Consider the following 72,089-nt stretch of genomic DNA (forward strand, 5'->3'; position numbering starts at 1 on the left):
AAGAGAAAGAAAGAAAGAAAGAAAGTAAAGAAAGAGAGAGAGAAAGAAAGATAGAAAGAAATAAGAAAGAAAGAAAAGAGAGGAGAGAAAGAGAGAGAGAAAGAGAGGAAGAGAGAGAGAGAGAGAGAGAGAGAGAGAGAAGGCTGGGAGGAACCAGAGCCTGTCTAGAAGCTATAAGTATAGATTTAAAAGAAGAAATAAAGAAAAAATCAAAACAAGCAATGGCAAAAAACACAATTATAAAAAAGAAAAGAATGGGCTAGTGTTTTAAGTTTTTTTGTGTGTGTGTGTGGTTTTGTTTGTTTGTTTGTTTGTTTTACCTAGACACAGTAAGTGTTGAGGGAAATTAGAAAAGGAATTCCCTTGGCCTAAGAGATACAGGATTTCTCCATCCTTGAAGCATACTATTATGGGAACAACTACAGGCTCCTAACATGCTCATTGTCGAACTTCAAGGTCTTTTATTGTGCCAGGAAACATTCTGCTCAGTGTGGCTGTCAGAATCAGTGATCTGTAATTAGACATCCTGGTATTCGCACATGTCATAAGAAGTCTAGGATAAAGTCTTTCTTTCTTTATGGATCCATCATTCTTCGATAATTATTTATCTTCGGTTTTGAGTAGACCCTAGGCAAAGGATAGAGTCTTGCCTTATGGTTCCAGAAGTTCATTCTCATTGCAGTTGTCTAAGTCAGACCTTGGGGTTTAGATATCTTGGTTTTTGCACAAATCCTAGGCCAAAGACTAGGTTAGGGTCTTTCTTTTTTGGCCCCTAGAAGTTTTGCTTACTACGGTTGTCAAAGTCAAGGACAAAGAATCAAGATAATCCAAAATACATCAAGCCATACACAGAGGGGACCTATTATACTAGCAGATCAGAGTGCAAAAGGGGTGGTATATGATGCATGTTGGTAACAGAGGTGGAGAGAGGACAACACTGGTGGTGGGAATGGCCCTATTTCACTGTCACTATGTACCTTAAATATAACTGTGAAAGACTTGTAATTCTCATTGGTCACAATAAAAATCATTAGAAAAAAATTTAAAAAACTTATTTAATATTAATTTCAAGATAAATATGGCATTTTTCAATGGCAAATTACATTCTAGCATAAAGATGCATGGGTTCATTTCAATATAAGGGCAGTAATCAAAATAATAAATGTCAATATGGATGAAAATATATAAATAACTGCATTATGAAATATCATGCAATATAACAGAAAGAAAGATATATTTGCATGATATATTTAATATATATTGCAGATCATATGGTCATATATCATCAAATTTATATGATAAAACTTTTATAGTTCTCAAATATGATTTGTACTTGGTCACATGTGGTAAATAATTGTATATTATCATTTACATTCATTTTAAAATTAAATTTCTAACTTAATATTTTCTATTAAAAATATACATTTTTATATTTCATTGCTATAACTGAAATGAGATTTAGAGAGCATTTTAGTTGTAGCACAAAAATTTTCAATCTATTAATAGGAAACATGAATATGTAATAACTGAATACAGTTGACCAGTTACCAACTATATTGGTCCTCATCCAATAATACCAGCTGCACAAGAATAGCAGGTAAAACTCATCAATCAGAAATAATTTAATAACCAGCAGGCCAATTTAAAAGTATCCAAGCTTAAAATCATGTTTTTAAGAGACATAAAGTCTCATGGAAATTTACAGAAGACTTGCGATATGTTGTTGGTTGCTGTGAAAAAATGTTCCTTGTAAACAATAAAGTCTTTTACTTATTAAAAATAGGTATCAATTTTTATAAGGAAGATTTTTAATCAGTTATTCTGAATTAGGTAATCTGCTTCTATTTATCAATTCATCATTTACTGAACCATTTATGAAATAGGTGACAACTGATATAAATCAAAATCTTGAAAAGAAAACTATCGTATTTACCGGTGTATAAGACTGGGCATATAAGACGAACCCTAATTTTGCAGTTAAAACATAGGTTTAGGCCTATATTCGCTGTATCAGACAGAACATTCCTGTGCTGCATGTGCTGTATGTGTTCCTGTGCTCATGTACCACAGTGACCCAATCATAACAAGCAAAGGTTCAAAGGTTATACTGTGGTAAACGTCCTTTCTGACTCTGGCCAATCTGAACAGGCTTTTTACAGAGTAGATTTGGCTCTAGAACATTGTCTAATTTGCAAGCATAAAAAGCCTACTTGGATTGGCTGAGTTAGTGAGGCCATCCAAGCCGCCTTGCAGTGATTGGTGCAGGATCGAGTTGGAAAATTTGTTTTGTGGCAATATTCAGACAATTTTTGTTTAGTGGCATATTGAAACATTTTTCGGGATATACTTGGCGTATAAGAAGACCCCAGATTTTCAGTTGACTTTTTTGTTTTGTTTCAAAAGTTGTTTTATACGCTGGAAAATACTGTATAGATTTTGAAGCGTTCTTATTTTAAAAATTAACGGTGTGTGAGCTTTTGATATTTTTCTTTAGGAAGTAATATTTCTGATTTTAATGTTATTTTTTATTCTTGAAAATACTAAAATATAGTCATTATTGATAAGGAATAGAGCTCAATCTCATTGAAATAATGTACTTGTTTCATTGTTTCTCTCATAAGAGAATACAATTTCATAGACAATATTTCTGAATCTACTTATTGAGTCTTATGAGAAGCACTGTAAAAAAAACACAATCTATTTCTGTTAAAAGCCTTTAAGAACATTTGTAGATGGTGAATATTCTTGATGAGCTAAAAAACTCAGAGGAAAACAATTGTTTGAGTATTTGTATTTGGCTATTTCACTTCGAATGATTAACTCTTTAAACACACAAATACTAAAATTACATATAAAATTATTAAATAAAAATATTCATTTCACAAATGTTTTATGCAATCTTATACTCATGCCCATTATTTCATGATTCATAAATTCATTACACATATACTAATCTTTCTGTCACACTTGGTGTTGCTCAGGCTTTACTTCTAGCTGTTCACCTGACATGCACCCAATTCAGCCAAGTAAGCACTCAGGCCAACATTACAGATTTTCATATGTTTCTACTGGGGTCATGTTACATAATTTACATATTTGGGGTACACCATCACTGTCCAAATTATTTTAATGCTAATTTGTTGAAAAAAATCAGAGAAAAAAAATACCCACAAGTATTTATGTCAGACTCTGGTGAGAGTGGAAATATGTCTTGTTTCTGTCTCTGTCTTTTGAGGTAAGTGGAATAATAACGAAGGGAAAAGGACTAATTTTTAAGTTTATTTTTTAATTTAATTTTTTAAAATTTTTTGTCCTTCATCATTTTTTAATTTTTTTTGGGGGGGGCACACCTCGTGATGCTCAGGGGTTACTCCTGGCTATGCATTGAGAAATCGCTCCTGGCTTGGGGACCATATGGGATGCCTGGGAATCGAACTGTATTCCATTCTAGATTAGCGCCAGGAAGGCAGATACCTTACTGCTTGCACCACCCCTCCGGTCCCGCTTATTTTATGTTTTAAGTAGCAACATTGTGTGACACAGTACAAAGGCTTCAGATATATAACAATATAAAGCACTATCTATAAGTATGAAGTTATGACTGTCAAAGTATGTTTTCTATATAACAACAACAATAATGATCATAATTATTTATTGTTTTTGTTTGCCACACTGAGCAATAGCTCGGCTCCTCCCCACCATTAATAATTCTTAATGAAGAGCTACTAACCATGCAAGTGCACTGTGGAACATCAGGCAGTAACAAACCAAATCAAAAAGTAAATTGAGAAGGAAGGTGAGGATGTCAGCTAAAATCAGAGAGTAGAAATAATAAAAAGATAGATGAAGCATATCAACAAATTTGAGATTCTTCTGAAGGTTATCAGATTAAATTATTTTAGTAACTATTTTTAACTTATGATCAATGTCTATTCTATTAAATCAAATAACCATTATTTAATAAACTGTCCTTATCCTAAGTGCATTAATTTTGCTTTATCAATAGTGACTAGAATCTACTTGAAGTCAATTATGTATTTACTTTTAAGGTCAGATGTTTCAAACTTCTGCCAGCATCTAATATAAGCATTAAAATCGTATATTATTCAACATCCTATACATCTCCTACAATGTATCCCTACATTGAATCTTTGTATTGATTCTTACAATGTATCTCTGTATTTGAAACAAAGAAAGTAATGGAATTTCTTTTTGTGACTTAGGATAACTAACTCTATCCTTAGGAAATATGCATAGGTGCATGAAAAATAATGCCTTGCATTAAGCTTTGATATTGAATTTATTGTATAAAGAGGTATATAACCATAAAGTATGTGTAGGAAAAATATTGCAATTGTTATGTTATAATGCATTTATGATGATAAATTATGTTGTGTATTTTTAACTAATATACAATTGTAGTTTCATAACCACATATATATGTCAGTTACAAGGCCCTGTATAATTATTTATATTCCCATTATATATTTAATGAATTAAAAGAAAAATATGAATAACTATGTACAGATGCTAAAACTCACTTGCAGCTTGCAATGTAAAATAAGGGTAAGCATGACAAAATATTATTTATTTATTGGAAAAAGTTATAAATAAAATTTAGGGACATTGAATATTATTAGGAGAATAATGGCATTTCCATAAATAAATAATATTACGGTTAAGAAAGGAGGCTAATGAAAATTTATATTTATAGCTAAGAGTCCAGGCTTTGTTATCATTTCCATGAAGTTAATTCTACTAAAAGATTCTGGAAGCTGTATATTAATTTTGTATTGGCCACTTGTTGAACTAAAAGAAATACTGAAGCTGATGGTATCTGTAAGGAAAGAATATTGATAGTCATTGCACCAAGCATAAATAAGGGTGTCCTGCAGATTGTGTGGGGAAAATAAAGACATTACTTACACTCTGTGGCAGGCTGAAAATGGTTTTTAACAAGAAAAGTCAAAAAAGAGATGATCTATGTTTGTCTTTAAGAATTAGAGTAGAATTTTGTAGGACCAGTCATAAAATGAGTGACTTAAATAATACACTTAAATATAGATTAAACTGCTATAACTTCTAATGAGAATTATCTAACATGCCAAACTGTGCCTCACTGTTCTTGTATTTAACTATACTATTAGCCATCTATTTGAGAAAAAAAGTTATTTTCTATGAAATTTATATGCATAATTTAAATAGTGATACATTGACAAATGGAGCATAATGATAAAAATCTCAGATCCTATGTTTTGTAACTAGTTTGTTAAAATTTATTTTGAAGACAAACTAGAACATTTAAATTCATTAAATATTTTATTATAAAGCTTCTATAAAGGAATAGATAAAATGCCTTCTACAAAGAAAACAGAATAGTATTGATATCACTTTAAATAAAAGATTGTACAAAAGGAAAGAGGGCCATTGCAATTAACCAAAAAGTTTTGATTTATCTTTATTAAATATTAATTTAATATTATCTTTATTTTCTTCTATGTCAAATTGCGCAAAGATATATACTAAAAAATTTTTGTGCAATAATTTCAAGGGAGGAAACAGCATAAAATAGTTTACCAAAATCCATAGCAAATTGAGTCTAGTTAAATAAAAAAAATTGTTGTTAATAAATTGGTAAGATTATTTGTTGATGGTGCTGGTATTTGGAGGTGCTGAGATTGTATTTGAAGATACTGAGGAAGTGGAGAAAGAGATAAGGAAGAAAAAGTAAAGCCTTCAAGGGAGAGTGCATACAGACTTCTCCAAAAGCAAGGAGAGCATAGTCCTTTTAAAAGTTAGCTAAAGATCTTGGGACCCAAGATGTAGCACAGAGTAAATTAAGGCATCCTGAATAAGCCAGGTGTTGCTTTGATTACTGCAAAGAATAATCCCTGAATATAGAGCCTGGGTCAAGTATCGAACACTGCTAGTGGTTGCTTCCCTCCAAAACCTTAAAGGACTAGATACTATTTTCATAATCAAGTCTACTAATATGTAATGCACATAAAAAATTGAAAGAAAATTACATTCTGATGTTTTAAGATTAGATTATACCAATGTAAATTGCCACATCTGTTCTTTCAAGCTGTCTCTCAAAGAGTTGTCTTTAAATGTATTTATGTCCTTGCAGACCATTGCATGCTGTTTGAGGGGTGATAGAATTAAAACTATGTAAATGAAAAAGTAAGAAAGAATCTTTGTAGCTTCTTGATTTTCATGAACTCCAGAACTTCTGAATACATATTCTCAGAAAGTGTCAAACAAAACAAAGAGAAAATGTATGTAGATATTTCAGCAATCACTTTCTATTAATCTTCCAATCTATTTCCAGCAACAACTCTCAGCAGCATCATTCCTAGACTATACTAAGAATTCATTACAGAGTAAATTTACATTATACTGCCTTAAAGGTTTCATGTTTATAGCTTGTATTACAATTTAAGAAACAAATAAATTGAGTGAAAACTGAGTGATAATCAAATGAATACTTTACATTATGTAGTCCATGCATCTTCTGAGATTTAAATATAATTGTAGACCATAAGAATTCCTATATTGATGAGTGAGACTATTCTGAATCAATCTCTCTCCCTCTGACTTATTTCACTCAGCATAATAGATTCCATATACATCCATATACATCCATGTATAGAAAAATTTCATGACTTCATCATTTCACCCATCTATGGGTTTTAAGAAAAATTCAAGACATTATTGTAATAATTCCCAGATAGAGATGAGGGCCAGAAGGACCGGCTCACAATATGAAGCTCATCACAGAGTAGTGAATGCAGTTAGGAAAATAATTACACTAACAACTAGCATGACAATGTCAATGAGTGAGAGAAGTAGAATGCCTGTCTGGAATACAGGCAGGGATGGGGGAGGTGGGCAGGGGTGGGGCATTGGTGGTGGGAATGTTGCACTGGTGAAGTGGGGTGTTCTGTTTATGACTGAAACCCAAGTACAATCATGCTTGTAACCATGGTGCTATTATAAAGATGTTCTAAAAAAAAAAGATCCTATATTGGGGCTGAAGTGATAGTAGTAGTGGGTAAATGATTTGCCTGGCTCATGGATAAATCCTGGCCTTAATCGCTGGTATCCCAAAACAGAAACGAAAATAACTATAATAAACAATTTTATTATTACACAATCTTATAGAGGATCTCTATCATATGCATTACTTTTTAAAAGAGAAAAACATTTAAAAATAACTAAAATAAAAATGGGGAAAATTAACAGAATTATTCAAACTGAAGAAAAATTATTAAATTATTTTTTTACATAAAACCTAGAAGGACTCCTCCTAGTTTTTCTCTTTATGGTTTGCTGGGTTTATTTTCCTTTTCTTTTCTTCTCCTATATCTTTTCGTATATTTCCAATAGAACCACAATACTGAAATCACCTTGCTCAACCTCATAATTTGAAGGAGAAAATGGATGGTATCAAGACCAGACAGTTGTATGTTCATTTGGTGGAAATAAAAAAATGATCAGACTTGAATACCAAATCAAAGTCAATGACAACAGAATTGATACCCAATCTACAACAAGCTGTACAAGTGAGGAACAGTTGCAATAGCATGGAAGGAGATGTGGGATGCATGCTGGGAACAGGAGTGGAAGGGGGAACAACAAATGCTGGGAACAACAGGAAGGGAAGTGGGAATGCCCCTCATTCATTGTCACTATGTGCCTTAAATATTACTATGAAAGATTTGTAATTCATTTTGACCACAATAAATTTTTTTAAAAAGGATATGAAATATGTATGCATTTTAAAAGTAATCAATTTTGTCTCTGACATCATTGCTCAATTGCAAAATTGAATAAAGCAACTAATAAAACAAACAAACAAAAAACTCCAAGACTATACTGTTAAAATATCTCTTAAAAGGGGCCAGAGATATAGCACAGCAGTAGGGCATTTGCCTTGCATGCAGTGGCCCTAGAACGGAAGTTGGTTGAATGCCGGCATCCCATATGGTCCCCCGTGCCTGACAGGGGTGATTTTTTTTTTTTTTTTTTTTTTGGTTTTTGGGCCACACCCGGCGTTGCTCAGGGGTTACTTCTGGCTGTCTGCTCAGAAATAGCACCGGGATTTGAACCAACCACCTTTGGTCCTGGATCCGCTGCTTGCAAGGCAAACGCTGCCGCTGTGCTATCTCTCCGGCCCGACAGGGGTGATTTTTGAGAGGAGAGTCAGGAATAACCCCTGAGCCCTGCCGGTGTGACCCCACCCCCCAAAAAAATCTCTTAAAGAATCAAAAGACAATACATATTTAATAGAGTAATCAAGTTATGCACTGATATGGTTAAATATCCAATGTTAACACCATTATTGTGACAAAATATAACCAAAATTTATAAATAACATATGCTTTTTTTCCTAGTTATATTTTCTAATTTTATTAAATTTATAATCAATGCAATTCTAAGCAATCAAGCACAATCATCTCCCACATTTAACCTTTTTTTCCCAACTTAAATACTTTATCTCAAGTGTTTTATGGTTTATCCTAAATACTCAAATTGATTAGCAATATCAATACAGATACATGTTAAGAATCTGAATACCATATTAGAGTCCCCAGATTTGACAGACTGAATTACAATATAAACTATACATGTTGGAATGATGACAGAATATTTAAAAAAATTCCCACAGTTAATGTTTATTTGGTTGTTTGTTGTGTGGGGGGGGATTAAACCAACCGAGTGGAGCTCGGGGTTATTCCTACCTCTGAACTCAGAAATTACTCCTGGCAGGCTGGAACCTGAGTTGGTCACATACAAAGCAAATGCCCTACCCTCTGCTTCCAACCCCTCTTTTTAAAAATATGAACTACATGATCCCCCCTTTATTTTTCTTTTGGTTTTTGGGTCACACCCAGCTGCGCTCAGGGGTTACTCCTGGCTCTAAGCTCAGAAATCGCTCCTGGCAGGCTCGAGGGACCATATGGTATGCATCACTCTTTTTGGTAAGCTTCATATATGAACAGATCCTTCCAGCCCTGCACTCATCACTCATTGTGGTAAGCTTCATATATGGGCAGGTCCTTCCAGCCCTCATCTCTGTTGTCTCTGAGTATTATTAAAATAATGTCTTATTTTTCTTAAATCCCATAGATGAGTGATACCATATTGAATCTATCTCTCTCCCTCTGACTTATTTCACTCAGCATAAGAGTTCCCATATAAATCGATGGATAGGAAAATTTCTTGTCTTTTTCTCTGTGTGTTACTCTCAGGTAACTGGTCTTTCAACTATTAGAGGTACAGGAGAAGCTTCTATTCTGTAGAATCTAATTTTATAAGCATGAACTCCTAAAGTGTTAGAAACATTAACAATATATACAAATAATTTTACTGCAACTTATTTACTTTTCTTAATGTTTAAATGTGTATTATTGTGGTAAATGGTTAGTCATGTTAGTGTTTATGATTTTGGTGAAAAAAGTTGGTGTATCTACATCATTATCAAAAATGTCTACGATTGATTTTATGCTACATCTTGTATGCCGAGCACTCTTACCAATTCCATAGCTCTCCTTTTTTTTTTTTTTTTGCAACCTCTCTTTTCCTATTTTGCAACCTTAGTAATTTTGTCAGAGTTCAAGAGTTTGTTTTCACTAGATACTTATTGGACCCTTAATTTATTCTTTGCATGCCATGTATACAATCAAGAAGATAAGGAATTGTAGTTTATGTGGAAAATAGACTATGAACCAACTCCAATAAAAGATGAAATCCTGTACTACACACACTCATAAAACATGAACCTTTGTTGCACCTTTGATAATCTAGAGGGTGTCAAACAAAATAATTTAGAGGAAGAACAAATACCAAGTGGCCTCTATGTATAATTTTTTTACTTCCACTGTCTCTCACAACAGTTTTTATCTACATTTAGAGTTTTACTGTCTAGATGCTGACATTCTGGAGAATATTCAATGGTGTGGCATTATTAGTGTCATGCAGATAGGCCACAGATGCTCTCAGTCTAAAGAACACGTATCAGCTACTACAATAATAAACTTATAGCTACTGATAACAACATTGCATTTACTCTGGTCAATATATCAAAAATAAATGTGTGGTAAAATTTACTGAAAGGTTAATATTAAATACATGTTAACCATCAAGGGTAGCTAGATTTAATGAGATATTAGAATTATAGGAATTTTTTCAGAGGAAAGCTCATTCTACACAAATACCACTGCTCTCACCATCCCCCTGCCAATTCCAGGACATACAGGAATTAAACAGATGGAATGTGTTATAGGAATGCCCTTTTTTATGACCTAAAGTCATTTTCTTTCCCTAGGGATCAGAGGTGAAGCTATTTTCCATGTTAACTCTGTCCTGAGGCAGAGTCTATCAACTCTGTCACATTTTTTGCTGAATTATGTGATGGCTTTGAAATGTGAGCTGATGTTAACTGAAATCTTTTCTTTAATAGAGTTCATTTCAATAAATATAATTAGGAATGACAATATAAACCAACAATAGTTTATAAATCATATGAATAAATTCCAGATATATAGGATAACATGCTTTACTTAAGATAGTAAGATAAATTTATAAGTGAATGCTATTAGTCAATTTCTCCCTCTACTAAAGGTAAGATGATACCCATCGTATGTTTTAACTCTTTACAGGTTTAACATTATATAATATATTAAATATAATAAGCTTTATTTGCTTCATATATTGCTACATTTCTATATCTGATACATAATATATCAAAATCATATAAATACAATAATTGAATATTAATCAGATCAAGAATCAAAAATAGTCATCATTGTTATATGAAAGTAATTTAAAGTAATTTTATGCTCTGTAGAATTTATTTTGAGGGGCCTGGAGGGATATCACAGTGGGTAGGGCTTTTACTGTGCATGTGGCTAATGAGGGTTTGATCCCGGCATCCCATATAGTCCCACAAGCCTGTCAGAAGTGATTTCTGAGAGCAATGCCAGAAGTAACCTCTTAGTGCCCCGAGTGTGGCCCAGAAACAAAAATCAAGATTTATTTTGAGTGATCATTATCAAATATGACCTGTTGTGTGACATGTGGTTCAGTTAAAAGTGAAATATTTGTATAGAATATATACTTTAAGCTACTCCAACTTTAACAAAAGTGCAGAGGTAAAGTATCATCTATCTTTTATAGATCAACAATAGATGCTTTTATAAACTCTAGCAGTTATTCTATTGTTCTACTGAATTATCCTGATAAAGTATATTGGTTTAAGTCATACTTTATCTAGATCTATATTTAACTTTTTATCATTTGTTATATCATACTTTATTTTCCTTTTTACATAATATTTATTTTATTTTTGCATATAATAAAGTCATATCTTGACTCTATTAAAGTCAAACAAACAGCAGAATCACTAAAAATACCTTTAGAGACTGAGGAGATAGCTCAAGTAATTGAGTGCATGCTTTACATTCAGGAGACCTACATTAGTCCCATCCATAGGATTGCACTATCCCTCAAAAACTCTTGGGGGTAACACTGGAAAACATAGCACAGAGCAATAAAATGCACTCAAACTATATGTGTAGCCTCCAAACAAAATAAATATGAGTAAACTTCTAGTTTCACAGTAAAATGAATAAATCTCATTTGAAAACACATTGTATTGTATATATATGTATATCTGTATATATACATATGTATATGTAGATACATATATATGTATATATATTAAGTATACTTATATGCATATATGTACATATATAAAGTTTTTGTTTTTCTGACAATATATTAGTACTTTAGAAGACAGAATTTAAAATTATTCTTAGTAATTACTTCCTCTCAGTATTGTTTTGTGAAGTTCTCTTCTCTTGAAGAATACGGATATTGGAAAGGCTACTATATACCTATGACCAATACATAAAGGATCAAGATTTACATATTATAAGCAACTCTCTTTATTGCCTTGTATGGTTGATAAGGCAATTAACAATGTTGGATAGTCTCATATGGCAAAGAACTTCAGTCAACCTCTGAAAATAACCAGAAGAAACACAAGCCTTTGAACCCATATACTTTTTAACACCTATGTGAGTTCATGTAGTGTTTGATGATTCAGATGGTCATCTAATCAGTAAACACATTGATTAGAGCAACATTGAAAGACTTAGATCTAAATGGCTTGTTGAGCCCTGTCTGAATAAGTGACTCACAGTGTGGAAAAAAACAGTTTTAAGCCATGTCATTTAGGAAAATTTGTTGTGTGTGTATATACTTATGTAGACTATGTGCCTTGGTATTTTCTGACAATTTCAACACTTCGGCATATTCCTTTCTTCCTACATGTAAACTTTACACTATTATTTCCCACTCCTTATTGCTAAACCAGATCCCAGGTTTTTGTGTGTGTGTGTGTGTAATCATCACTTCAAAACTCTAGTAAGAAGATTTCCTTTCAAATATACTGAAGTTAAAATTTTAATAACATAAAATAATCATTTAGACTTGTTTACTTTACTGGCGGCAAGTCATTTGAGGCCCATCTTCACCAAAAATTTGAGTTTAAATCTATACATGATAGCTTAAAAGAATGGTTTGCCGATAAAAGGAAGATGTAACTGAAGCGAGGATTTAAAAAAAATAAAGATGTAACTGGAAATAGAGCTCACTTTTTAATTATACCTGCATGTGATATCAGCATCAAGCAACCACAGAAATAGATACTGTCATTTTCTTAGTGAAGTTAAATCCATTTACTTAGGAAACAGGAGAGAAAAGAAGGAATCCCATGGAGTGAAAATAAAGGAATAACACATTTTAGGTTATAGTGTGGGCAATTACATAGTAGAACAAGCCAGCTATTGTCATTTTGAAGTGACAAATAATGATAAATGTGATACTTATGATGTGAAGGTGCAATGCTACTGAATTAATCATCTCAGACATCGTGTCCCCAATCTTTTGTTTTATGTGGTACCATAAAATTCTTATAGTTGAATTAATTTATATGAGCCTTGTAGAACATGCATACTTTTCTAATATGCTTGTTAAAATGTATATGTTTAATTAATGCTGAATATTTGTAGATTTTTGGCTTATTCACCTGTCCTTTGAATCATTTATCATTTAATATACTCATAAAGATTTTAATGTGTTACTAAAATTTTATTAAAATAATACATGAATTTTGTTTTGCCTCAGACACACTTCTAGACTTGCAACTTTAATAAAACCACATACAATCAAATTAGAAATGAACTCATGCAATAATAATCTAGCAGCATCTCTCATTGAAGTTTCAGAACATGGTATGTGATGTAATAACTGTATTGTCAACTTTGCAAAGGATAGTTTATAAGTAGTATACTGTTAAATTTTTGAGAAATTAATTCATTATAGGTTTCTCCCAGAAATCTGCCTAATTCTACCCTGTTTTCAGTTATATTCACACTCTGTACCCTCCACTCAACATTTTATCAAATAAAATCTTTGATTGGAGCATTATTTTTGAGATCCATTTATCTTTTTACCACTATTTTATCTTCAGCTATCTTCTGAAGAGTACAATTTTGCAGCAATACCATACAGAATTCTGATTAATTTACAATGCCTTATCTATAATAGAATTTGAAAAAATATAAAAAGTAGCAGCTAGCATATTAGATAATCATTGATATGACATGGAACCAATTTTAAATTTATACACTAAAACACAAAACTTATTTTTACACTAATTTGATATGATCTTGTACACATTAAAATCTCACTTTAAACTATATTAAATATATATTCTGATACTTTGTCTTAAGTAATATTGTCTTTTACAATAGGTACTTCTGTTTGCTAAAATCAAAACTTTGATGGAGTATTTAACTGTGTTGAGTTAGTATGAGGTTTTGATCCTGATAAACAAAAAATTAGTTTTCAACTGATAGATAATCCTATGACAATTAGGTCCAGAATTAAAATTTAAATTTTTATGTTTATATGTAGTGGGTAGGAGAGAAAACTAATGAGAAAATTTTGAATGCAAATTCAAAGAGTGCTTTGTGACACAGTGTAAGCTCCATCTTATAGTCTCAGGGTCAACTAATTGAATTGCTATTGATAAGATGTCACTTAAAGAGACATCTCTGAAAAGAAACATAAGTTTGCTATAAATGACCTGTCATTAGAGTTGTGGGTAATGTCTGTGTCTAGACTGAATTAAAATGTCCCTGCTAGCAAGTTCTCAGGAAGAGTTAATCCAGGCAAGATGGAAAGAACTTACTATTCAAGATACACTAGAGAATTATGCTTCAAGTGCTATGCTAATTTACTTGCTGGCTATCATTAATTGAAATCAGTCAATAAACCAGGTAGAAAATTTGGAAATAGTAGATGTTCAATATACTAATATGTGTACTTATATAAAGTAAGTAAAACATTAGCTGTTATTTTTTTAAATTCATGTTAGTATAGATTAAACAGTTTTGTTTTATTGTTGGAAAATTTGATGATACTATTGCAAGTCAGAAACATGGATTTTAAATAGGTTTTCCAGTGTTCCGTGTTTAGAGAAGAATTAGACAAGTACTTTTCTGGGGGGAGGGGGACACACACAGAAGCGCTCAGGGGTTACTCCTGGTTCTATGCTAAGAAATCCCTTTGGGCAGGCTTGGGGGTCATACAAGATGCCGGATTTGAACCACCATCCTTCTGCATGCAAGGCAAATGTACTACCACCATGCTATTTCTCCAGCCCCTAGACAAGTACTTTTTGAACAGATATGGAAAGTAATTTTCTATAGCCTGCTTTAAATTTATTTAAGAACATTTCATAAAAATATTTATATATATTTATACATTATATAGTAGGAATTATTTAGTCCCCAATTCTTCATATTTTCAGAAAATATGAAAAGTCATAAATTGCTGGCCATGATTCATCCCACAAATATGATTCGTATTCAATTTGTATACTCAGAGCTAAAATATTTTCATGAATATTAGATTTTAGAGAAAAAACATACTAATTACAAATATTTAAAGTTGTATTTTCTTTCAAAGTAAAGGTTGATATATTGTTCAAACATTTCTTTGTAATTATTTTCAAATCACTGAGTGACTTCTAGGATAATATTTTTTAAGGAATATTAATTTTTGAGTCACATTTAATTTTATTCAGAAGACAGTTCTGGTTCAATGTTTCAGAAACCATTACTATCATACCAAGAGACCATACAATAATGTGGACTCAAACCTGTCATTATATATAAAAGCCTGGGCTTCAACATTTTCTTTAATCTGTTTCTCAACACGTTTAACTTAGGTACACATAACAATTGTCCACAGATATATTTACTAGAATCTGGATTTTCCTAAAAACATACTAAGAAATGTTTACTTCTACAGCTCACAGAATTATTGTGCTTTTTTTTAACATCCTGTAAATGTGGATTTAAATCTAGCACTGCATTATATCCAGAATCCTGCCAAGAGTGACCCCTAAGCATAGAATTATAGAAGCCATTGAAGGTCCAGATGGGACCACTCTTTCCTAAATGGAGAAGGATCTGAACAGTCACTTCCTCAAAGAAGACAAATCAGATGGCTGATAGGCATAAGGAAAATCATTCATCATTCATCATCATTGATTCACAGAGAATTAAAAATCAAAATGACCATGAGATATCACCTCACAACAAGGTAAGAATGGCCTATATCAGAGTGTTCATATAATAATCAGAATGGAAAACATACTATTAGTTTTGTCGTCTGGTTTAGCCTGCATAAAAAAGAGCAAAACTTTTTAATGAAATAAGAATAGAGCTACCATAGGATAAAGGAAATCTATTTCCAGATATCTATCTCAAAATGGCAATGAATATATATTCATATGTATGTCCATGCATATGTGTTCACTGCAGAACTATTTACAGTATTTTATATAGGAGAACAATCCCAGTGACCAAAAACCAATGAGGGCTAAAAAGAAAAAGAAAAACATGGTTTATATACACAATGGACTACTGTTTAAATATGAAAATGATAGAATCCTTGCATTGTATTTCCACTTAGAATGAATTGGAGGGCAATAGAATGACTCAGATGAGCCTGCTTATTTTGTTTCAAAAAGAAACAGAACAAGGAAATTGAAAATATCAATTGAAACAAATCTTGAAATATTGCCAGTACTATCTAAGTTTTCTAAGGTTGTGGAAAGAAAAATCAAAACATAGGGCAGAGGTGGGAGACTATTAGTACTCTGGGAGTTTGTATGGTACAGTATACTGAAGCATAAAATCATCAATGCTATTGTATACTCTGATAAATAATTAACATAATAAAATGTATATGATTTATTAAGTTTATGTTTAAATCCTATAACACATTTTTCCTAATAAAGTACAATAATTTTTCATGCTTTCTTTACTTTAGGCTGAGGGGCTGAGTACATTGGATAAGGTTTTTTATTTACATATGGCCAGTCTATGGTCAAGTCCTAATATCCCATATGGTACCCTAAGCCCTACCAGGAGTGATTCCTGAGAGAAAAGTCAGGAGTAATATCTGAGCACTAACAGTAATTCAAAAGCAATTAGTTTTATCAAAAAGAAAAACATTATATATGATATAAAATCACATTATAAAATAAAATATCTGTTCTATTAGAAAAATTTATAAATTTGAGTAAAATGGTAACAGATAAATAATAAATATAAATAATAAATAAATATAATAAATAAAAGTAATCATCTGATGAGCAGGGCAGAGCCAGGATTAAGACTTGAGCACAGCCTGAAGTGGCTCCACCAACCTAAAACAATTTTATAAAAAACTTTATAAATTAAATTTTTTATTTTAATTTACCCCATATCTTGCACATTTTGAGAATTGTTAATTATTTGAGAATTGATACATTTTTTCACTGATGTTTATTATTTGTTTGTTTTGTTTTATATAAAACAAGGAAGATTTTACAGAAACTCATTTAGAAAGATGTATGATGAAGAAAAGGGAGAAGTACATGTTTAAGAGAGAGAGCTCAGGCTTCTAAATAAGGAAAGAAAAGAAAGAAAGAAAGAAAGAAAGAAAGAAAGAAAGAAAGAAAGAAAGAAAGAAAGAAAGAAAGAAAGGAAGGAAGGAAGGAAGGAAGGAAGGAAGGAAGGAAGGAAGGAAGGAAGGAAGGAAGGAAGGAAGGAAGGAAGGAAGGAAGGAAGGAAGGAAGGAAGGAAGGAAGGAAGGAAGGAAGGAAGGAAGAAAAGTATAAATAAGCAAATTATCTGGAGAGATAAATACATGGTCCAGGTAGAACACTGACTTGAAGAGCGAACCAAAGTGTTTATTTTATTTTATTTTATTTTATTTTATTTTATTTTATTTTATTTTATTTTATTAAGTTTCAGGGCTATACCTGGAATGCTTAGGATTTACTCCTTGCTCTGCACTAAGACTTCATTCTGGTGATATTCAGGAGACCACTATCAGATGCTGGGAATCAAACCCATGTCAACCACTTGAAAGGCAAGTGCCATGAACCTCTTGAATTGTAGCTCCAGTCCCATTTATTATCATTTTCTATGTGGCACTCTTTAAGAACACTAAGTGATAGTTACATTGAGTGCTTCTGGGTGCTGGAGGATAAGGGCTGACAGCAGGAAGTGTGGTGAAATTAAACTCTCAAGAGATCAAGGTCATGCTCATGCTAGGCATATTTCAACCACTTTACCTATCTCGTAGGCCCAGAAATGTTTTTGTTTTTATTCTAATTAAATTGCTATAGTACTTCTCACAATTTTATATTATATTATTTTAAATTAGTAGTGATATTTTCAATCAATTTTCTAATTAATATTTTATACTTTGTTACTGTGAGTCAATTGCCCTTTCATAAACTGTAATTCAAATAACATCCTGTGGTCTCTATCCAGAGTAATAAGTTAACGGATGGCTGAGGGAAAGTTACAACTTATAGCTAGGGAATAATTTCACAACTCAGGGCCTTATGATCTCCTGGATTGTCCATGTACATCAGAGTTAAATATTACTTAAATGAGGCTGAGGAGTCAATGGCTCAAGATTAGGGACACAAATAGAAAAGAAAAACAAATAGAAGGGTACCAACACCAGAAAAAGGAAATTATGTTCTAGAGTCCAGTATCAAAGCTTCTTTGTGAAAATCAATTTTCCTAGCTTAAATAACATGTGAAGGAATTAGAATGTTTAGAAAATTTTATAACAGTAATGAAAATTCTCATGTGGGGTTATAGTTACAACTAAGATTTGTCTAATACACTACTTGAAAATAATAATTTTGTTTAGAAAATATTCTTTATTTGATTGAACTGATTGCTTCCAATCCTTGAAAAAACAATTTTCAGTAAAATTTGAGCAAATTTAAAAGATTATTTAGTACTAATAGCCATATGCAATTACTGTGTTTCATTTTATGGTCCCAAGTTTTTACTCATGGTTTCCTTTTCATATTATGTAACATTATTAAAAAAACCTTGTCATGTTTTATTATGCGAAATAAGAGATTGGAAAGAGGATACTATACATAAATACTGTGTGCCAATGGGAAAGAAAGGCTGGCATTTGCTGTATGCTAACTAATTAAATGTCACTGAGTCCAGAGGCTAAATATGCATTACTTGATGATTTGGTAGATTTTTCCTGCAGCATATGTGGAATTAATTACAGTGTTTGAAATTAATATGTGACAGTCTTCCTCCCGGAAACTTTATTTTATAACTCTTGGTTTCTCTCTCAAGGAACTTGCTAGTCACTGACCTTTATATAATGTTATATTTTGTTAATTTTATTATCAATGATAGAGGAAACTAGCAAGCATTATTCTCTTCACTAGTAATTATGAGACATTTCTCTAATGTTTTGCTCCTTCATCTAGTCTCAAAGAACTTTAATTATCCAGATTGTGAGAATATTTATAAACTATTTTGTGCCTAAACATATTATTAAATATAGCATCATTCAGTAAGTGCTTTCCATCCTTCAGGAAATAAACATCAAAATTGTAATATAGTAAATGAGACTAGAGATTATATCATTTCGAGAATTTTTTTGCAATTAGCTTTAGTATTTCTAAATTTTAAAGTAAATAAAAGTTGATGACTAAGAAATAACTATAGAGAACACTCTTTACGAATGTCATAGACAGGTTTTTCTTTCTATATAATATTAAATTAAGACAATAGTAATTCATTCTAAAGCAGGAGTTTATATTTGAGGGCCAGAGAGTTAGTATAGATAGGGAGGAAGTTTACCTGCATGTTGCTTATGTAGGTTCATTCCCCAGTATCACATTATATTCTCCCCCCAAAATTTGCAAACAGTGAATCATGAGAACACAGTCCAGACTAACTGCTAAGTACCAATGGGAGTGGGCCAAATAACTAATGAATCATTAATATTAGAATATTTATGTATTTAATTTTTATTTATGATATCCACAAAGAAAAATTTACTTCCACTCCTATTACTAATAAATAAATTGATCTAGAAAGTACAGATTAGTACAAAAAGTGAAAAACAGATATGTTTGATTTGATAATATGTTCATCACTCTGACATATTTATTTATTTGTTGATTGCTGGGTCCACCTGGCAGTGTTCAAGAGTTACTCCTGGCTCTGTACCCAGTAATCATATCCAAATGTCTATATGTTGCTGAGAATTGAATCTGTATTGGTTGCGTGCAGGGCAAGTTCCTTCCCACTATACTATCACTCCAGATCCCCACACTAAATTTTTTCAGAGTGAATATAAGTTATATCTCTTTAACATTAACAGAAACATGTAATCAAAATTTCTATTTTTCCATGCACAGACAATTTAATCTATGGTTTGTAATAATTATGAAAATATATTTTCTGTATTCAATAGATTTCCTCTTCTACATTTTACAAAGAACATGTCAGGCTAGCATATTGTTTCTGTCTATTGCTTTTGTTAACTGATGGTAATATCATAACTTTTCTTCTTTATTCTATTTGTTTTTATCTGGTTTTTGTTTGTTTGTTTGTTTTTGGTTTGGGAGCCACAACCAGCAGCACTCAAGGGTTAATCTTGGCTCTGTGCTCAGAAATCACTCCTGGCAACCTTAGAGGACCGTATGGGATCCTGGGGATCTAACTTGAGTCTTTCCCAGGTTGACTGTGTGCAAGACAAATGCCTTACTACTCTGTTATCACTCTTGCTCGAACTCTATTTATCTATTAGAAGTTAAACTTTGGTATCAGTAATAATGAAAGAAAATAATGATTTTAAAAGTCTTTATAGAAGACTCAATAAAAATACTTATGTGGCAAGAATATCTGCTATTCTCTAATTGAATGATGAGAAAGGTGCAAAACCATTCATTGTATGTTTTAAGTCTCTCTGTTTGGGCCAGAGCCATGGCGAAGTGATAGGGCATTTGCCTTGCACTCAGTTAACCTAGGACGAACTGCAACTCAATCCCCCAGGGTCCCATATGGTCTCCCAAGTCAGGACCAATTTCTGAGTGGATAGCCAGGAGTAACCTCTTAGCATCACAGGATATGGCTCAAAAAGCAAAAAAATAAATCTGTTTTCTAACAAAACTATAGGTATATGAATTATCTGGAAAGTAAGTGTAATGTATCACTTAATCTTAAGTTACTAACTTATTTCCAGAGGACTTAGATCAGGTTTGGCTACATAAAATTTACTCAACTTGACAAAGTAATTTGGAGGCAGACCCCTGAAAACTAGTCTTTAAATTTAAGTGAGGGAGAAACAAAGCCAATACAACCACTAAAAGCTTTCTATCTTGAAATTTATTAATGACAGACTCCACAATTCTTGACAAATTTCAAATTTCAAAGAAAAGAAAAAAAAAGAATAAAACATACTATCTATATATAAAGGGTGCAGACATGATTAAGTTCATATGAGATGCTAGACTGATACACAAATAAAAAATACTTCATATATTATATACCACATTATCTAACAAAATTAAATGTTAATAGTTTGTGTCTAAAATTATCATTTTTTGAAAATTATTATTTTCTGATACATTAATTTCTTAAGCTCAAAAAAGGCGTCAAAACAGTAACTTGAGCAAACTCACAAAAGTACATTATTGGATCTTTTTCTAAGACTGAATACTCTTTCCAATTTTTAGTTTTTTCTCTCATCATTCTAGGCTAAACAATTTGACAAAGTTTATACTTTTATACTTTGAGTCACAAATTTGTTTTCTGACTGAGTTCCTCATTCACATTTCCTTTTTACTTGAGGTGTAGACACAAAAGCCTGTTACTCAGGGGCCAGGTGGTAATGCAGAGGGCTAGTCCCCATTTACCAGAGGAAGTTCCAGTTCCACCTGAAATACTGTGTGATCCCCAAACATTGCATGCTACCAATCTCAATTCCTACATTCTCTCTTATATTTCTTACCACATTGCTTTATGCTTGACTGTTTATTTTCCTGTGTCTACCACTAGTTTATATTCTTCTTGGAAGCACAATTGATGACTATATTGTTCTTTCCTGTGACTATTTTTAATTTTCTTCTCTCTATTATAATGATTGTCTAATTTTATAAGTATGGGACAACATCTGCTATAACCATTCATTGCGTTTTGATTTGCCCTAGTCTAGGCTTTGGCCTACGATCTGTACAATAACCAAGATCTCTAATTCCAGAACTACAACTGAGCAGATCTTCTGGAAACATAATGGAAGACTCTAGCCCAGGCTTTGTCAGGGGACTGGTGTAAAAACTAAGACCACCAACTACAGGATTGATTAAAACAACAGTGATGGAATAGAACTTCTAGAATCGTAAAGAAGGACACCATCCTAGGCTCCATCCTATGATCTGTGCTAAGACCAAGAGTTCTAAAACCAAGAAACCAAGAGACCAAAATACCAAGAGGCCTGATTTTATCATCCACGACTGAGCGGAAAATTTCTAGCCACCACAAAAGGACGTAGAGGAGAGTAAAAGATCATGTCCGGAGCCTGTAGTATTTCACATGACAGTATACTTTAAGGAAGGAGAAACTCTGTATCTATTAGGCCAAGGGAATTCTTTCCCTTTTTTATCTAGCATATATTCAATATACTTCTGCTAATATGTCTTTTCCTCGTGAAAAGGTTGTTTGTTAATATTGATATACTCTCAAAACTTAACAGGGTAATGGGGCTGAATGAAAATTCAAGTCATATTTATCTGGGTTCATATTATTGCTCTGTTGTTCTAATATCAACTAGTTTTGCCCAGTACTTTATTTTAACTTTAAGAGGCTGTTTCGTGTATATGTTTGTATTAAGTTTAAATGGACACTCTTTGAAGAATGTCTGAATTTCCCAAATGGAATTTTATATATTAAGTAATAATATACCCACTAATTACTAATGACTAAAAAATATAACCAAAGCAATTAAGTTTTGGCCTCTTGGAATTTTCACGAATATGTGGTGCTTGTTCAGAAAAAATAAGTAAACAATGAAAGCTCCAGTATAAGAGGGAGACTATTTACAAATTAAAAGGCAATACATCTGATCCTCTGAGACCCATGTGATAGAAAAAATCTTACTCCTGTGAGAAGCTAAAGAGGTTTTTCAGGTAGAGATCAGAGGAATGACAAAAATTCTGAAGCAAGAGAAGGGCAGTTAGTACCAGAGACAAAAATCCAAGATACCAAATCAGCAACATGCAAATGAGGGGAAATCAATCAGAGCAGGAATGAAACTGCAGGCTAGGAACAGACTGTATGACTTGGTGTTTCAGTGGAAATGACAAGAAATTTGTATTTTATTCTCATTGCATAAGACAGATACAATTTTTCAATTAAGATATAATCTTGTTTTCTTATATTATTAAGAATTGCACTAATTGCTATAAGAACTGACTGTGGGGTGTGTGTGTGTGTGTGTGTGTGTGTGTGTGTGTGTGTGTATGTGTGTGTTCTGAAAGATGGGAGAGGATAATAAAATGGTGGCCAGTAATAAGGCTATATCTTGTAACAGTCCAAAAGAGAGATGCTGATATTCAGAGAGATAAAATTCCTAACAATCTTTGCTCCCTAAATGAATCTTTTTAAATACCAAAGTCTATTATTAATAATGTCCATATCAGACTAATCTAGGTGCAATGCAAGTTTTCATTCTATAATCTGCTTTGAGAAGCTACCATAAAGATAAACCTTATATACTGTACATTATTATAGTCTAGATGATTTATGTCTGATCTCCAAAGAATTCCCTAAATAAATACCCATTCTCTGTGACTCAGCAAGCATTAATGGTTACATCACTGAATTATTAATTTCATCATTAATTTCATTATTAATTTCATTCAGAAGTAATCTGTAGAGTTGTTCAATGTAATAGATACCTAAATATTTTTATTGCTCTCTGCTTTTAGTTATAAATTTTACATTAAAAATATTACAAGTATTGTTTTATTTTTTGTTTGTTTTTTGATATTATTTTCCTTCTCCTTTTTCTTCCACTTTTTTCTTTCTTTTCCACTTTTGTGGATATTATTTGGTGATTTTTTTTTTTAGTAGTTGATACGAAATTTTTTCTCCTCTTTTCCTTAACCTTTATACCTCCAACAGAATAGCATAATTTGAATCATTCAGCCTCATAAATTGAGGGGTGGGGGAAGAATGATACCAGGACCAGTCATATGAACATGTAGTGTAAATTATAAAATGACCAGACTGGAACACCAAACAAAATAGATACCCAACCTATAACAAGCTGTAAGGTGGCGACCATTTGCAGTAGGATTCTGGGGTGTAAAAGAGGGAGATGTGGGAGACATGCTGGGAACAAGAGTTGAGGGAGGATAATATTGGTGGTGGGAATGCTCTTCATTCATTGTCACTATGTATCGTAAAAAAATTCTGTGTAAATGAACTTCAATCACCTAAAAATTTTACAAGTATTATTAAATCATTCAAAATAATTTATTACTATATTGTATCCAGGTATCAAAATGAAGACTACAAAACTTTCAGTGAACAAGATAAAAATCTAGAATAATTTGTTAGTATTTTTCAGATATAAAAATGTAGAGAAATCTTCCCAGAAAAAGAAGACTCTAGAGTAAATAACAAAAGTGGAAATAAATTAATCAATAAATAAATTACATCAATATTCTCTAAATGTGTATATAAGAAGCTTCAAATAGCCACTCGACAATTACCCATTTTATTTATTTATTTATTTTTGGGTTTTGGGCCACACCCGGTGACTCTCAGGGGTTACTCCTGGCTCTGCGCTCGGAAGTCGCTCCTGGCTTGGGGGACCATATGGGACACCCAGGGATCAAACTGTGGTCTGTCCTAGGCTAGTGCTGGCAAGGCAGACACCTTACCTCTAGCGCCACCGCACAGACCCCAATTACCCATTCTAACCCAACGTTTTTTGTGATCTTTTTGGGGACAACCAGTGATTCTCAGGATGTACCCATGGCTCTGTTCTCAGGGATAACTTTTGATAGTGTTCAGGGTCCCTATGTAATTCTGGATCAAACCAGAATCGACTATGTGCATGTAAGTGACCCAATCTTTGTCTGATCTCTTCAGCTCCTAATTTTAATTCTTTTCAAGTAGGAAAGATAACAAGTAATTGATGCATTAATTATGTATTAATTGTGTAACTTATGTATTAAGTCAATAAATATTAATGAACACTTGCTATGTACTAGAATCTTGTCACTGAAAACAAGTAATCAAGAGAACTTAACTTCCTTATGGTGTAAGACACAGAGTATCACTGGACAAAAAAGTCGATTTCTCCCCTCCTCTCTATTCATTGTTTTATGTCAGACACATATAAATATAACAGATGTTCTTTGTTCTATCAACAAATCCCACCTGCGGGACACCCTACAGTTTTTTAAACCAGGCTGTCAGAAAGGAAGTGATTCATAAAAATCACCTGACAGTTAAGCACATAAAACACATATGACAAAGCTGTCATGGGGTTCCAGATCACCAAATGACACATGTCATAACAAATAAAATAATATTAATTGTTTATCTCCAGAGGAGTTGTGAGCCTTTGTGCATCCTATGGATCTCCTCTGTCTCTTCCCCTCTGTATAATTTGAGTCTCTCCTTCCTTGCCAACTATCTTCACATTTCATTACTTCCGACTTCCAGACTCCCATGGAAACCAGTCTCTGCTATCTACTTAGACCAGGATTACTGTAAAATATATTTGAAGTTTGACAATTTTTTTCTTTAAGTAAACCAAAAATTCTTTTATTCATCCTGGGAAATGCTCATAAGTTTTACAGGGCCTGTGCTATTTTTTTTACAACAAACTCTCTAGAATAACTGTTATGTTTAGCACCAAATACAATGATGAGATGTTTTCTCCTTTCAGTTCCATGGTATACTATTTCAGAACCCCAGAAACTACAATAATTGATTTTCTCAAAATGAATAGCAACAGTAACATATTACTGAAATTTAAACTCAATGTGAGGCAGGAGACTCTCCAATGAGCCATTCAAAATGCACTATTGGTTAATCCTGAACAGAAATGCAGAAAAAAGCTTGATTTTTTTCGGGTATAATATACACTTGATACATATAACTCTGACAACATAAAATCATGAACATTTATAACTGTTTAGCCTGCATAACAAATTATTCTTCAAATTTTTCTACTCAAACATCCTTATTCACCAGCCCTCCAGTTAGAATATAATAGGTCTGTGTTTATATTCATACACAGAGAAAAAAAGATACATGTATGAGAATTGTAATCATTTTCTTCAGAGTTATAATATCAAACAAATCAGAAATAGCAGAGTATTACCAAAAACAAATTAACAAATTTATATAATTAAATTATAGAATTCTGGACAAAACTAAGTAAGATAATCACAGAAAACTTGGCTTGATATTTTATTTAGTGAAATGCTATAGATTATGTGTTTCCAATATAATTTATACATTTTTAATATATTCACTTATAACAAAACACAAAAAGAACATATTCTTGAAGTGAAGTCCCCTGACTAAAAGTTATTAGTTAGTGTACTTGAAGATATAAAAATTATATGGGGGCAGTAAAATGCAGTGCATTTTAGAAAATAATATTGTGCTACTGGAACAGTTAAATTTTTCTGGTTTATTGTGTATGTATTTGAAATGCATAGGGAATAAAATATCTATGCTACACAATGAGTAGCCCATAATTGTGTTTGGATTTCTCCCTTTCATTCAAGTTCAGAAAAATAAATATGTGTAGACCAATATATTTGTCAATAATATCTGTTGGTGTCTGAAGTTCTACAATATTAAGCAAGGAAAAATATCAGGGAAATAGTGAACCATCATCCCTGAAGTTTGAAACCATACTTTTTTATCTTTGGTACATGAGTGATGTAACCAAGACTTTAAAGTTAATACTGCTAAGAAGCTAAGAATCTAAAACTAAAGGACTGCTAGAAATTGTACTAGAAAATGCATTAGAGCTTAGTGGTTGATGCGAATTTGAAAAGTGCAATATTTCAAAAATAGAAGTCTTGGGCCTAGTTCATTATATAGTTTTTTGAATACCAAATATCTTTTTATGTAGTAAGTTATGTTTGAAGATAGAGGATGTGAAAATATGTGGCCCTCAAAGACCTTACAATTATATCAGTAAATACAATTTTTGAATAACATTAATATATTTTTTATTCTTTATTGGGTGGGTTTACATCCAGCAAAGCTCAGGGGTTACTGCTGGCTCTGTGCTCAGAAATCGCAGCTGGCATGCTCTGGGGACCATATGCAATGCTAGGATAAAAACCACCGTCCTTTCTGAATTGACTGCATGCAAGGCAGACACCATACTGTGCTAATGTAAGTATATCAAGTTGCTACAAAGCTCATGATAATCTAGGTCATTTTACATACATTGTTAATATAAGGCAATTTTAAATCTATTATTTTTATATAAAAGTTTTAAACAACAATTATTTAAAAAAGAGAGAAAAGATCAACTTTGAAACCTGTTCTATAAACCTTAAATAGTGTCCCAATGGCAGCCAGTACCCCAGAATTGATTATACATAAAGGAGCTATATAAATTATGGATTATAAAATATATTATACAATCATAAAATATTATGTAAAGATCATATATTATGCAATTCTGAAGTAGTGTAGCAATAGCAAAATCAAGAAGATTACTATCAAAATCACTTGACTTAGTTATTTCAAGTATCCAGGTTATTTGACATTGAAATGATCTGCAAGTATTTTTTTCTACTGTTAGCTTTATATGCCAATTTCAAAACAGAGAAGATAGTATAATTCATAAAGCATTTTCGTACACCTGACTGTCTATTATTCAATTATCCACACCCATATATTGTTGTCTGAGTCAACCAGTAATGGCCCCCGAGTACTTCCAGATATGAAGCCCCAAAACAACTGATATAACAAAAAATAAATAACAGAAACCCTCAAAACCAACCAATTCTGAAATAATATCCACTTTGGGCAGCTATTTTTTTCTTTTTTTTCTTTATTTAAACATCTTGGTTACAAATATGATTGTGATTAGGTTTCAGTCATGTAAAGAACATCCCCCTTCACCAGTGAAACATTCTCACCACCAATGTCCCAAATATCCCTCCATCCCACCCCACTCCCACCTGGACTCTAGACAGGCTTTCCAGTTCCCTAATTCATTCACATGATTATGTTAGTTCTCAGTGTAGATATATCTATAACTGCACTCACCACTCTTTGTGGTGAGCTTCATGAAGTGAGCTGGAAGTTCCAGCTCTCCTCTCATTGTCTCTAAGGATTTTTGCAAAAATCACTTTTATTTTTCTTAAAACCCATAGATGAGTGAGACTATTTTGCGTCTCTCTCTCTCCCTCTGACTTATTTCACTCAGCATGATAGACTCCATGTACATCCATGTATAGGAAAATTTCGTGACTTCATCTCTCCTGACAGCTGCATAATATTCCATTGTGTATATGTATCACAATTTCTTTAGCCATTCATCTGTTGAAGAGCATCTTGATTGTTTTCAGAGCCTGGCTATTGCGAATAGTGCTGCAATAAATATAGGTATGAGGAAGGGGTTTCTGTACTGTATTCTTGTGTTCCTAAGGTATATCCCTAGGAGTGGAATAGCTGAGTCGAATGGGAGCTCAATTTCCTGTTTTTGGAGGAATCTCCATATCGCTTTCCATAGAGGTTGGACTAGACGGCATTCCCACCAGCAGTGGGTAAGAGTTCCTTTCTCTTCACATCCCCACCAGCACTGATTGTTCTCATTCTTTGTGGTGTGTGCCAATCTCTGTGGTGTGAGATGGTATCTCATCATTGTTTTGATTTTTATCTCCCTGTTGATCAGTGATGAGGAGCATTTTTTCATGTGCTTTTTTGCCATTTGTATTTCTTTTTTATCAAAGTGTCTGTTCATTTCTTCTCCCCATTTTTTGATGGGATTAGATGTTTTTTTTTTTCTTGTAAAGTTCTGTCAGTGCCCTGTATATTTTGGATATTAGCCCCTTATCTGATGGGTGTTGGGTGAACAGTTTCTCCCATACAGTGGGTGGCTCTTGTATCCTGGGCACTATTTCTTTTGAGGTGCAGAAGCTTTTCAGCTTAATGTATTCCCATCTGTTGATCTCTGCTTCTACTTGTTTGGAAAGTGCAGTTTCCTCCTTGAAGATGCCTTTAGTCTCAATGTCATGGAGTGTTTTACCGACGTGTTGTTCTATATACCTTATGGTATCAGGTCTGATATCTAGGTCTTTAATCCATTTGGATTTTACCTTCATACATGATGTTAACTGGGGGTCTATGTTTGCTTTTTTGCAAGTGGCTAACGAGTTTTTCCAGCACCACTTGTTGAAGAGGTTTTCCCTGCTCCTTTTCAAGAGAAGCTACTACCAATCCTAGCTGGGCAGCTATTTTTATATGTATTTAAGAAACTCTTAGATACTGGGTAGTGTCCCATTGTCTGATTTATTAGAATATTCTATTATATATTACACTTATACTCTGGTAAATTTTCAAGTGTATATTGTAGATATTAAAAAGTGACGATACAGAGATTCATTAAATCTATCTCATCTTGAAGTTTTATTTATTTATTGCTTATATTTTGGGACAACATACAATGGTGCCATGAGCTAATCTTGCCTTGATCCTGAGGGATCACTTGTAAGGTATTTTTTGGGGGGGCACACCCATTTGATGCTTAGGGTTTACACCTGGCTATGTGCTCAGAAATCACTCCTGGCTTGCGGGGGACCATGTGGGACACCGGGGGATCTAACCATGGTCTATCCTAGGCTAGAGCTTGCAAGGCAGACGCCTTACCTCTAGCGTCACTTCTCCAGCACTTGTAAGGTACTTAAGGAACCACATGGCTCCTGGATTCCTAGAGTCCTACACACAACTCAAACCTTCTAATCTGTGAGCTGACTCATAACTCTCTATTCTTAATTTTTTATTGAAAAGAGTAGTATAAACTATATGTTTACAAGATGTCTTGTAGAAAAATATAAACTTATGTTTATAAGTTATAAACATGTTACACCTGTCAGAAAGGTTAACATCTATTACTATTAAAAATAACATTTAAAATTGCTAGAAAGTCATGAATGAACCATATATTAGATTGACAAGTATTCACAAAATTTCTTTCTACCATTACAATAATTGTGAATTAGTACTCTCCCACATTTTTGTATAACACAAATTCTTCAGACTTGATGTCATGTGTTTTCTCAAATTTTGTAAATGGGTCCTTCTGTGACTTGGCTTGACAAAAAATAATAATTAGAAAGTGTAATACAAACCTTGGCACAGTCAGGACTTGATCTCATGAAAATAATTAAATCCTGAGACTGTATATAAAGAGATCAGGCTATCTAAGCAAGAATTCTTTTGTTTTTGCATCAGAATCCATTGTCTGTATTTCTGATTTCTTGGCAATATCTTTTTCTAATTATTACTTTAATAGTAATAGCTTTTAATTTTCCATTGATACTTCCTTCAAAATTAATATAGCTATTAAAATACTGAGTTGTCTCTCTCACTGCTGGTAGAAAATATTCTCTGTATTTGTGGATAAAATAAATGCTTAAGGTGGCAGTTTAAATTAATCAGACACACCTAATTTTATTGTCAAGTTGAACAGAGAATGGTTGAAAATCTCTTATGCTCATCATAACTTTATGCTATCAGCATCTTGGCAAAAACAAACAAACAAACAACAACCTGGTTCTGAACTAGTTTTGCTTTTCCTATACAATCTAGCAACTAATAAACTATGTATTTGTTTAACCAAATGCCATCTAAGTGTAAAGTGAACCCTTTCCCCAACTTCTTTTTTCACTAGCCTCTTCCTTTGAGATGTAAAATCCCACCTGAATTTCAGGGTCTTCTCCCAATCCTGGTATGTGGGATTCTGAATAATAATAAAGAAAGGATGGCCTTGGAAGAGAAAGCATATACAGATAGGCAGCACCTGGTAGAGGCTGCACATGGCAGAGAAAGACCATGAGGCAAATAGCAGACTAACTCCAATGAAACTTTAACTCATTTGAGTATCATTGGTATGTATGGCTTGGTGTATTATTTCTCCTCTGCTACCCTGCTTCATCAAACCCATAGGCTTAAGAGTTTAGTAACACAGTTCCTGGGGTGGCTTCACCCAATTCATGGATATATTTTTATTTTTATTTTACATCTAAGTACTTGTTTAGTGAAAGAGAAGCTTTGAATAGTCAAAGGCTGATTTAAAATTAACCATGTCTTTGAGAATTTACAGTCTCATCTCTAGATAAATAAGATATGATAACTAGGAAGGGTCTACAAGAATTATAAAAATAAATACAGATTTACATTTTCTAATTTATAGCTTTAGACTTGTAAATAAGGATCATATTTAAGTACAAATAAACATATAGGCAGATATATTAATATATTTCCATCCTAGAGCATATGAATGAGGTATATGTCCAAATTTTTATAATTCTGTATGTAAGTTGTATCCAATAATTATTCTTATTTAAGCTTTTTATCTCAGTCAGAATGATGATCATTGTGATTTTGATGTTTATAAGAGAATCCTGAAAGATTCTATTCAAAATTTTTTTCCTTGCTTTAAGTAGAGCTTATATTCACTACTCTATCCATTCTGCTTTAGAGACAATGCTTATTGCCACATTGTCATTGGTCCTTCTTTGCCCTGGAATATGTTAGCTGAGATAACATTCTTCAAAAACAGCATTTCTATATATAACATATAATACCTGCATAGAATTCTATTTTAAAGTTTTTGCAAAATATGGATAAATAATAAATAATATTGTTAACACATAGGATTATTCAGTTATAACATTAGATATTGTTTTTTCTCTTTTAGCAAGTCAAATAAATGAATGTGTTAGGGCCAGAGCAGTGGCACAGACTGAAGGCCTCTGCCTTGCACACACTAGCCTAGGATTAACCGCAGTTCAATCTTCTGTTGTCCCCTATGGTCCCCCAATCTAAGAGTGATTTCTGAGCATATAGACAGGAGTAATCCCTGAATGTCACCAGATGTGGCAAAAATAAAGAAAAAAATTTAAAAGAATGTGTTATTCATTTCTTGAAAATATTCTCACTGTCAAATATATTTTAGTAATAGTGTATAAGGATATATATTCAATAGAAGCAATACATAATATGGAATAAAAAATAAGAAGTCAAGAGAAAAGGGGAGCCTATATCTATTTCTTAGAAATTCTATATTTAACCATTGTTTCTTTATATTTCTAAGTGCATAGAAAATATGTCAATTCAATAAGCTTATGAAAAGATTAAATAATGCAATAACATAATATCCTTGCAAAGAACTGTAAAAGTTTAACAAATGCCTGCCCCTTATCTTTTTTGGGATATAAGCAGTACAAGAAGTGAATTATAAAGTAATTATATTTATAAGAGAATGAATTACACTAGAAAGGATCATGCAAATAATTGATATATAGTTAGACACATTATTAAAACACTTTATTAATTTTTTTCCTTAAAAGAGTACCATATATAGGAACAGCTATCTGGAGATAGGACAACATAAGCTTGCTCTAATACTGTTAGCTTCTGACATGATCCCTGAGTACAAAGAAAGGATAAAGCCCTAAGCACAATAAAATATTAACAAAAGAAAAAAGAAAGCAGAACAAAACAGTTCAAGTGTACCTGATGGTGAATTACTACTTTTCTTTGTGTAAGTGGATGTTCTTTTCCATATAACTGTTATATAACAATATAATTAGAATATTTTTTATTTTTGCAGCTTATTTCTTTTACACTAATTAAGTTTGTAATATTGATTTATATATACTTTGGTGGCATAATATTATAATTTGATTTGAGAATTTTATGGTGATTTATAAAAGAGAAGCAAGTAAAATTAACTTGGTTCATGACTGTTATAAAGAAAAATGTACATGAGTTGAATTCATTCATTTTAGTGATTATGTAGTTGAATTTTTGATGGAGATTTTTTAAATATAATTTTTATTTTAATCATAGTCGCTTGCATATCTTTCACAATAATATTTTAGGTACATATCAACATTGAATCAGAGGAATTCCCATCATTGAATTGTCCTCCCTCCACCTCCGTACTTGTCCTGTCTCCCATATCCTCCACTCTCACCCCCAGTGCCACTAGCATGAGTGGGCCCCACTGTGCCTCATTCACTACTTAGTAATCTTACATCTCTTTGGTCCTGGTAGCTCCATTATTTCCCTCTCTAATTGGGAGGCGGGACTAGATAGTACAAGTTATGTGGTTGTTTTTTAAGAAGAGGAAAGTAATAAAATCGGGTAAAAATCAAGTATGCCAAAAATGGGTGGAGTCCTTCGGCTCTCATCCTAGGTTTGAGAGGCAACGAAGGAAAAGAAGGTGAAGTACCACAATAGTACAAAAAGAAGTATCAAATAAAATATTTAGTGAGCATTACAGCACTAAATATAAGCACCACATAATAAACATGGTCTTGAAATAAAAAACATGACAGAGCACAAAAAGGAAGAAGAGAAAAGAAGAAAGAAGGAAAAAAAATGGATACAACTTCAATATCCACACCAAAACAAAAAAAAAGTTGACCAAAACTAAATAAATTTTTTAAAAAATATTATTTTGTGTTTTTTTGTCTTTTTCTTTTCTTTTTTTTTATTGGTTCCAGGGTACATACTGTATCTATCAGTCAGTCATCTGTAAATCGCAATCTTGGCTTTTGCACCAACCAAAGGGTGACAAGTTTTCTGATTTTGTCTTAACGTTAGCTGGTGTGGTAGGATGACATGCTCTTAGGTCAAGCTGTTCCCAATTTCCTCGTTGTCAGGATATCATATTAGGGCTGGCACATGTTGGTGTTCGAGCAGTATTAAGGATATCCCAGCATGAATAAAAAACCCTGTAGCTGTTGTGAAGAACTGTGTCATTTCTATGTCTGGGATCCAGGGTTCAATGCTGGATGGTCAGTGTCTAATCACGTGGGGTCTAAGTTGGGTGGTGATTTTTTATCTTTATTCCATCTACTCAGAAATAGAGTATTACATCTATATGTAACATAACTATATTTAACTACCTTCATTTAATTCTTAAAAATCACAGAATTAAAGGTAAGAAAGGTAGTAGATTTGGTAAGTAACTTACTTACCTTGTACTCAACCAACCTAGGTTTTATTCCCAGCACCACTCAAGAATTCCAGAGCCTCATCAGGAGTGATCCTTGAGAACTTCTGAATGTGGCACACTCCCATCACCACCACCCAAAAAAAAAAAAAAAAAAAAAAACCTCTCAAAACTTGAATCAAAGAGATAGCTTATTGAACTCAATTCATGTTTTCTGTCCTACAGAACCTGATTAGATTCCTGGGACATAGCATCTGAGTACTGGCAGTGTGGCCCAAAATTTAAAATAACATGTAATGCATACATCATATTTTTACAGATAACACCATAATGATCTCATACCCTTCCACACACATTAAAGACCTTGACATTACACCTGAATCTATAATGTATATAGAGGACAATATAGGCATATCTTTCCATAACATCAAGATCAAAAGCATCTTTAAAGATGAAACACAACTGATTCAAAAGTGGAAACACACATAGACAAATGGAATTACATTAAATTAAAAAGATTCTGCTTCTCAAAGAAATGAAGAATAGAATACAAAGAGCCCACATATGGGGAAATATTGTCTAACATTCATCCAAGAAAGACTAATATCCATAATATTTAATCACTTGCTAAACTTTACAAGTAAAAAAGAATCTAATCCTGGGGGCCTGAGTGGTGGTGCAGCAGTAAGGCATTTGCCTTGCACTCAGCTGACTTAGGACTAACTGTGGCTTGATTTCCTGGCGTCCCATATGGTGGCCCAAGCCAGGACCTATTTCTGAGCCCATAGCCAGGAGTAACCCGAGTGTGACCAGGTGTGGCCCCCAAAAAACAAAACAAAAAAAAATCTAACCCTATTAAAAATGGGGAGAAGAGATAAACAGAAACTTTCTCAATAAGTAATCAAAATCACATAAAAATATGCTGTATATTACAAATCATTGTGGGCATTGAAATTTAAGCAAAAGTGAATTACAACCTTACATCATATAGACTGACATTCATCACAAAGAACTAAAACAACTAATATTGGTAGATTCAGGGAAACAGGGCTTTTCAGGGTGTTAATATTAGCTGATCCAGTCTTTTGGGGGAAACATTATGGACATTCCTCAAAAAAAAAAATAGGAATCAAGCTTCCACATGACCCAGCAATTCAGTTCCTGGTAACATATACTAACAGTTCTCAAACACAATAGACAAGGCACCTCATTCCTATGTTCTTTGAAGAATTATTCACTAGATATAAATTCTGGAAACAACCCAAGTGTCCAATAACAGAAAAATGGATAAAGAAGCTCTAGTATATTTACTCAATGGAACACCAAAAAGCCATTAGAAAAATAAAGTCATGGAATTTTCTGATACATGACTGGATATGGAGAATATCATGCTGATTGAAATGTGTTAGAGGGAGAGGTCTGTACATAGAATGATGACACATATATGGGATATAAAGAAATATTTAGAAGAATATTACCAAAATATAAAGAAAGCCAGAAGAACTGGTCTTAAGTAGAAATCTTCCTACAAAAGTAGGAACGAAGTTAGGTCTCTGAAAATAATGGTGGAAAGTGATTACTTTGAACAGGAATTGGGTACTGAAAGTGGGTAAAATTTTATACATGATATTCTTTTAGTGATACCATTGTAAATCACAGTGCCTGAACAGAAAAAGAATAAAGGAGTTTCTGCTATATAAAGAGACTGGTTGGTGAAAGGGAAACTGGGGACATTGACTGAAGGAAGTGAACACTGGTGAAGAAGTAATGGATGTCTGTTCACTAAACCATTGAAACTCAATCATGAACAACTTTGTAACTGATGACTCCAAACAAAAAAGTTTAAAATATATGTATTAGAGCTATGCCATCTTTGAGTTACTGCTTCTGTTCTCCTTTCCAATTTCCTGTTCAAATTCATTAGATGTTGTCAAATTTATATATCTACACATACAAACAGACATGTATATATATGTATATATGTATAAATATACATATATATTTCAGTGTATTGCCTGAGTAAAATGTACATAAAATAGAGTAAACACCAATTTAAATTAGATATTTTTAATTAAGTTTTGAAAATAAATTTGATATTAAGATAAATAAAGGGGCCGGCGAGGTGGCGCTAGTGGTAAGGTGTCTGCCTTGCAAGTGCTAGCCAAGGAAGGACCGTGGTTCGATCCCCCGGCATCCCATATGGTCCCCCCAAACCAGGGGCGATTTCTTAGTCAGGAGTAACCCCTGAGCATCCAATGGGTGTGGCCCAAAAAACCAAAAAAACCAAGATGAATAAAAATGATAAATAACTGGTTGTATAGAACAAGTATTTTTTAAATCAATTTCTGTTAAGTTTTCTACAATAGAGTGTAAACTTTTAATATTCCAATTTGAAAAATTCCCCACATTTTTCAAACAAATGCAAAAATAAAAATATTTTCGAAGACAGACATCGTTTCAGTCACCAATTTATATTAGGCATTCCACTCTTTTAGAAATTCAATTACATCACTTGCATATATAGGGAACTTATCTTTGTGCCCTTTGGTGCTAATAAGAATAAATCTTAAAAGGATTTAATTTTTAACAGGAAAAGTGAAAATAAAGCTTAGATTGGATAATCTCTTTAGGCCATTTCATTTTAGAAAATATTGCATAGAAAAATCCTGCTTTGGACAGTGTGTGAAACCTATGTACATTTTTTCTTTTATTGTCTGAACCTTGCAACTGTTGGTGTTACATTTTACCCTAAAGCTAATATTTGTGTAAACCAACATTATTTCAATAGCATTTTTAAAATAAAGCCTGCAAGAAATCTTCATTCTTGTCACTTTATTCCTGGGCCTTCTGTGTCTCACTGGAAAATAATTGGTGTAGTAATACATCTGAGATTATATTCCTCACCTAGTGTTATAGGATTACATGCATAATAGTTTAGGGATCATATTTAGCGGTGTTAGGTAGTCTAGTGCCCCTTCAAGTGATAGACAGGCCAGATATTAATGGTGTGTTTAAAGTGACAAGGATTAACCTGGTAGAACAAGGAAAAGGGACATGTGGTAAAGAGAATCAATGTCTGAGAATTGTCTGCATCAAGCTTGTATTCTAATTACTCAAACTATTTCAAAATCATTTAATTTGCATATATTATTAATAAACCATTTCAAAACCACTGATGAACATACAAAGATATCCAAATTTTAAATTCATTGACTGGAGTGATCATGATCATAGATAACCTGAAGTATGAGTTTTAGTAACTACATGTTTATTGTGGTGATAGCTTTTATTTGCATCAATCTTGTTTTGAATAATTTATGCAATTTTAAATTTATAGATCAATTTATTATTTTCTTTCTACATATCATATTTAAGTTCATTAGTTATTTTATCTAAAAAGAAAGGAGAGGTTGAATTGGTATCTAATTTCTAAGATATGCCTTTAATGTTATCTGATTTATAGGAATAAATATTTCATCATACAAATCATGTATTCTTAAGTGGAGATTACACATTCATGTTCATTCAACAAATTATTTTGCTTTTAACACAAGTACGTTTCACTTGCAGGTGTATATCTACATTTCAATGTTTAATTATGGATATTTTAAGCTGAAAATGAAAGTGTGCTTAGGGAATCGTAGAGCATTCAGTCTTTTACTATTTTAAATTTTTTTAAAGATGTTTGTTTATATGACCTTACACTGCATACTGGAACTCAAAGAGTGTAGAAATGAAGGATTATGTGTGTAAATGTATGAACATACACATATAGATCTTAAAAGTGATGAGTTAACTCTCACCATTAATGAGCTCAGAGAAATCAGAATAGATTTTTTAAAAAGGACTATATATATGATAAGTTTATAAATAAACTTTGTATGCTAAGAAAAAGTAAAAATAAATAACATAAAAAAGTAGGAAAGTTAAATATCAAAATGCAAAACTTCAAAAAGAAAGTACAAAAGGATGGTATGTATTATTGACAGAATAAGATAGCCCAGTTTATGATACTTAAATATGAATAAAAGAATGAGTAATCATAGCTCCTCTCAATATGAATTTTCTGTATACTCAGTTTTAAGAATTCCCAGGAGTGCTTTTCAAATTGCTTGAGCATTCCTTGGAGACTTCAAGAAAAAAAAAGACAAAGGAAAAAAATTGAGAGACAGTTTTCACACATTTACAATATGAATTAGTGAAGGAAATAAACTATCAATACACAACAAAACTAACTCAGATATTCAGAATAAACTATGTATATTAATCAAGGAAAAGGGGAGAATACAAGAGGAATAAGCAGATGCATTGTAAGTTGGTGGATTTCAGTGAAGTAGTGAATGACAGTAACTGAAGATATATCAAGATATGAAACGAAGCCTTTCAAATGATATAGTAACCAATGATAAGTTCTTGTAAAATATATTTAAGTGATATATTGGCCTTTTAGATGATAACATTATTGTTATATGTATATAATATAAAAGCATGATTGTATTATCTCAAAATTATATTGCTAAAGGAAGCTATCATGATGTTTACTTAAGTGTTCTGTATTCCAAAAGATAAATAAAACTTTTAATGAACTTTACCATGTAGGGATATTTTCTAAATATGTTCACTAGTAATTTGGGGGATATATTATCTTTTTACTAAGATACAAAGATTAAAAATGAGAGTAGGGAATAGATGTTTGGAATCAATTGAACTTAAAGCAGTGTGCTTGATTTATAGTTATATTACTCTTGGGAGAACTGTTGCACCATAGGTGTTAATAATTTTTTAAATTAACTTACCAACTTTTTTTTTAATATATATAATTTTTATTTTGATCATAGTGTCTTACAAGGGGAAAATGCATTTCTTCTGAATTTTCTGTAATTAATTAAAACTTTGTAGCTTTTAACTTTAAATAGATATGATTTAATTTACTGCATTGTTTATAGTTTTTTGGGGGGCACACCCAGTGACACTCAGGGGTGACACTCTTGGCTATGCACTCAGAAATTGCTCCTGGCTTTTGGGACCATATGGGATGCTGAGGATCAAACCCAGATCCGTCTTAGTCAGTCATTTGCAAAGCAAACATCCTACTGCTGTGCTATCACTCTGGCCTCTATAGTTAATTATTAAATACAAAATATATGAACAGTACATATAATTCTGGGACTTGAGTAAGCATACAGCAGTTAAGACATTATTAGTCTTGCACATGACTGTTCTAGGTTTGAAAGCAGGTACCTCATATGGGCCTCTGAACACTCCCAGGAATGTTAACTGAGCTTAAAGCGAGGCTTAAGGACAGCACAGCAGGGTGTGTTTCCCAAACAAAATAAACAAAGTAATAGTAATAATAGTAATAGTAATAATAATAATTTTGCAGCACTTAAATTTTCATGCTGTCAATTAGTGCTTTTAGAAATATAAAGACTAAATTTTCTAAAATATATCCATAATTTGAAGAAAGACTATTTGGAAATTTCATTAGTTAAGATTCTTTATATCTGTTGGACAATATAGTTAAGATATATTATATACATAAATATAAGTGTATGCAAATGGCAAAAAGCAGTATGAGCTGTAGTAGGATAGGGGCCATTAGATTCAGCATATATCTATAATAACCTTAAGTATGTATAAGGACTATTGCACATTAAAGTTATAAATTCTCACCTGCTACACAACCTTTCTGGCGTCTCTTCGAAGGATCTATGTCTACGGATTACAATTGGGCTTTCTGATTGCCCCGGGAGCTCCCCATCGCCTACTAGATCCTTGATCATTGAATTTCAGATTCTCCATCTGCTTCTCTAAGGAAGAACTTACTTGGAATTCTTCATCTTGTACATCATAGATCTATCATCTCAGGAGCTTTAGTTGATTCCTTGACACATGTTTCTGGCTTTAAGCACCCTGTGTTTAGGTTAGAAATATTTCTTTATATTTTCCTGTGATGCGCTTATGCAAACAGCCACTCTTTTATTATTGACTAGTTTTTCCTTTAATAATTGTAGACAATATTACTTACTTTTGTATATTTTTGTCTGTTTACTAAAAACAATAAATGAAGAATAAAGATCATTTCTTTTTTAGTAGGGAAGCCAGACATTAATATATATATATATATATATATATATATATATATATTTAAAGAAACTGGTTACATTTCAATTTTCTCCTAATTTCTAAAATAATATGAATAAACCTTATAAAGCATGGCAAATATGATTATTCTAGAGCAGATTTACAATATTTTTAATCTCAGAATCATTAAGAATGATCAGAGTTTTAGATTAAAATTATATTTCTTCAATTATTATTCCATGAAGAAAAGTATACAATCTTACTATTGAAATAGAGCAGCTGGAATATTCAAGTAAGTGTCCTTGATTACATTAATTAAATGCAGAGGTACAGACATGCATTGAATATTGATAAGAATTCAAGTATCAGTATGTGCCAAGAACAGTGTATGTACAGAAATATGAAATATAAATAGCTGCCTTCAGTTTTTCATTATATTATTTTAAAGGATAAAAAAGTCTAGGTACTGTTCTTGATATATTTCATTAAATTATAGGAAAAATGCTTATGAATCTAAGAAAGTTTCTAGTTTGCTGAATCTCTAGTAGTCTTTAGAAATGTTGTGTAACATTTAAATAAATATGAGCTTAGTGGGTAAAGAAGAAATAAGATGCATATTTGTTAGTTCAACTCAGAGAAAATATGTGATATGACTCATGAGAATATTCTGTACACGTCCTTTTACATATACATTAAAATGACTTCTGAGTAACTTTTGTTTAGAATACTCTATAGCAGTAATGTAGAAATCACTGAAATACAGATGCTCATTCTTCCCTCCTAGTTTCAGCAATGTAAATAGGAAGACGAGCAGGAGATAATTTGATGAGTTTTTCTTTACAGAGCTACTTGGAGTGGTGCCAGGGAGCACAAAAACTACTTTCATATGTAGGGAAATTTCTTCAAGGAAAAAGAAATAAGATAAGAGGAAGAGACCTTGATGCAGAAAGCCAGATAGTAAAGCATCTCATAAATTGTATTGTTTCACCTGCTTTTAATAAAAGAATGGTGCAAGTGATTCAGATACCAGAGAGGTAGCATTAGATATAGCACAGAACAAAAAAAAATCTTAAAAATTTATAAAAATTAGTTTTTATATGGGAAACTAGGTTAACTTTGTAACTCTATTTTAGTTATGACAGGACAGACAAAAATGGTAAATTTAAAAAAAGTGTTTCTGAAGCACAATGAATTTTATTTTATTTTATTTTTTTGGTTTTTGGGTCACACCAGGTAGTGCTCAGGGGTTACTCCTGGCTCTATGCTCAGAAATCGCTCCTGGCAGGCTTGGGGGACCATATGGGATGCCAGGATTCGAACCACCATCCTTCTGAATGCAAGGCAAACACCTTACCTCCATACTATTTTTTTGGTCCCCTGAAAATTTAACATTTTAAATATTTTTAAATTTGAAGGGCTATGATTTACAAAGTTATTGATAGCTCAATTTTAGGAATATATTTCAACAGCAATCCTGCCAGCTGTGTCAACTCCCTCCATAATGTCCCCATTATCTATCATTCCTAAACTCTATCCCCAAAACAAATTTTAAAGTGTAACAGATATGAGGAGCAAAGAATTTCTAGATTAAAGATATCCCTCACAAGTTTTAATTGAAAGTTAGGTTACTAGAGAGAAATTAGTAATATTAAGATTAACAGTCAAATATTTGGAGGGTTATGTGTTAAAGATTATATTTGAGTATAATAAAAATATTTACCACCTCTGCTCCATAGCAGATCATCGAAGTCCTTTAAAAACTGAGACATAAAATATCCCCAAATATTATAATTGGCTATTTGCGGTTGCAGGTGGAAATAAAAAACACTCCTGGTTAGTTTAATGAATAACATTTGTTCAGTGTCTGGGATGTCACATAAAACATTGTTTATATTGGAATTCTGCCAGTTACTCTAGAAATCTTGCACATAAAACACATGATTTTTTTTAACCTGCAGGACAACAGTCCTGTTGTCAACACAATACCTTAGCAGGGATCTTCAAACTTTTTAAAGTGGGGACTGGATTACGGTCCCTACAGAGCTGGAGGGCCGGACTATATGAGCTACTAATTCCTACTCACACTGCACATATCTTATATAAATAAAATGAAAACCATTTATAAATAAACAGATCATGCACCAGTATTTCAATGGGAACTCTGGGCCTGCTTTTGGCTAATGAGATGGTCAATGTCCGGTTCCATATTTGTCATAGCCAGCCGTAACAAGTGATGCAAGTGGGCATCATTTAATCTTGATCTGGTTGGAGATTTTAGATGTTTCATTCTTGAAAAAGTCTATTCACAGGCATAAGTGCTACCAAAGATGATTACCATTTTGAGTGCATGGTTCCTGATATTTGGATATACACTGAGTGTATATGCTGGCAGGTATCTTGGCAACCAAACAGTGCTCACTGCTGGCGGGTCGGATCAGACTCCTCTGCGGGCCGCATGTGGCCCGCGGGCCTTAGTTTGAAGACCCCTGCCTTATAGCATTATAGCAAAAAAGTACAAAGATGATAACCTTACATCTTTAAATACAACCACTCATTTTTTCCAATGCTAAGTCACTTTACTTTTTATTATATAAAGACGACATTGGGATTGAAATGTCTGAGAAATAAAGAATACCTATAAAATGAAGATGAAAAATTTTGGGAAAAACCTGGGAATACACAACATTTAAGACACTACTCTAGGTTGGTGAAACATATTAGAAGTAGGAAAGTTTAATTCTTTAACTTTTTTTATAGATTGGCTAGGAAAAAAGATAATTTATTTAAAGAATCATATAAATGCCAAGTTTCAAAAATATTTTTTTGCTTGTTTTTGGGCCACATCTGATGATTCTCAGGGGTTACATCTGGCTATGGGCTCAGAAATCGCTCCTGACTTGGGAAACCATATGGGATACTGGGGGATCGAACTGCAGTCCGTCCTAGGCTAGGGCACAAGGCAGATTGTCTTACTGTTTGTGCCACCACTCTAGTCCCCGAGTTTCAAAAATTTTAAAGAATTTTAAAGCTTATCCATTAGTCTGTAAATCTATAAGTCTCTGTACATTGAACATGATCAAATTATGAGTAAAGTTCAGGTCTACCATTGCAGGCTGAAGACTAGAGAATTAGAACCAAAGGAAACAGAGGAAACAAAGAAAGAATGCCATTTCAAAAGTTTTAAGCATTAAGGAGGGAAGTACAATAAAATTCTTTAAAGAGAAAGGGTCACACAATTTGAGGAATATTTTTGAAAGTGTGGGGACAGTAAAAATAAGTTGATAGAACAATAAATAATAATCTTTGAAGAGGGGCCAGAGCAATAGCACAGAGGTAGGGCCTTCACCTTGCACATGGTCAACCCAGGACAGACCTGAGTTTGATTCCTGGCAAGCCATATGGTACCCCAAGCCTGCCAGGAGTGATTTCTGAGTTCAGAGATAGGAATTGCCCCTGAGCACCTCCCCGTGTTGCCCCTAAAACAAAACAAAACAAAACAAAAGAAGTTTGAAAGTGGAATGAAAGAGAAAACTGGTGTTTTAGGTTTCCAATAAAAATAGCTGACTTTGAAATTTTTTTTAGGTTTTATGGAGACATGAATATGAGAACAGATGATGCAAGCACACAGAGGTTGAGTGGAAGGCAGAAGTCATGCTAACAGTGTTGTGACACTTCTATAACTTAAATTTCTTGAGCACAGGGACCACTTAATATGCTTTCAAATCTACAAAATACCTTAGAGAGATTGATAAGTAATTTTTGCAGGTGAACTGTACCAACTTACTCAAATACAGAGCACATTCATTACCAGTTAGTAAGAATGAAAGTATGGTGAAGTAAGTCATTCCAGAGTTATAAGAACTAAGAGGAATATCCTAAGAACTTTTGAACATCTCAGAAGCACATATATTTATGCATATCTCAGGAATAATGGAAGGGAACTTAAGCAATAAATCATGAAATTGAGAGTAAGTTAATTCACAGAATGATATCGCTTGTTAATAATATTGTATTATATACTAACAAGTTTTCTAGAATGTAGATTTTCTTTTTTCTTTTATTTTATCTTGTTTCTGGGCCACAACCAGTGATGCTCAGGGGTTACTCCTGTCCCCGAAATTGCTGCTGTCTTGTGGGGACCAGATGGGACATGAGGGTTCGAACCACAGTCTGTCCTAGATTAGCATATGCAAGGCAGACACTGTACCACTTGTGACACCGCTTCAGCCCCTAGACCGTAGATATTCAATAATTTCATCACACATACAAGAAATATAAAGTATGTGGCATTTTGTGGGAATTAACTAGGTTTGTGATATTAATCAATCTGAAAAAATAAATGACATAGATAATACAATGCTAGAAAATTATTTAAATTCACAAATTAATATTTTCCATCATCTCTGCTCAAATTTTCATTTCTTAATACAACATAATGATTTAATCTATTCCAATATATTTCACTGTGATTATTTTCATACCTTGAAATATTAGTAAAATAAAATAATGCTCTTACAATTAATAGTAATAATGAATTACCATTAATAATGGTAAAATACTATTCCAGTAATAGTACTCTTCTAGTAAGAATACTATTCCATATCTTTGGTTTGACTATGTTGCATTAATACCACTAATAGTTCCATTTCTTTCTAATATTATATACTTGTATAATTCCACATTTTTGTATAAAACTGCATCAAACTAATGATACCATCGCAACCAACAATCCACATCCTTGATCTTACTAAACTAGAATTAACTCAATATCCCTACCATTAAAAGCATAAGGACAAAGAGTATGACAACTTGACCTTAGTATTTCCAATAATCTCATAATCTGCACATGAACAGTATTACTTTCTAATGTACAAGAGGGATAAAAGTTAACATTATAATTACGCAAGTATAATACATCATAAACATAATCAAGTTTTTAATCAGAATCAAGTTATTTATAACAATGTGTACCTAGCTTTAGTAGAACACTTATGATTAAAAGGAATATAGTTTAAGACAATATTGTAAGCAGAAAGTAAATCATTACATTGACAAAAATATAAAATAGAAGGACAAAATTGTTATCTTATTTTTAGAATAACGAACAATATGTGATTTTTCCATTGCTATAAGAGCACTCAAATATTCTAAGCCAGCACCATCTATCATTACCATGCAGATATTTCATAATACATAATTCACATTATCTTCCACACATTTGAGTCACTGGAAAATTCCATTTGATCATATTAGTTTTGGATCTGCAACTTTTCATGTGCAAAAAGGGAAGGCGTTGCTATATTGGCCCCTGACATGCTTCCTGAATTTTCATCATGATTCATTATACCCAGTTATGCCGTATTGTTTCATTCCCAAATCTTCATCCTACCACAGATGCGTAGAACTCAGAACCATAATATGCACAACTAAAACTTTTACCTCCCTCTATTCATAAGAGCACATTTCTGGAAGCAAAATTAATCTTATTCTCATAATAGGTATTTCAGCTTCTTGTCTTTCTCTTTAAATTAATTGGCACTATTATAGGCTATTGTATTGAAATTTGACATTTAAAAATCATTGAAATACCACAATGAATTGCTCAATAATTTTTAGAGGTGAAAATGCTCAAGTAAAATATTGACTCAATAAAAATTTGACAAATCAAGTTTGATGCAATTTTGTGTAACAAAATACCATTTTAATATCTTAAATTATAACTTAATGGCAAAAAGTATATTTACAATGTTGCACAATCATCACTATTATTTATTTCTAAATCATTTTATTATCCTCTACTAAAATTTTTTGCATATTAAATGGTAACTCAAATTTTCTCCTCCCTTTCTAGGGTCTTGCCAACCACCACTCTATGTTCTCTCTATACATTTTATCATTTTGTGCACTACATATAAGTGGAATCATATTAGCATTTCTAATTCTCTGACTTGTTTTGCTCAAACTATTCAGATTCATCAGTGTTGTAGTGCAACATATGCCAGACTTTCATCTATTATTTATGGCATAATAATATTTAAATATAGGTATGCATCACATGTTTATATATTTATTAGTATATCAATATTTGTCTTAACCTTGTATAAATGTTGTGTATGTTTTTATAAATATGAGTGTAAACAAATTTCCAGTAGTTTCTCTTTATTCAATTATTTGTGGTTTATAGTTAGAAGTCAAGTTGCTCAAGCCTGTGCTATGGAATTTTGAGGTCTTGTATTTTTTTTCTTTTTTTTTTTGCATTTTGAAGCCCTACGAATTTGTTTCCATAATGACTTCAGTATTTTACCTTCTCACCATTTTTTATTGTTATGTCAGCATTTACTGAGGGTTGATCTTCAGCTTGCCAGGGTCTCTAAAGCAATATAGCCACAAAAAGCAAGAATATTCCATTTTTGTAACATACATTCTAATTGGTAGTAATGTAAAATGTAATTTGATATTTGAAAAATGTTTAGTGAATTTAAATTTTCTTTTAAAGAATGTTTGCACAGCTGGCAATGCACTAGCTCTGCACCGTGTAAGGTTTTACAAGATCACCAGTTGGGATCCTGGAGGACAGAGTCAGAAGTAAGCCCTAAGCACTACTGGGTAAGCTCCCCTATTTGTAAAATTAAGACTACATAACTTACAAAGCTATTTGTAATTGAGTTTTAGGCATAAGATGTTCAAGCATCAATTCTTTCGCCAGTGACAGCTTTCCTCCACAGTTATGAAGAGTGCATATATTAAAGAGAGACACAAGGGAGAAGTGAAATAAGTGGGGAAATGGTGGGAAAATAACCTAGGACAAAGGAGAAAGTATGAGGTAAAGGGGCATTATTGAAGCAGCTGATACCAATTCTAGCCTCAGCTCCTCTAAGATCCCCAGAAAACCACTGAGCCTGAAGACTTTGAGGTCCCTCAGAACTAGAGTGATGACCTGAATAGTCCCTTACACTACTGGGTTTTATGAGCACAATATTCTTAGAGCCTTACTTTGAACAACTAGCTTTGCTAGTTGACCATAAATCCCTGGGATGTGCATTAGTAGGGAGCACAACCCCTAAAATAAAAAAAAATAAAAAAGTAATCCCAAATTCAAATGTGAAGGGCAAAAGGCTAGAAAAATCAAAACTGAAATCATTCAATAGGTTATGAAGAAAGTTTAATGCTAAATATAAAACATGTGATACCAAAGCAGACTTTTTCCTTAATAGGTTTACAAAAACAACCCAAAAACATAAATTAGAAGATATTAAAAATAATGACTGGGGTCAAAGAGAGAACTCATTGTCTAGATAATTTTGTATATAGGAGGCCCAGGTTTGATCCTTGATACCCTATTGTTCTCCCAGTCATAGAAAGCAGTTACTTCAAACACCTCCAGGGAAGATGCAATCAGTCACTATATGAGGACATTATGGGGAGAGCTTGAATTTGATAATAAAATAACAACTTTCTTTGAATGTGGCCAACCCAAATTCAATCTACAGTTCTCCATTTATTCACAAAATCTGCCAGTCCCTGAGCACAACATTTAGAGTAAATCCTGAACACAGTTGAGTGGAACCTCAAAACAAACAAATCAATATATAATTTCAATTTATTTTGTTTAGGAAATTTAAAAAATAATTCTTAATTAGTGATGTGTAACTATATCAATATATTGAGTTGCACAGACTATTTGAACACCAGTCTCACCACCAGTGTCACCTTCTTCCACCAGCATTCCCATATTGCATCCTCCCCCTACTCCTAGTTCCCCAACCTTGTCCTGTCACCTTGACAAGCACATTACAAAGTTTGGTGGATACAGCTTAGGTTTCATGTTTTCAATATTATTGAGTCTGTACTTTGGATAGATAGCTTTACCACTTTTCCACATAGGGGATTTTTATAAACATTCGTTTTTTCTGGAGCTAGAAGTGATAGTATAGCTGGTAGTTTTTGCTGTGCACAAGGACCTTAGTTCAATCCTCAGTATACTATATGGTTTCCCAAGCAACAAAGAGCAAGAAGAAAGTCCTGAACACTGACAGGTATGCCCTCCACACTTTCCAAAAACAAATTTAAAAAGATTCAGAAATTTATATAAAGAACTTTCTCATTTACTGAATCAGCTCATTCTCATTTAATATTTATTAATTAAATAAATTAATATCCGATATTTAAATAATTCAAGAATGGCTTTGTGCAAATAATACTTGGTTTGCTTTTGTTGTTCATTAGTCAAAGAGGTATTAGAGAGACCATTCTGAGTGCATAAACCAGTAAAGTTGTTTTTATAACCCCCAGTTTCTCTATCAAGGAAAAAAATTGAACAGTGCAATATTCAGTGCAACATACAGAGTGCACTAAAACAATTTTGTTTCTAAAACTTTTGTGATACAAGATATTTTAGAGTGTTTCCTCATGGGTTACCTTTTGATCAGAAGTTATTGGCTACTGGCTGAAATGCTGAGTTCAGATTACAATTTCCCAGGTAAATGGTTGATCATACCTCATTGTCAGAGTGAGCCATGTTTCCTACTAAGAGCCAATGAAGTTTATTTTTGATAGACTCTTTGCAGAATATTATTAACAAAATAAATCTATCTTGGAGTTATCATTAATATTATTTTTATGAAGACTGATATTGAGGTAAATATTTTAGTTATAGCTAAGAACTTATTACACATAAAAACTGCTATCAAGAAAATTAAGTAATTTGTTTTAAAAATGATTGTCCTTTAATACCTGTTACATAAAAATCAAATTATATTTTGTTTTAAAGTATAATCATCACCATTCACAATGCTTCACACATTGAAATGAGTCAGTAAGATTATATATAGTCCACATACAGGCCTGGCAAATTGAAATCAGAAGCATATATATTCATATTTATATATTTATATATCTTAAATTAGTATAGATGCCAAGAATCCTACAGAAAATAAAAAAAATTCTATCTACATATGGAAAATTTATATGTGAGTTACATTTTTAATTTAGGAATCTTATAAAAACAAATCTAGATCAAATCAAAACTAGGATGTAAATAAAATAAACTTTTAAGAACATAAAAATATTTCATAACATTATGACGAAAATGATTTAAAAACAGGAGACCATGATAAAAATTATTATTTTTTTGGGGGTTTTGGGCCACACCCGGTAACGCTCAGGGGTTACTCCTGGCTATGTGCTCAGAAGTTGCTCCTGGCTTGGGGGACCATATGGGACACCGGGGGATCGAACCGCGGTCCGTCCAAGGCTAGCGCAGGCAAGGCAGGCACCTTACCTTCAGCGCCACCGCCCGGCCCGGCCCTTATTTTAGTTAATGAAACATAATATGCACCTTCTTTTAGAAAGAAAGAAACTTATAAAAATAATAGTAGAAGATATAGTCTGATATACAATTTATAATTTTTAATAAGAATTAATATATAAGGGCCAACATAACAGTACAAAAAGTAGAATGTTGCCTTGCACTCGGCTAACCAGGGTTCGATCCCCTGCATCCAATGTAGTTTTTCAGCCTGCCAGAGTTATTTTCGATAACAGAGCCAAGAATAACCCCTAAATGTCACTGGCTATGACCCCCAAATAAAAACAAACAAGATAAATCTCTGCAATATATAATACATAAACATCTATAAAGTAATTCTATAAATATGTTGGAAGTAAATGGTCAAATACATGTTAGAAAATTTATAGTAGAGGTTAAATAAATATCAAATAAAATATATAACAACCATAATAAACTATTTACATATCAATACCATTTATTTAGTAAAATTAAGAAATGTAGCAATAATAAATGTTGACATTTAATAAATGTTGAACATAACTTTCATAATTTGCTTGAATAATTTAAGTGTGGTTTGGACAATAATTAGAAAAAAAGGAACAAAGAATACTTCAAAGTTGCAAAGAATTTTATTTTTTTTTTTTTTTTTTTTTTTTTTTTTTAGAAACAAAGATTTTTATATTAAAGTGGTAGACTACAAAATTAATACTCAAAAATTCATGGTGTTTTTATATACAAATAAACAATGTCAAGAAAAAGACATTAAAAAATGCATTCACAATTTGCCACAGAAAATCAAGTACCTTCAAGTTAACTAAGACGATAAAAGTCTTTTTTTTTTTTTTTTTTTTTTTTTACCAGTGCAACATTTATTTATTTTTTTTTTTAATTTTTTTTTATTTAAACACCTTGATTACATACATGATTGTGTTTGGGTTTCAGTCATAAAAGGAACACCACCCATCACCAGTGCAACATTCCCATCACCCAAGTCCCAAATCACCCTCCTCCCCACCCAACCCCCGCCTGTACCCTAAACAGGCTCTACATTTCCCTCATACATTCTCAATATTAGGACAGTTCAAAATGTAGTTATTTCTCTAACTAAACTCATCACTCTTTGTGGTGAGCTTCCTGAGGTGAGCTGGAACTTCCAGCTCTTTTCTCTTTTGTGTCTGAAAATTATTATTACAAGGGTGTCTTTCATTTTTCTTAAAACCCATAGATGAGTGAGACCATTCTGCGTTTTTCTCTCTCTCTCTGACTTATTTCACTCAGCATAATAGATTCCATGTACATCCATGTATAGGAAAATTTCATGACTTCATCTCTCCTGACAGCTGCATAATATTCCATTGTGTATATGTACCACAGTTTCTTTAGCCATTCATCTGTTGAAGGGCATCTTGGTTGTTTCCAGAGTCTTGCTATGGTAAATAGAGCTGCAATGAATATAGGTGTAAGGAAGGGGTTTTTGTATTGTATTTTTGTGTTCCTAGGGTATATTCCTAGGAGTGGTATAGCTGGATCGTATGGGAGCTCGATTTCCAGTTTTTGGAGGAATCTCCATATCGCTTTCCATAAAGGTTGAACTAGACAGCATTCCCACCAGCAGTGGATAAGAGTTCCTTTCTCTCCACATCCCCGCCAACACTGTTTATTCTCATTCTTTGTGATGTGTGCCATTCTCTGGGGTGTGAGGTGGTATCTCATCGTTGTTTTGATTTGCATCTCCCTGATGATTAGTGATGTGGAACATTTTTTCATGTGTCTTTTGGCCATGCGTATTTCTTCTTTGTCAAAGTGTCTGTTCATTTCTTCTCCCCATTTTTTGATGGGGTTAGATGTTTTTTTCTTGTAAAGTTCTGTCAGTGCCTTGTATATTTTGGAGATTAGCCCCTTATCTGATGGGTATTGGGTGAATAGTTTCTCCCACTCAGTGGGTGGCTCTTGTATCCTGGGCACTATTTCCTTTGAGGTGCAGAAGCTTCTCAGCTTAATATATTCCCATCTGTTAATCTCTGCTTTCACTTGCTTGGAGAGTGCAGTTTCCTCCTTGAAGATGCCTGTAATGTCCTGTAGTGTTTTGCCTATGTGCTGTTCTATATATCTTATGGTTTTGGGGCTGATATCGAGGTCTTTTTGTACTAAAATATTTTTGAATGTATATTCATTGATGCATACAAAAATAATACTAACTGCTATACTATTTGGTATGATGGTAAATTGGAAATATCTTTTTTTTAATTATGTGAATTATATGATGCAAAAAAAGAGGACAAGGTAAAGTGACAGTGGAAGGACAATCACCCAAAAAAAGAGTTCTCAGAAGAAATCCCCCTGCTGAGACCTTAATTTTGAACTTACAGTCAAAGAACATTAAGAAAAATAAAACAGAACCCATGTACAATTACTTTGTCCCTCAAGACCCCAGATCGTAGTACATTATAATATTTTTTAGTGGTACACAAAGCAATCTAAAGCCATAAAATTTATGTAACTCCTTAAACTTGAAGGCATAGTAGTTTTTTACATTTCCATGCACATGCATATCAGTTTAAGTTAACCTCAAAAGCGGTTTTTTTTTAAGGTTTGGAGTCAAAGGAGCACAGTAAAAACGGTGTTAGAGTGGCAATTATCATTTGCATAGGCCCACCAAAATATGGGGGACATGGAAAGAAAAATTCTTGGTCTAAATACAAGGAGACCCTACCCCTGAAGTTTCCTAACATAAGACCAACTCTAGGCTCCAGGCAAACTAGTTTGTCCAATCCAGGTCATTATCTGCAGTGCCAATACAGTTTTATTTTTCACACAGTCTCTGTTGTTGGTATCATGTTTTTGTATTGAAGATTCTTGAATCTGTATGGAAATATCTTTTAATTAGAATAGGAAAGATATGCTGGGTAGACTTAGTGGAATGCTATACAGCAATGAAAAGTAATAAATTAGATATTCCTATATCAGCTTATTACAAAAACAAAATCACAATAATAAACCTATGGTAAAATGTATATAATTATTTTGGTTATATAATATATTTACTTAATGTACATGTAAAATAATAAAAAATGAATGAAAATTATAATAGCAATTTTATAGTATTTGCTTTATATTCCTGCTATTTTGTAAAATCAAAACTTTACATCAATAAGCATGTTATTAAATGCCTCTACATCATAATACTAGTATGCTACATTGTAATCCTTGACTCTAAAAGCTATATTTTATGTGAGTATCATAATTATACTTTTGCATGTCCACCTTTCTGATATCATACTTCATATGATTTAATATACTCTTGGGGCCGGCGAGGTGGTGCTAGAGGTAAGGTGTCTGCCTTGCAAGTGCTGGCCAAGGTAGGACTGTGGTTTGATCCCCCAGCATCCCATATGGTCCCCCCAAGCCAGGGGCAATTTCTGAGCACTTAGCCAGGAGTAACCACTGAGCATCAAACGGGTGTGGCCCGAAAAGAATAAATTTTAAAAAAAGAATATACTCTTAATCACTATTTTAAAAGTGATATTATCCATGAAACCATATTTATGGCTTTACAACAGATGTTGAAAACTATGTTGATGGGTTCTCCTCAGGTTTCAAAGTAGTTCTATGTCAACTTGTTCATGAAGAGCTCTTGTTCTGATAAGCTTGAATGTGACTAGTTAATCTAACATGCTTGTTATAATGTAGAATCTGGTGTCCCATCTCAGATGTGTCAATGTAGTCAATATGGTTCTTTGTCCTAGGGTTGAATTTTTTGATCATATGATTTTCTTGGTTTAATGACTTGAGAAACACTAATTCAGGGAATTCTGTCTCATGAAAGTAAGTAGATGAACTAAATAGAACTTTAGAAGATAATATGGATGGATTAGAAAGAAAGGCAATTGAAACTATTTCATTAACTATGAGTCTTCACAAAAAAAAATAACTCATGTTTTGTGTCTTCAAAGATCAGCAGATGATTTAAAGAAAGTGACAATTGTTGACTCTCTACAGATTCTTTTGCATGAGCTATGGTAAACGTAGGTAGACAAAATGTCTTGAGTAAAAAAATGTAAGTAGATTTTCACAATAGTGAAAGTTGAGTAGAGAATATAATTTTAGGTGTTATAATAATTTTTGATAAATGATAAGAGAATATGGAATTTATCATTTGTGATCTCAACAGATGGCCCGCTCTAAAGCAAAGGAATCAAATTGGAGAATGAATAGATGTGAAGTAATATAGTTTAAGAAGACTATTTTGGGGTGGCAGAGCGATAGTACAGCAGTATGGCATTCCCCTTGCACCCAGGAAGGACCGAAGTTCTATTCCTCAGTATCCCATATGGTCCCCCAAGCCAAGAGCAATTTCTCAGCACATTGCCAGGAGTTACCTCTTAGTGTGACCTGGTGTACCCCACCCCCCAAAAAACGACTATTTTTGAAAATAAAAATAGTAGATTTCAAATTTGGGGTTTGTTAATGGGAAATAGAATCTAGGTTTTATTTTTATTTTGTTTTGTTTTGGGGCCACACCTGGTGATGTTCAGGGGTTACTCCTGGCGTAGGGGGACTATATGGGATGCAGGGGATCAACCTCGGTTGGTCCTAGGTTGGTCCTAGGCTAGTGCATGCAAAGCAGATGCCTTACAGCTTGCACCACCACTCCAGCCCCAGAATCTAGGATTTTAAAAGAAAAGAAAACATTGGACTTTTTTTCATTGTTTAAAGGTGTAAGAGATAGATGAATATATGTCAAAGGTGATGTTTTTGGAGGAATGCAAGATAGTTTATTTAAAGTTTGAAAATCCAAGCAGCAGAAAATGTTTGAAGAAAGAATACTAACTGGCAAGTTTTTTTTTACTAGGTTTTTATTAATATATATTAAATTATATATATGTATGCATCTAAACATACATTCAAGTATCTCTTTGGAAAGGTATACAAATATGACTATTAAGAACATTTTTTGTTTGTTTTTTTGGATCACACCTCATGGTGCTCAGGAGTTACTCGTGGCTCTGTGCTCAGAAATTGCTCCTGGCGGGGGATCATATGGGATGTCAGGAATCAGCTGCAGGACAACACAAGAACATTTTATAGGGGCTGGAGAGATAATGTCCGTTGTTGGAGAGAAAATATTTCCGTTGCATGTGGCTGATCTGGGAAAGATCCAGGTTCAATTCACTGATTCCCAGTGTCTTCCAGGAGTGATTTTTGAGTGCAGAAACAGGAGTAATCCCTTAGAGTCCCTGTGTGTAGACCAAACAGCCCCAAAAAATTTGTTTTATGAATTGGCTATCTGAAATCTGGGCTTAATTATTAAAATTTCATTGCATAATTTGGGGTGACTAAGCAAATACAAACAAAGAATATACATATTATCATTTGTACTATAGCACAGTACTATTTTAATGATATAGCAATAATTATTAATTATAATATTGTTACATTTTAATAATCAAGAATGCAAGTTTACACCTCAGCTGTTAAAATTACCAAGTTATATGACACAAATTTTATTTAATTGAACATTTCAGTGATGCATAAAATATTTGATGGTTAAAATAGATTTAGCAGTGTATGCTCATAAACCACCCTAGAAAAATGGCTAGTCTTGGCCAAATATTGGGATTATCTTCCATATCAGAAGTATAATATTTTAAGTGTGAAATGAAAAAGGAAAGACTTGATAAGTTTTTTCTAGACTCCTTGTCCATATTATGTACAATTATCAGGGAAAATATTAAAGATCTTCAATATCTATAAAATCTACTTTGGTCTCAAAGATAATGATTTAACTAGAGATGGATTAGAGATCGCAAATACTTTCTAAGGAAATTATTCATGAGATGTGAAATCATTGGAAAGTCACCATAGAAGGAGGTCTGGAAATGAAGCAAAACACTGATTTTAGATGTAAAAGAGAAAAGAGATACCCAATGCTTTTAAAAATATTAATAATTAAAAATCCAATAATAATAGTCTGTTGGTGGCATATAGATCTAGTCATAGATCTTTCTTTCATGACAAATATTGTTTAAATTGTGTTTATATATTATTTGTCTAATGTCTATGTAAGCTTTCTAAGCATGTTTCATTTTCAGTAACCTATGATATTAATTCAAATGGTATTGGAGTGTTAAGTAAAGTATCCATGGAGATAAGTTATCTGGTATAGTGTCTCCAATTTTATGCTATATAACTTAGGATATGTAATTCGTATAGAATTAAAAGGCCTAGAAGTCTCTTGTATTCTGTAGAATCAAAAGAATTGTTTTTTCTGTACCCTTACAATTGATAGAGTTGGCATAAATGTAAAGGCATTGAAATAGATTTGCCTACTCATTTCAACAACTATATAGAGATAAATGATTATAATATGATTAGGTCAAAATTTTAGTATAATTTATGATATTATGTTTTGTTTCTAAAGTCAAAGATCCCAGAGATGTGTGTGTCTCTGAGAGAGAGAAAAAGAGAAAGATGTCGAGTTTCTAGTTTATAAAGAGCTAATTTTCTAGTGTATTCAATGAAAGCTCACCTCCAGTTATATTTTAAATGGTGCATTGCACCTGCTCATTCATCAAGCTGCCAAGTGCTTGCTTTGCTATCTTTCCTTTTTTCCTTTTAAAAACTCACATCATTGCACAGTCTTGAATTACTTAGCCTCATAATGAAAGTAACATATTAAATCCTACCTAAATAAAAAAAAAGCTTTTACTATTTCATCAAGTGTAGACAGATGCCAAAAGGTGAGATTTCAGAGCTGAGCACATAGTTTCCAAGGAATGCATATGTCTATAGTGTCTCCTTTATCTCTGATCAATGTTAATTATCATATGCTAAAATGAGAGAGATCTTTATAGACCAATGCCATTTTGTGTGGGGAGGTACTAAAGGTTGTGTGTGTGTTTGCTGCTGCTGCACACAATAAGAAAAAGCAGTTTGAAATCTATGAGAGTTCCCTAGGTAGCTGTTGAGTTTGTCCTCTTGCCACACTCAGCACAATGCTACAACACTAGAAATCACTGACCTTCAAGGATACAGTCTAGGAGATGGTAACATGGGTTCAAGGGCAGGGTAAGGGAAAAGAAGCAAAAGGAAGTAAATGGGTAAACACAGCAGACATGTGATTAACAGCTGTTTTCTGGAGCAAGCTTCCATCAGGGATCTGCAGCTGTGTCATTGTGCTTAATTCTGCAGATCACACAGGACTAAATTGGAAGGAAGTAGCAGGAAGCAGGAAGATACACAGAGAAAAGGTTAAAGGAAGTCCCAAATCCATGGCAACCACATGAGGTTAATGCCCTCACTCTTCTGTTTATCTGCCTCTCCTATAGGAAGAAAATAGAGTCCAGAGAAACTAATAAAATCATCTTTCTAGCTGCATACTTTCTTAGTTGTCAGCGCTTTTGGAGTTTTTATGTAGGAATGGGATTGGGAGGCCAATGGAGCACTAACCAACTCCTTAATAAAAACAACCCACAATTCACCACGGCTTAACGCATCTTCCATTTTTCCAAATACTTTGAATAGTGCTACTATTGACACCTCAAAACACTAAAAAAGATGTAGTCTTGAGGTCCAACCTGAGATCCTTAAGAGTATTCACATTGATATTGATTGGCATTTTAATAAAACAGTAGACACACAATATTTTCTGTGTAGCAAGTCACCTCAGTTCCCAAACAATGAGTGGTATAAAACAAAAACTGGGATCAGAATGAAATGATACTAAGTTCTTTTTTATACTTAATAGAGTTTTGCTTCCTTTGAAAGTGGCCCTTCAAGCATCCCAACATCCCATCAGGACAAGATCCTGCATCTCTGCTCTTTGACAATTTACTTTAAAATTGGAAAACAAACAAACAATACAAACAGACCAACGAAAACAAATCACCATCCTCTTAGCTGCCTGGAAATGCTCTGACCTGTTCTTTAACAGGCCTTTGTAACAAACAGCCCTGATAAAAAATCAGTTTCCTAGACACAGAGCAGATGACCGGGTGGAGTATGCAAAGGTCGCAGGGCTCCCTGGTGAGGACGTGAAAGGGTGGGAGGTGCCAAGGTCAGGGTTAAATGCCCTGAGAAACTGACTGCCCTGCCATCTCCTCCCTTCATCTACAGTAAGGAGTCTCCAGTGACTCCAGCCTGCACCCCCCCCCCTTTGCTGCATCAGGGCTGCAAGCGCATTTCAAAGCCTCCTGGAAGCAACCCACTTAAAAAGCCCAGAACAATTTGGCCAATGACCAGTCTGGCCCATTTCCAGTACTGCCCCAGGTCACTGGCTCTTGTCTTATCCTCCTGCCACCCCACTAGCCTTTTCTTTCCTTTCCCTTTCATTTGTAATATTTTCCTTTCTTTTCCTTCTGCTTTTGGACACTGGAATGCACGCTAAGGATTTTTCTGTTAAGTCATGGCATTTCCGAGCATTCTGGCAAGAACTACCCCTAGCATCCTGTCTGTTCACCCCACCTGTCTGCCTGCAGCACAGAGTCCCTAAAGAGAGAACTTGAGTGTGCGGTGGCCTAAAGATGCGTTTCCAGCCTCTTTCTCCCGGGGGATCTCACAGCACCACAGCCCGGGGTAGGAGCTGGAGCCCGCAAACTGATTGTAGCCACTAGATCACCTAGCAGAGCCTCCCTCAAAGCTCCCCTTTCCAGGCTCTGCCCTGTCGCTTCCCCCCATTGTGTCCGCAGCGCTGCGGGACTGAGCCGCACCCGCATGCCCGCACAGCAGGGAGGATGGGGAGCAGAGAAAATGGGGCGAGGACCCACTGCCAGAAAGACACCGCTTTTCATCAATGATGCACAGCCCAACGGACAGCCCTGTTCTACGTTTCTCAACTAAACGCCACCAACTGGAGCACTTTCTGGCACATCCCACGCGTGAGGGTTTTGTGGGTGAATAGCATCTTACTCATGCGTTTCTTTTCCCTTTCTCCCAGCCTCTACTATCTCTCCTATGAAGTCTTTTGCCTAATCTTAGCATGCATACTCCTTCCCCTCTTTTGGCCACCCCGAATGCTACCACTTTCTCCACATAAATTCTTATAAATCCAGACCCTAAGAAAGAAAATAATAATAAGAAAGAAAGAAAGAAAGAAAGAAAGAAAGAAAGAAAGAAAGAAAGAAAGAAAGAAAGAAAGAAAGAAAGAAAAGAAAGAAAGAAAGAAAGAGAGAGAGAGGAGAGAAAGAAAGAAAGAAAGAAAAGAAAGAAAGAAAGAAAGAAAGAAAGAAAGAAAGAAAGAAAGAAAGAAAGAAAGAAAGAAAGAAAGAAAGAAAGAAAGAAAGAAAGAAAGAAAGAAAGAAAGAAAGAAAGAAAGAAAGAAAGAAAGAAAGAAAGAAAGAAAGAAAAGGTGCAGGTTGGAAAGCCAAATCTTCAAAGAACCACATGGCCTCCACATTTAATAAGAGCTTACTAAAGGTATCCTGAAATACTTTGCAAAATATGTCCCTCTTTCTCCTGCAAAGGATGCTTTGGAAGTTTGGAAGCGCAAGGGCTGTGGAATTGCTGATTTTTGCAGGAGCTTGGGTCCCTATCTTGAGCCACCGCGCGGTCAGGGATGCGGAGATCAGGCGGCAAAGTTACGTAGCACCAACTCAGCAGGCTGCTCCCTGCACCGAACATGCTAAGGGAGATCACCTTAGTGTGTGTGTGTGTGTGTGTGTGTGTGTGTGTGCGTGTGTGTGTGCTCAATCATCATCGTGTGCTCACGATGCTCAAATGTGTCACATAAACTCTTTCACTCAGCTTCAACCAGAGGCAAGCCAAAACACACAAACCCTCAAACTTCGTTTTGGATGCTAAGGAAGCACACTTGGAATAGGCAGTTTGCACAACTTGCAAGGTGATAAATAAACATTGCATTCCAGCAGGGAAACTTGTTGAATCTTGCCCAAGCCCAAGCTGAGGGGTGTAATTTCCGATTGAGCCTGAAGGCTTTTTTTTTTAATTCAACACCCCCCTTTTTCATCCCCCGACCCCCTAGAAGCATCTCAGTGAGAATCTATTTTTGGACAAACCGTAGGGTTCTTTCCACACTCGCGGTTTACACCGTCCCAGTGACCAATGCAAAAGCAAATCATGCTTCTTTAGGCCATTCCAAAACTGGTTGTCACCATCACCTTTTGCAATCATTTGGGGGAGACTCACCCTTTAGCTCAGACCTTTTGCAGAAATCTTGCGGCTGGAGTGCAAGCTCTCTGTCTTCCAACTTTGCTGTGCTCAGAGACCTTCCCTAGTTGAAATCAAGCTGGCATTTTCAGGATATAGAGTGAAGTAGCTTTCCGTTCGGTATCAGTCGCCTAGAAAAAAAAATCCCACTCTCATTCAGTAGAGAATTCTTTCAAACCCGTTATCTGTATTACTATTAATGCGCAGAGCAAAGGCATCGCATGCAAATAGAGCCAAGTGTGTCTTTCTATTGGTGGCTGCGGAGGCTCCTGGGTCCTACTGCTCTGACTTGGTCTAATCCACACAGCTACCCCATGCGCTCGGCTTTGGAGCCTTGGAGGGGAAAATAGATTTAATTGATTCGTTACCTCTGGTATTGTAATGCCTGCTGCGATGTTTAACCGAGGGGGGGGGAAAAACCCTCACATTTACACTCCTGTCATGTGATCTATCATTTCATATTTGCTTTTAATTGCTTGTGTGGAGTGGCTCTGAAAATACAAAGGACGTTAAAGAGAACATTTTTTCTGAAGGAAATACACGCAGATACTTTTTGGCAGGAATACCCTCTTTTCCTTTTTTATTTTTTTTTCATGCATCATTCAATCTAAATCCAGGAAATGATTATATAGTCAGATGGCTCAGCACTTAAGTAAAATTGCACCTAATTTTGTTCTTGAAAATGCAACGCTCCTCCAGAGAGAATAACTTCAGTGGGTGAAGATGGTTGGAGCCCAAATATGAATGCATTAATTACAAAACGTGGAATATATGTTTAGACCACTCATTTGAAAAACACAGCAGCCATTGACAATGCCATAGTATCGATCTTTGTTCTTCTAAATAAGAAATTTAGAAATATTTCATTTGGGAGCCTTGACATGAGAACATATAAATCAGCATACATTGTCACAATATGTCAAGCATTTGCTATCAATTGCTGCATTTTCTTTTTACAGTTTCTCTTTAAAGCCCATTAGTAATGCAAATTGGCAAAAGGAGACTTAAAGTGAGGCAGGCCTGCGGAGCTGAGCAATTTGAGATACTGTAACATTGTGGAAAAACACTTCAGTACATCATTAAAGGTACTGTCTTAAGAACTAGAATACTAATAAAAGAATTTAACATAGATGATTTTGAGGCTTACAATAAGGCTTTTCTCTTCTTATGTGGAATAAAGAATTCCTCATAGAAACCAAAATTTCACAGACTAAATCAAGCCATACCTTAATTTTGTTGTTAGTTACACAACTTAAGATATCTACAAGTTTGTTGCATCTGAGGTATAAAGAGTAATATCAATTTTATTGTGAAATCATTATGTCTCTAATTGACAGCTGAATGCTGGTAGAAAGTGATACACTGAGTAAGGTCAGCCACAAACCGGCTCATAAATTCACCAGCCATGTGTAAACTAAATAAATGAGAACTCAAAATGCAAAAAAAAAAATAATTGAGAATCTTATGTAAATACATATTGAGCATTTGAATTTCCGTACTGTAGTGAGTAGTACAATCCCTCTTGATTTTCAGAGCTCCTTCCCCTTACAGTCCCAACCCTTCCCCCATCAGTAACCCTTGACAACAGAAGTGTTACTTCAAATCCAGGTTGCCTACTGCCTTCTAGACCTAACTTACAGATTACATCTCTGTAAGAAATGGACTTAACTCTTACAAGCCTGTGGTGGAAGAAATTTTTCTTTAGGGACTAGTATATACTGCTTGTCTGAGAATATTTCCAAAGCTTTTATCAAACATATTGTTAACATAACTGTGATCAATGCTGATTAAAATGATATGATCAATTGACATTAAATACAAGCCAAACTGCTACATTTCAATTATGGTTATGTTGTGTCTGGAGGCACTTTTTGGGCGGTGAAGCAGTGGTCCACAACAGAACATATTCAGGACTTACATCTGACTCATCTGTGCTCATGGATCACCCCTGGCAGATCTCAGGAGATATGTGATGCCAGGGATCAACCAGAATTGGCTGGCAAGCACCGTACCCACTGTACAGTCTCTTTAGCTTCTCTAGAAGACCTTTTGGGAAAGATTTGACTCAGTTTTATTACAAAAACTCTAATCCAAGTTAAAAAATTTTAGGACCAGGAAAGATAGCACAGCAAGTAGAAGTCTTGCCTTGAAGGCTGCTGCCCTCGTTTTGATCCTCAGCATCATCCCATATGGTCCTGGAACCCACCTGGAGTGGTTTCTGAGTTCAAAGCCAGGAGTAATACTTGAGCACTGCTGGGTCTCACTCATTAAAAAAATAACTTTAAATTAATTATTGAGCATAGTCAGCTATGGCCCTAAAATAAAACCAAATTTAAATTTGCAATAGAGTTAATAGTAAAAGGCTTACCAAGTTATTACTATATTAGTTATTATATTATAAAGTTTTTATCTTTAAAGCTGGCAATTATTTAAACTAGTACAAAAAGAATATTAAAAGTTGAGTGGAGATTATTTTTGGATACAGACAATTTGTGTTCAATTAATTTTAAAGGAAAACATTACTGATCATGCAACTTTTTTCACATGTAGACTTAGAAAAACAATATCCTATGGAATTACAAATTGAAAATTATGTACTTTGTGTATTTAACACTAAGAGGAGTCATATTTAATTCAATTATTACACAAAATCTAAATTTGATTAAAAATTATCAAAATTTGTTTTTTGTAAAAGATGATCAAAATTTAATTATTATACAAAAGTATTAAACAAATGATACAAATATTATATTAAATAGAAGAAAATATATTTTTCAATGAACGGCATGTGAACATTTAATCAGTATAGCTTTCTACATTAAAAAGTAAGGCAAACATACAGCAAACTTATAAAATCACTAATTTTTCAAAAACTGTATGCATAACAACAATTTTATTGTCCTTATATCAATTTTCATCACATCTGAGGTATAAAGATATTGCAAGCTAGATATACATATAATAGTTTGCCTTTAATCCTTTGTATTGGGCAAAAGAGAATTATAAAGAATAATATTGTCAAACAAGTGTTTCCATACTTTGTTTCCATCTGTAGAAAATCCTATGGTTTATTCTTTATAAATTGAAGTATTGTTGGACCCTCATTTTGTCAGTGTAGTTGTCAAGGACAATATATGCTCTGTCAGAAACTGATTTCCATTATGCCCTTGGATCATGATGACAGTGCCTTATTGTCACTAATGTGAACATCTATAAAAGTTGAAAAGCAAAACATACCTTGGCATATCCTTGTATGCCATTATTATAATCAAGCTTACATTCTAAATTTAAAGAGCTGAACATGTAATGGCATACCATTGTGGAGAAATTTAATAACCTCTTGTGACAAGTTCAATCACTGTACCAGCTAGATCTTAAGAATGACATATCTTTTTACATTTTAAAATGTGTTTAGGTTAAAAAGTTCCAAGTCATATAAAGAAATATTAGCAAGGTATGTAAAAATTTTTTTGAAAATTAATCTAGAAATATGAACATTGTACTATATTTTCAAGTTGTAAGAGTAATATTTATATATCTACTTATATATTTAAATATCATTTGGAACATGTATATTATGATATATTACATAATGCATTCATGTTCATTATAAATATTGCATGTAGATGCGAGTACCTAAATAGCTCATTGATGAATTCGAGTGTACTGAAACTAATGAAGAAAGTAGAAATCAAAAACTTATTAAAAAATCTATATTAGATACATGTTTTGAGGTTGAATATGGTACTTAACAAAGGTCAACTAAATTTGATACTTGTGATTTTTAAGATGATTATTCTGAATGAAACAATCATAATATATAGCACTCCCTATAAACATTGACAAGGAATAGGCATGAAAAGAATATATTTATTTTTAACAATAAAGGCAATTTGCCAAAATACTTTGGCAAAACCTAAAGAACAAAGAAATGTGTAGGATTGTTTTAAAATTATGCAATTAATTTAATTATTTTATCATTCAAAAATTAATTCTTTATCATTCAAATACTAATTAGTTAAAGTATTGTTAGTCCTTGATCTTAAGTAATTAGTGAATAAAGTTTCAAACTATTGTTAAAAAAATACCAAAAAATCCCTAAAATATTAGTTAACAAAAATGTCTATACTATGTACAAAATTTTATTTTATGTATTTATTTTTTATTTTTTATTGTTTTTTGGTTTTGGGCCACACCTGACAATACTCAGGGGTTACTCCTGGCCTCTCTGCTCAGAAATCACTCCTGGCAGGCACTGGGGACCATATGTGATGCCGGGATTTGAACCACCATTGGTCCTGGGGTCAGCTCTTGCAAGGCAAAACGAGGTACGCCCGCTGTGCTATCTCTCTTGCCCTATGTTACAAAATTTTAGCTACAATGAACAAACATTCATATAGACCCCAGTGACACTCTATGATCATCACTATTTTTCACTTCATGAAGCGTACATGTAATTTTCTCTCAGTTTATTATGTAAATTAAAGTAATATCTTATAAGATTTCTCATCCCAAGAAAAACCTTTTATGTAATTTAAAGGGAACTTTAAAAAGAACCAATTCTATAATATTCAAAATAATAGTTTTTTTTACACATTGGAAAAAAATTGCTTCTAGATTTCTAAAAAAGCTCAAAATATTGCTTTCAAATGACTCCACTTTTCAATGATTCCACTTCTTGGTATGTACTCCTAAATATAAAAATAATAATCAGAAAAAAATGATATATACACATCTATATTCACTATTGCCCTCATTATAATTTGCAAGATATAAAAATAAACCAAATGTCCAATAGTGTCCAAATGTCCAAATAATGTAGTATACATATTAAAAACTATACCGCCCTAAGAACATATAAAATTGTGAAGTTTATTGCAATTTGGATTATCAATTAAATATAAAACGTAGGAAAAAAGGGACAACTAGATGATATGTGGACCATAGAGAAGCAAAACAATAGAATGAAAAAGAATGTATCAATTTATGACAAATTTATAGGCCTTGAATTAAAAATTTTGAGCATGCCTTGTGAGGGGAAGGGCTGGAGTAATGAGGAATAATTTAGTGATCTGGATAAAACTTATGGGTTCTGTAAAGTGTAGCATTGGTTTGTGGAAAGCTCAAGTAAACACTGTCATTAAAAGCATAAAGTATTAACACAACTGTAAAAATGTGGTGCAAAAGATGATAAAGACCAAAAAAAATTAAATAAATAAAATAGTTTTACCCAGGGATAAGGTGAAGAGCTGCCAGAGGACTTTGATTAAAAATGATTATCTATCATTGTCATTATATTTAGGAAACAGAATATCAAATTTATAATGGTTTGGATTAGATACCAGTACAAAATTTCGGTCCCACAAATCTCCTTGCTATTACTGGTATTGTTTCTACATGGAATAAGCTTCAATGTTTTCAATTGTTAAATAATAGGGTGCTTACCATTAGAAAATGAATTCATTAGTGTATGGATGGAAGGATAGATGAATAGGCAACTTAAGTAGATAAAAAATTATACATGGCACAAAAAAAACAACAATTGATAAATGGAAGAATAAATTAAGAGAATATTTGTAGACTGTAATTGATGATAGAATTTGTTATGATACTTTTGGAGATATAATTGCATAAAGTATAGTTTTCAAAGAGCCCTTCATATTTTTAAATGTTTTATAAAACCTTATATTTTTAAAAATAAAGCACAGGTTTCAAACTTCTGTTGTTGCTAATTTTAATTATATGCTGGAATCAACTAATTAATGTTATCAAATACAGTAATAATATTATCTACACAATTTACAAAATAAATACTGGTTTCTACTGAAAAAGATTTTAGGAAGATTTTCCATAGAAGGGAGTCCATTAGAATTCAGGAATAATGTATGTCATATCCTACATTCTGTATTACAAGCTAAAAAGGTAACATATACATAAAATTTTAGAAGTTTTATGAGTTATATTTATGTATCCATTAAAATAAAACATTTTCAAGTTTGAAGAGAATCTGATACTCATAATTAAACATAGATTAAACACATTAAAAGTTATCTATAGATAATGATTATGGGTAACTTTTTTTGTATGTTTAATGGTCCAAAGAAACCATGTTTACAATTCGGCTTAAATAATGAACTAGAAAGCAAATGGGAATATTAAGTTGAAAAACTAAACACATTTTTTAGTTTTATTTTCAATTTTCTCTTTCAGTTTAGAGGGTCACTAGACTTCTTAATATTTCTTAATGTAGAATACAACATTATTATTATAAAAATAAAGTGATAACATTTTATACATGATAGATTTTTTAAATGGTAGGAAATATTAGAACAGTATCCAGGTATTAACACTGTATTCAATTTTTTCTTACCAGAAAACTAATATGTACGTTTTTGAAACCTGAAAATGTGTCATTAAAGTTCTCTTTTATATATGCTATTCAAAACATTCCAGAGATATAGAAAATAAATACCAAATTTCAAAATATTTCAAAAAACTTTCAAAAATTTCTAAATATATCAAAGTAACAATACTTAGAATTAATACTTTTTAAAGTATGTGAGATTAATTATAACATCTAAGGACATAGATATATACATTATATAAGTAAAAAGTCATATGTAGCAATATTTGGTTTCTAATTTTTCAAATTATTTAATTGGATATATGAGTGTCGATTAGGGATTTGACATTAGGACTTTATCATTGCATTGCTAAAGACTTAATGAATGATTTGAACTTTGGGTAAATTTGTATTTAAGTTAAATGAATTGCCTGTGTTGATTTGTCAATGTGAAAATACTTTTTAAATATCCTCTATCCAGCTGTGGTCTTGATTCTGTGAGAATTGTCATTTTATTAATAAAAGGAATCTTTATCAATTACGAACTGGAATATATTTGAAAAGGAAGGTCTACATTTTAAGAAATTGAATATAAATATCATCATTAAAATAGATAAAAATAATCAGAGTATAAGGGAATATTCCAATTATTTGAAACTGATAAAATATAAGATAGAGAACAATCATAACATTAATTTAAAATTTTATTTTCAGAATATAATAACCAACTTCTATTACATAAATTTCTGAGGTGAATGTTATGTCAAAAAAGTTATTCTGGTAATTTTTACTTTAAAGTATCTATTATTCTTATTTAGTTAAGAAAAATCATAGATGAGCCTGTGATAGAAACCTGCCTTCCAAGTACAGAGTTGTGAAATCTGTCCCCAGCAAAAGGAGAGAGAGATGAGTAGAAAGCATAAAAAAAAGATAAAGTCTAGTCTGGAGTATATAAAATATTGGTTATTCAGAGTACATATTAATTATAATATGAATTTGAAACAAAATCTTAATTAGATTTCAACAAATCTGCAAATTTCAATATATAAATGACTGGAAATATCACATGCCTTCTCAATTCCAATTATTTATATAGAAGTGCAAAAACATGTTCAGAAATGAAAAATATTGGGAGAACATTAGGATAGTGAATATTATATATGTGAGATAAAAAATTAAATGTTTCATTTCATGTAATCATGCAAGATAGCTGATCATGATTTTTGCACTTAAATAACTTAGGTATACTTAGGTATTAGATATACTTGCTAAATTAAACAAAAAATTTTTTACTTTCTAACCACAATGGTTTCTAATTTGTTAGTTTTTTTTCCAATTTTGCATAGAAAATTACTTCCTGAGTATGCATTTTGAGTATATTACAAAACTATAACCAATGCTAAATCAATATTTTGAAGATGTAAAAAAGATGATAAAATAGTTGCTTTATTATAGGTTTTATGGTTCTATAAAGTGTTCAATATTAAATATATATATATTTTAAATATTAACTAAAATAATGAACTGCACAAATCATATTATGACAAAAAGGACAATTTGAATTATAAAATATAGAATAAATCAAATTAAAGAAAACAAATGAGACAAATAAAAATAAAATATTAAGGCACTGGAATTAATTACTTATATAAAATTTGTATAGTAACTTGACAACTAATATATTAACTAGAATGAACATTATTGATATGAAAGAATAAGTTATATATGAAATACAGATAGAATCACAAGAACAATTAAACATCTTTAAATGGAAAGATATTTAAAATTTTATTTATTAACTTTTGAAAACATACACAATATAATGTAACATGCATGCACATATATTACTGAGCACATTAATTTTGTATTAATTATATAGGTTATAATAAATTTAACATAGCTTTTTGTATATTTAACATTAAGAATATTTTTTGGTTTTGGACTACACCAGTGAGACTCAGAGATTACTGCTTGCAGGCTCACTGGACCATATGGGATATATGGAGTTGAAACTGGGTTGACTGTGTGCATGATAAGTGCCCTACACACTGTACATCTCTCCAGTCCCAATAGCAAGTATATTTCTGCATAAAAGAGAAACATGTATAATCTAGGGCTCAAGAAATAGGAAATAGTTTTGTATTACATAATAACATGTAACTATTTGACAAATTAATTCATACCACATCCTACTTTTCCTTTCAAGATACATATCTCTCTCTAAAAAATTATAGTTACAATGAGGAGGTGGATGGTGGTGTTGGGGCAGAAGGTCAGTCTTGGTGTCTACCCAGTTAGGAACTGAGGATAAATAGGGTTGAATAAGGGGAAGATAATGGTTCAGGGTTGGGGGATGAGTAGGTAGGAGAGACACAAGTGAAGGGAGAGGCAATACAAAAAAGACTAGACAATAAATGTCTATTTGAGTGTTTTATCCAAATCTTGGGCATCCTGATTCCATTCCTAGGAACAGTCTAGGATCAGGAACGTTTTCGGATAATGCTTAAAAAGTATATATTGCGTTTGCCCCCGCGTGGCTTTGAAAAATAGTATTAGTAGCAAACATTACAGGGGGTCCAGTATACATAGGGGAGGGGTTTCCCTCCTTCGCCCGCCCCCCAGGGACCAAGTTGCCAGGGCCGGCCATGGAGATCCGCCTGGCGTGGGGGTGGGGGGGGTCCCTGTCTCCTGGACCAAGTATTCAGTCCAGGAGATCTGTGTCCCGTTGTCTGACCAGCGACCCTGACATATCAGAAAAAAGAGGGACGACTTTCCTGGCATGTGACTCTGCTGGGTCCCCAGCTCATGCCTCTACAAATAACTACAACCAACACGCCTGTTGAACCATGTTTGGTGGCTCCTCTTGCCCCCATCAAACTATGGACTGTTGCATGATACCGGAATCAGCTTAAGCAAATCCCCTAGTTCAAGGACAATATAGGGTTCTATAATGCCGCAAAACATGTCTCAAACTCAACTATCACCTGTTGTCTTCAAATACCCTTGTTTTCTTTCTTTCTTTTTTTCTCTTTAAAATATAAAAGGGTCACATGCATCTCCTTTGTATATCTCAAATGTATTCCCTTAATATCTATAACTCTTTTTGACTATCCTCATATAGTGACAATTTTGCCTACTGGATTTGTTATTTGATTGTTTGATTTCCCCCCTTTGAGATCTGTTTTATAAGCAATACTGGTAGAAGAGTATCTCTGTATAGATTTCACATTTACACCAAGTTACGGGGAATGTTGGACTTTATTCGTCGGCCCCCAGATGCACCAACAATATCTTGTGGCATTGCTTCTCTTTTGCATAGGCACATTAAAATGGCAAAATAACACATATGCAAACAAGTTCTTATCTAATAGAGATGGGAACACAAATTTGGTAATGTAATTAGGCCTTTTACCCTGAACATTGGCATAATGATTTGGCTCAGGCCTCAGAAGAATGGGCATCGCCCACACCTGAACAATGGATACCATCTCTGGAAACAACCACAATTGTCTTTAACATTACCAGGATCCAAACCTCTATCAGGGAAAACCTACCACTGCTTCGGCATTGACTTACTCCAAAGAGTGCTCCCAACACCCAGATGTCTCAGGAACAGTCTGCATGCAGGGCAGATTGCTCCGCCTTTAATAGTATGCTGAAACTAGAGGATGCTCCACATCAGCCTGACATCGATGAATCCAGAGTCTTTTAACTATAAGAATCTGATACCAACAACAGCTAAAGTGTGAAAAAAAGTTTCACCGGGACCTTGAGAATGACTGGAGTTGGATAGACTGGTATGCCTGGAACCCAGAGTCTGTCTTATGCCAATAAACTTCTGGGGTGAGGCCTTCTTGTAAGCAGGTCAAGGATTTTTTTCCATTTTCCCCATTTTTTTGGACCTATGCAAACAATGGCGATTGGCACTATCACACCTTTCCTATATTTATTTACTCTTATCCTTTAAGGAAAAAAAATACAACTTACTGAACTTAAAAACAAATTACTGTAGTAAAATGCCTGTCTCAAATACAGGCAGGGGATGGGAAGGGGGGAGGGGTAATGCTACACTGGTTAAGGGGGTTGTTCTGGTTATGACTGTAACCTAAATATGATCATGTTACTTAAATAAAATATATTAAAAATTATATTTACTATATCTTTTCAGACTTTCCAGAACCAGCATGTGAATTACCATGTATTTTATTGCCACAACAATATAATAGGTCATAGATTCCAGATAATAAAAGATGTATCTAAAAATAGCCATTGAGATTCACAATTGGACATGATTAACGAAAGAAGAATAATCCTGTATTGTGGTACTTAGAAATTATGAAGTACATAATAACTACAGCACAATTTAGAAAAGCTAGCAGTGTATAGAACTAAAGAAATTAAATTCTATTAATTTATGTGTATTTGCCCAGTAACGGGAAATAGATTTCACTTTCAGTAAGTTATACTAACATGGTTTACTATATAACATATACAAGATACAGTATAAACATATAGGCATTACAAACATATGTGACAGACCCAAATGTATCACGTAAGACTCCGACTGCATGGCTATGGTTTCAAAATAATATTATCTTTAAAAATCATTTTCCTACTTGAGGTATTTCAATTTTGAACTTTTATGTAAAGAACTATATCTCCAACAGAAGCATTTGTCTAAGAAGCAAAACATTCATTCTACCTACTATGAGTTAATATTAAGTTTAAATTTCCAAGATATTAATTTTTTTCTGTTTAAAGTGAGAAAAAATAGAAAACAGTTAATTGATTATAAACAGTAAAAACCTAAAAACTGCCATGCTTTTCTCTTTCTGTTCAGGAATAAATTCGTCAAAATAACTTAACAGAGTACACTGAATCCATAATAAAAAGGGCAAAATCAATCGCAAAATCAAATGCTTATATTAAAAATAAAATTAATTTAATCTTTCCCCTGCTCTCTGGAGAAACCTGTGTTCTCCCTTGAATATGTACATCTGTCCCCTCACATTTCTCTAAGTAAACCTCTTTCAACAAAACTATCTTCAAAGAACATGCTTGAAATCATGGTGCTTAAAGATTTATATGAAAAAAAACTATTTTCATCCCTCTATCCTCAAAAAAATAAAACAATATTAAACTTTTAAAATCAGCTGCTGAAACTAAAGCCATCTTTATCAACTGATAGAATAATAGATAAATAATACACAAATCAAATAAATAAATCTTAGTTGAAAGGTAATAGAGGTAAAGTGTGACTTACATCAAATTGTAAAGTACCTTGAAGATAACAGAACCATATACTAGAAATAGATGCAGCACATAAATAATATATTTTGAAAAATGTTATCACTTACTACTTTGCTTGTATTGCCAAATGTAAAGTACAATATTTACTAAACATAGGAAGTAATAACTCACATCTGAAATATAAGTATTACTATAAGAGTACAATAAAACTAAAATATATAGAAAATTATAGGAGTATATATTTCATAGAATATGCATGCTTAAAGAGTGTCGCAAGAAATTAATAAACTATTACAATGAGTTTTTTAAATAATGTAACTAAGGACAAAATATATATTCTTGAAATTGTCAAACTGAATTTTTTACACTGAATGATTAGTTTCTTTAGGTTCTTTGCTAAATTTAATAGCAATTCCAGAAAGATGCATAAATCAAAAAAGAAATAGAAATAAATTATTTAGGTACACTAATCAATTAAATTATTTATGTATATACATATAAATACTATTTTGTCATTATCATTACAACCAACAATGCAGAATTACTTGAAATATTTTGACTTTTTTCACAAAATATGTAATATGCAACCTTTTTTCCAACAATTTTATTACACTAAATTTAATCATTTTCTACTCTGATATGTATATCATGACATTCATAAACGAAGAAGTGATACCAGAGATATAAAAAAGCATTCAAAATCTTACCATGGTTAGATTCTTTGGATTCATGTTAAGGTTTTCCTTAGAGATAATTCATTTCAAACTGCTACTAAAGAACTTTAATACATAATACAGAACTTTAGCTCTGTCTCCTTATATGATTCACAATGAGTATTTTTTATACCATATTATATTTCACATCAGTTCCCTATAAAGTCAGCTTCACAAATAGTTCCTAATAGTACCATTTATTCTATGGCTGGAATACAGAGCTGTGTGCCAGAGTAAAAGTAAAAAGGATTTACCACACTTCAGTATGAGTTGTAGCCCAGTATTTATCTATGCCCATAAAGACTGTTTAGAAAGTTGAGATTTTACGCACCACTTGTCTGTCAGTCTGTACTTTTCAAGCCTTCTGGCCTGCTTAGATCCAAACCACTGTCCTAGAACATACAGATTTCTTCTTCTGTTACAGTCCAGTACTGTCAATTCTTATTTCACTGCACAGAAAAGGTGCCTTCTCTCTACACATCTCCTTTCTACCCACCTTTAAAAATAACAGATCATTTCTCAATCTTATTGAGCTTTGAACTTTCCATTGAGCATTAAAGCATTTTATCTAATAAATATATTTTAGTTTCTGTGTTCA

Source organism: Suncus etruscus, chromosome 13 (assembly GCF_024139225.1).
Source record: "Suncus etruscus isolate mSunEtr1 chromosome 13, mSunEtr1.pri.cur, whole genome shotgun sequence".
NCBI lineage: Eukaryota > Metazoa > Chordata > Mammalia > Eulipotyphla > Soricidae > Suncus > Suncus etruscus.